Source organism: Xiphias gladius, chromosome 3, assembly GCF_016859285.1.
Source record: "Xiphias gladius isolate SHS-SW01 ecotype Sanya breed wild chromosome 3, ASM1685928v1, whole genome shotgun sequence".
Classification (NCBI taxonomy): domain Eukaryota; kingdom Metazoa; phylum Chordata; class Actinopteri; order Istiophoriformes; family Xiphiidae; genus Xiphias; species Xiphias gladius.
This window is the reverse complement of record NC_053402.1, coordinates 8,534,304-8,606,392: the sequence shown is the minus strand read 5'-3', so window position 1 is coordinate 8,606,392 and position 72,089 is coordinate 8,534,304. Positions and strand designations below refer to the sequence as shown.

Genomic DNA, 72,089 nt, shown 5'->3' with positions numbered 1-72,089 from the left:
TCGTGTAATATCTTCCTTTTGTTTTCTTTTTGAAACAGAGCAGCGAACAACAGTGCAGGGCCAGGTGTACTTCCTTCACACACAGACAGGCGTCAGCACCTGGCACGACCCTCGGATACCACGGTACACTTACACCCTACTCCCCTTACATCTAGTCCAAGCGTAACCTGAAATGAGATGAACCTTGAATAAACCATGCAGAGAAACTAGGTCATTGCAGCAGCAGAGGATAATACAGCAGATATATACAGTATCATCTTTGTAATGCTATGTAATTTAAAGGATTATTCTATTTTTATAACAGGGAAATTTCACATTAAAAATCAATGTATGAAATGAGTATGAAAATGGGTCCTCTTTTTCTCTCATGCACCAGTAAACAGAAGAAGAGCAAAAATGCTTCAGGATGTTCCCTGTTAGACATACAAACACCCTGCTTATGTTGTTGGTCTTCAGACTAAAAAGGCTGAAAATCCAGATTCTCCTTAGTTTATTCTGCACTAATTCCGCTGACAGATTAAGGGAATTTCTCAGGTTATTTCCTTGGGCCCCTCTGGGTTTTAGGTCAGTATGATGGGTTAAGAACATACAGTATGTAGGATTAGAAGTTTTAGAGGGAAGTCTAATTGAAAGCGCAGCAGTCTCATTCTGGTTACTTGTCACTGGTGCAGGGACCTGGCCAGCGTGAGCTGCGAGGAGCTTGGTCCATTGCCAGTGGGCTGGGAGGTCCGGAGCACCGTGTCTGGCCGGATCTACTTTGTGGACCACAACAACCGAACCACACAGTTCACAGACCCACGACTACACACCATTATCAGGTACTGGCATGCACATAAACTAGGAAAAACTGTCATATATACCCCACTGGCAGACTCATTCTACACCTGGGTGGCAGACATCCCTGACACAATAATTGGTTTCAAGACTAATCTGTTGTTAATCTAATCTGTCACTGCTATAATGCTGAACTCGTACTGGATCTGAACATGACCTACTAACATTCATCAGATCTGTGAATAATGCTGAATCGTGTGATTTACAGAAAAGTGGGTTTACAATAGATTTAGCTGCTGTAGCGAATGCCCAGTGCATAAGCCAGTCTGCTCTTTTTTTATTTTCTTTCTGTCAACTAATTTCTTGCCTGGCATTTATCCCTCTCGTCATGTTGTCTCTTCCCTCATCCTCTTCCTCTGCTTCTCCACACCTCTAGCCAGCAATCCCAAGCAAAGGAATCGTCCCAAGCCCCCCAGATGGATGTGGGGGGTGAGGAGGGGGGAGGAGGAGGAGTGGGCAGCGGCGGAGGAGGAGGAGATGGAGATGTGGCAGCGCGCTACGAGAGAGACTTGGTCCATAAATTGAAGCTGCTCCGGCATGAGCTGTCCTTGCAGCAGCCTCAAGCAGGTCACTGTCGCATAGAGGTGTCCCGAGAGGAGATCTTTGAGGTGGGTGCAGGTGTGCCACTGTGAAGGAACAAAATGAACAGGTCGTGAAAGACCCTGCTGAAAGAAATCACAACATCTCTCTCCCTCATTTCTTCTCTCATGCTGTCTCTCTCATACATACATACATACATGTGGACAGATCAGACAGTCATACAAATGCAGTGCAGAGAGGTGATGGATACTGTGAATGTTTCTAATCATACAGACACATCCACACTCCTCCTGACTCCTACACCAGTCACAATAAACCATTCTTTCAGTGTCTTTTCTCTGTAGAAGAGCACAAAACCAGCACTGATTGTGCCTATCAATAAACAGTTAAACAGAACATCGCTCAGCTAAAGAACTGTGTCGAATGTCACTTATTGTTTCGTTTGCCTGTGATAATGTGTATCTGTTGATTATATGTATTAATGTTATGTGTCTGTTGGTATAGGAGTCGTATCGGCAGATAATGAAGATGAGGCCGAAAGACCTGAAGAAGCGTCTGATGGTGAAGTTCAGGGGAGAGGAAGGCCTGGACTACGGTGGAGTGGCCAGGTAATTGATATTCACATCTCTGAGCAGCAATTATAAGTCTACTTTTATAGCTATACAGTTGATAAACAGTAAATAAATAGTTGTCTATTGTAACCTAGTATACAGGTGTTTAGGAAAATGAACTAATGCAAAAAAAAGTGTAATACCTGCACATTGTCCATTTTTTTTAAGAGTTTTTTTTTTTTAATTTAAATATATTTCACTATATATGAAATTCCTACTTGATTTACAGCTTCTTAAAAATAGGCTGTCTCTCTAATAAGACAGGAACAAAATTTGGGGAGGGTTGTGTAAAACCACACACTTTTTTTCCCCCCCATATTGTCTTGAACAATATGAATTGAACATTTTATTTCCTTCCTAACGTCCAGTTAGTGAACTTACCTGCCGCAGGCCGTGGTTGGTTAACAGCTGCTTGACTGGAGCTGTTGCCAATCCTCTGTAGTGGGAGAAAAAAGACCAGACATAAAACAACTTTTAATGGCAGCTCTGGCTCAATGGCTAGTACTCACAGTATTGGTCCTCCTATTTTTAAGCAAGCCTCTTCCAGTGTTTGTTGGGCTTGAAGTGCACTAACAGTGGAGAGTTATCAAAGGAGACCTGGGTATTCAAAACGTACCTACTCAGACACTGAAATCATAGGCCTATGCAGGTTTCCTTGGGTCTACTTAAATTGTCTTTCTTGTATGATGATGTCATCATTGTTTGTCATTAGTGGAAATGTTGAATGCAAGAGAAATAGGTGATAACTGTGAAACTAACAAGGGAAAAAAAAATAATTTTGCAGCCTTCCCATTACATTAATTTATCTGTGGTATAACTGATAATATTCTTGCAAACACGGGAGACAACAGATCTGACCGCTAAAATTTTTTTGTACTTAAGTCTTTTGAGTTGTCGCAAAGGCTGCATAACAATCTAGTGGTTTTTCAGTTTTTGAGTTGTTTCCTGTAAATGATTGTCTTACCAAATTCCATGTGACTTTGGAGCATTTATTAACCATGTGATGGTTGTCTGTAGGGAGTGGCTGTACCTGCTGTGTCATGAAATGTTGAACCCCTATTACGGCCTATTCCAGTACTCCACAGACAATATCTACACACTACAGATCAACCCCGACTCCTCCATCAACCCTGTAAGTTTACACAAACACACACACATGCACGTAAAGCACTTCACAGCTGAACTAAATAAGAACACCTTGTCTGACTCTCCGGGTCTGTCTGTCTCTTTGTGTTGCTTTCTTTCAGGACCACCTCTCATATTTTCACTTTGTGGGTCGTGTGATGGGCCTTGCAGTTTTCCATGGTCACTACATTAACGGGAGCTTCACGCTGCCCTTCTACAAACAGCTGCTAGGCAAACCCATCCAGCTCAACGACCTGGAGACCACCGACCCGGAGTTGCACAAGAGCCTCGTCTGGATATTGTGAGCACGTTCACCTGCACATAAGTCAAATCAATCTGACAGCAGAGAGCTTTTTATAATGAATTCTTCTCAGTTTATGTTGTGCACTGTCACCTTTTGGACATGGATAGATTTCTATGTCAGTGGTTACTTACTCTAATACTCTTTATGCAGAGAGAACGACATCACTTCAGTCCTCGACCACACATTCTGTGTGGAGCACAATGCCTTTGGAAAGTTTTTACAACATGAACTCAAACCTAATGGGCGTAATATCCCCGTCACGGAGGAGAACAAGAAAGAATATGTACGGTAAGAACAATGAGACAGTTATGTTTCATCCTTTTTTGTGGGTGTTTTCCAAACTGTGTCCCAGATAGAGTGTAAACAATAGAAGAGCTATTGTACACAATACTTTTGCCAGCTTATTACAGAATATTTATTTGGCCTGCAACATTTCTGTTTGTGTTTTTCAGGCTTTATGTGAACTGGAGGTTTATGCGAGGTATTGAAGCCCAGTTTCTGGCTCTACAGAAGGGATTCAGTGAGCTCATACCCCAGCACCTCCTCAAACCTTTTGACCATAAAGAACTTGAGGTACATGTGCTGTCTGTGATCAATAAACCAGTAATCATAATGAACTGAGAAAGATGATATAAATAAAATTCCATATATTGCATGTCTGCATATTGGTAATTTCAGTCAACTTTTTCTAGTTTTGGGCAAAAAAAAAAATCCATCTTAATATTATGTAGTTTTTGTAGTGTTATTGCATTGTGTTTATATAGGGGCACCTTTACCTCTTTTTCACACATTCCTCTCCCCCTCGTCCAGTTGATCATCGGTGGATTGGGGAAGATCGACCTTGTAGACTGGAAGACCAACACCCGCCTGAAGCACTGCACAAGTGAAAGCAACGTGGTGCGGTGGTTCTGGCAGGCAGTGGAGGCCTTCAGTGAGGAGAGGAGAGGACGCCTGCTGCAGTTTGTCACAGGCTCCACCAGGGTCCCCCTACAGGGTTTCAAGGCGCTGCAGGGTGGGTCATGCACTGGCTCAGAGACCACACACATGTACTGTACACACATCAGTTACTGTTTATTTGATTGTAACATTTGGTCTACGCTTTCAATTTATCTTTCATTCCTGTGGATAAATAAACAAGACCTTTTACACAAATTAGCAGCATAATAACTAAAGAAAATTACAGCAGAGGCCTTGATGAAATTCCCAGGAAACGCTCCCTTTTTAGTAAGTTTGAGCCTAATTATTATACAGGTACTTACAGACCTAATGTATATTACAGCCAGGCAAATATTCATTTAGGGCTGCAACTAACAATTCATTTAATTATTGATTAATCTGCCAGCTATTTCTTCGATTAATGGATAAATTGTTTTAATCCACATAATGTCAGAAAACAATGCAAAACTCCCAGTGTAATTTGCCAGTCTGATTTTGTCCAACCAACAGTCCAAAACAGAGGTGCGATGGTTCATTTATGCCCCCAAAAAAAGGGGGAATTTTCCCATTTGATAAGGTAATGATCAACTGTTGTAGCTGTAATTAAGAGATTGTTTTCTGGCAGGGATGTCCAGATAAGTGTTTTTATCCCCATTCCAAATTCAAGTCAGTTACTTCTGAGTATGTGCCGACGATGAATCCCTTATCTAATGTTTGTATTGTTCTACACACTCACAGTCTGCGGCTGCACTTTGAACACTTCATCTAAAGAAGACTTGCATAAAAGTCTGTAAAACCAATTCAATTAAAACACGTTTGATTGTGTTAGGAAAAGCTCCACATTTAGAAAATATAGCCTGCATCACACGTTTTCTTTGATGGCTTCTGATACTATTTTATATAGTCTCCCGTTGTGTTTTGTATAAAATCCTTCAAGAGGCATGTCAGTGTTGTGATAGGTGGTTTTGATCAGGATATTGGGCAGCTTCTCTTCTTGCCCAGCATGAACAGAATAATGAAATTCAGATGCGAACACACAAATGTCCACACATTTTGAGAAGGCAGAGTTTAATTTGCAGTTGCAGTTACTTAAAATGCTTTTGCAGGCCATTGAAAAGAAATTATTCTGCTATTATAAACTAATTTGTTTGGTTAACTTGAATTTTAATGAGCAATGTTTATTGTTTAAATACTAAGTAATAGTCTGTGTACCAGAGTAGAGCAGTGATAACTAGAATGTATGTGTGTAAGGCTCTACAGGTTCTGCAGGACCAAGGCTCTTTACCATCCATTTGATAGACGCCAACACAGACAACCTGCCCAAGGCTCACACGTGGTAAGGACACATTAGAGAAAAGAACGCTGTTCTTATATCTGCATTTGTTTCAGGCGTGGAGTCACTGATTATTCTTTTCTGTCTCTAGTTTTAACAGGATAGACATCCCTCCCTACGAGTCTTACGAGAAACTTTATGAGAAACTGCTAACAGCTGTGGAGGAGACCTGCGGATTCGCTGTGGAGTGATGAATCCACAACCAAAACCAACATACACACAGTCACACTTGAGCTTGCAAACAACTCTTTGACATTTTACATATAAACACACGTAAGCAGAATATCAAGTATACACAGAGTATACAGAGTGGCCAAGCATCACAAGAACACACACACACAGTCTCTTGCCACCTCTTCACCACCGAACTGTTGGGGGTTAAAGGAGGAAGCACAGCAGGAGAAGGGAAAAAAACAAAAAAAAAGTATTTTAAAATTTTTCAAATGTTTTGAAGAAGCATTTTTATCCTTCAGTTTTAACAAGCTATGATGTCATTCTTCAGAATGTCTGACCACCACAGCGAATTTGACTCGAAGTCGCACTCGAGTCTCCGGACAGAATCGGCCAATCACATATGAGCCTGCGAACAGAGACGCTTAAATCAGATGTGTAAAGAACAAGGCGGAGACTGATTGTCTTTCTGTCTGAGAAGCTGACTGATTGCCTAGAATTCATGCTTCATGTTTAACCACTGTCCTGTATCAGAGTGTGTGTGTGTGTGTGTGTGCGTGTGTGTGTGTGTGTGTGTGTGTGTGTGTGTGTGCGCGTGTGTGTGGGTGCGTGTGGGCGCGTGCGTGGGTGCATGTGGGCGCGTGCGAGTGTGTCAGGCATGGCACCCCGTTGCGCTGTTTAAAAAAAAAAAAGATCAAATGAGCCTGCTCCTCTTTTTGGTAACTTTTTGTCTCTTCCATTTGTATCTGCGACCACTTTGATCCACTCTGATATTTTATTATTTATTACTAAGTGATTACCGACCAAGCTGCTATATGCTCTACAAAGAGCTGACACTAATCTCTTCATCAACCCTCTACCAGAGTTGAAGGGTCAATTCACCTGCAATTCAAGTAATCCACAAAGTGGGTTTTATTGAATTTCATTACATATATTTGCAGTGAAATACTCTTTTCAGTGTATGGAAACTGTTTGTGTGTTGGTGTTTTAAATACCATGTTACATGTATGAAGTGAAAGGGATCGACTTTCCCAGCCCTAATTTTACAGTCTTGACATTATGGAGAGGACCGAGGGCATGACCTTGATATTTTTCAAAATGAGCCATGAGGAGTGAAAGGAGGAGTCAGCTTCAGGAATTCTTTAGTTGTATGTGAGATGTATAATAAAATCTCATAAGCCTCATACATGTGTCATCATCCATTTCACCCACTTTTTTTTTTTTTTACTTTGTGGCCCTGATGTTTCTCTGCCCGTCTCTTTTTGTCAATAGCCTGAATGTTAGAAAAAGTAGTCATCCTCCTCAAGACCACCATGAATGAACAAAGTCTCTTTACAGTCGTTAATTCTCCATAGAAGTGAATGAAATCAAAAACTGAAATGTTGAGCGAGCAATATGGAAAACGTTGGCATCTGTCGTAGATTGGAGATTGAAGACTGTTAAGCAGTATCATTTCAATCTTCATTTTTTAAGTTCTGAGTTCACTGTGTAATGGATGCAAGAGTATTGTAACTTACTATGTACTAAACATTTATGAAAAAATACAATGTAAATAAGATTATATTAAAAGAAATTAAATTGAAAATACATGCCCTGTGTTATGTGCATTATTTTCTCTGTGTCAGTGGATAGTTCAGTATGAATACGGCTATCCAAGTGAATCAGCTAAGGCTGGTACTAATGATCATTTTCATTATTGATGAATGATTTTGACTATAAAATGTTAAAGAATTTTATTTTTATCACAAAAAAATAACCATCACTGTTTCCTAAAGCCAAGGGTAAGGTCTTGAAATAGCTTGTTTTTTTCCAACCAACTGTTTAAAACACAAAGATATTTTGTTTTTTATCACGTAAGACAAGGAAAAGCAGAAAAAAATGTAAATTGAGAAGCAGAAACTTTGTGAATTTTTAGAATTTTTACTTGAAAAATGACTGTCAACCAATTATCAAAATAGTTGCCAATTAACTTTAGGGCAACTGTCTACTAAATTAATCATGTAATCATTGCAGCTTTAAGCAGAGTAACCAAATATTCGCTATATACAGGAATGTATTAATGTTTGATTTACATTAATAGAATTATTTACATGCTATATACAAGCATAGTAGATCAGTGTTTCTCCAAGATCTACCACAGGTGTGTACATTTATATTTTTTGACATAAATAAATGATTTTTGATGGAATTAATTAAAAATCTTATAAAGATCTGTGCCATTTAGAAATACAGCCTTTGTAGTTTCTGATGATGACTTAACCTTTTATAATTATGATATTTGAAATTATGGATAACCTATTTTATATTTTATATATTTATCATTATTATTATTTTACCTGTTACTTGTGACTTTCAATAAGTATTCATGATAAGTCAATAATGGTAACATTTAGCTTGGAAGAGAACTGTCCACAGCCCTCTTCTCCGTCGTTCTTGTGGCTTTAAAAAAAAAAAAAAAAAAAACAGTGTCTGCTTGCTGGACATACCCAAGTCCTGAATCTTACTACAATTCCAAAGACACCCTCTCCCGTCAGACCACAGTTCCCAGAAGACCACTGGCTTACGCAGCAAAAGGCATTGTACGTGTGACGTCGCTACTGTTCTTGTTTTGGCAGTTTGTTTCGATATTCACGGATTGTCAGGTCCACCAAGAAGGCGTTTTGGACTGGTTAATCAGAACGAAGCTGCGGTATTATACATTTCTGCTAGTGTAGTTTTCATTCATAGATCTTAAACTGTACATGTTTGGTTTGAATTGGTGTTATGGACAGAATTCCTGACAGAAGTGAGCTAACTATTTACCCTACTGGCTAGCTAGCCAGCCATGCTAATTAACATTAGCTTAGCTGGGAGCAGTGGTTTGTTCTGTGTGTGCGCGGAAATGATCGGTTGTTGCTCTGATATGTTTTATTTTAACCACAGCATCTTAAACTTCAAGCGAATAGTACAGTGTTGAGGCGATTGTCAAGACGATGAATAAAATGCAAATTCATATAGCTACAATTTCAATATTGCCAGCTTCTCGCAATGTTAGCGTCCAACGTTACTGTTTAACAAAGTATAAGATTAACATTGAATTAATGCCTGCTTTGATTTGATGTAAGGGGACTAGGGCTGGGCTAGTAAGTAAAGATAATAAAAGAGAGTGATACAAGATATCCTCGTGGGATTAGGCTAGCTAGCACATCGAAACAACTTTCAGTTAGCTAGCTAATGTTATTTCTAGTTGGTGATTTAAAGTGACACATATCCTGTCCTTTAACCCTCCTCCACAAGCTTTACATTTCTGCTTTTGCATAGGCTTCCTTTTCGTTAAGTTCTCTTCTCCTGACATGCCAGTTGAGCTGGCCATTGAGTAGTCGCATTTGTTATTTGTGTGATCAGATTTTTGTAAGTTAAGGGGGGGGGGGGTCCAGCCCTTCTTAGTTTGGTTCATGTGACGACTAGTCATGTATTCTAAAAGTGAAACCATTTGTTTAAATTCCAGGGGATTACCAGAACTTAAATATTATTTGTGTGTGTGTGTGTGTGTGTGTGTGTGTGTGTGTGGGTGTGGGGGGGGTGGGGTGGGGGTGTAGATGGTACTGACTCCTCAGTGACTCTGTGTGTGGGCAGTTATTGGGAGTGGGTAAGTGTAGTTTCACAATGGCAGATGGAGGCAGTGATGACGATGTAATTCACTTGGCAAGTTTCAACGTCCACCGCAGCCAAGGTAAGACACACCTTCATATACCATTTCCAGCTCAAACTGTAAACATTTTAATAAAACCATCACTTTCCATCTCTCAGTTTAATCATCTACAGCAATAGTGCCAGGTTGTGACTGGCACCAGTGGCTTTATTTAGTGGCATTGTATCCTACAATATGCTGCACATGCCGATGTAGTTTTTGAATGAGGCTGACTCACTTTTCTTGTCAATTTTTCCCCATTATTACAAAATTTCATACACTATCTAACCTGGTTCTTGGTGGTGTATATTTCGGTCCTGATAGTTTCAAGGTTGGGTTTCCTGATGGCAAACACCATTGCTGTTCAACACGCAACATTAGGGATGCAAATAAATATAACAGAAACCTTCGTGTGCTGCTGTTCTCTTACATCACAGACATAAAGAGAAATGTGTCACAATAATGTAATTTCATCCGAAATGACATATTTGTTCAGTTCTGCTTGCAAAAAAGTCCATAATTTCAATTCTAGTCAATGAGACGTGAAGCTCTACTGTAAAAGATTTTAAATAAACTTATCAGCGCCCTCTATAAACTGCAGGTTAATTTCAATATGTTGAAAAATCCAATCTTTATTTCAAGGCCTTGTAAACTAGCCTACTTTGCCTTGCAAAGGGTCTTATTTCAAATTGTATATGTAAAATGTCGGTGTAAGCTACAATTACCATTTAAACTTGCATTTATCCTGAGAGACTTTGGCACTGGCACTGACATGTGAAGTATCACCTCTGATCATACAAATAAGTCAAATGTCTGTGTCAGACATAGTTTTTTATATATCAGGAAATGCAGTTGTGGCATGAAATTGAATGTCACATTGCTTTGCTAATGGGACCAAAAGGACAGTCTTTCAGATACAGAAAACAGGTTTCCTTGCTGGATTTAAAGTACTATAACAAAGATAAACATAAATAATTACATCATAAAAATTTAAAACTGGCTCCTACCATGTTTATCTTAATCTCTCTTTTTCTTTCATACTCTTCGTCCCTTAAAGACATAAATATAATATCTGTCTTCATGCACTGAACTGAAAATGCTGATATTAATTCAGCTGATTGTGTCTGCATAGGCTCCCGTGCCCGTCAGAGGGAGCTCATCACCATTTCTGACGACTCAGATGAGGAGCCTGTGACTCTGGTACCTGGCAGTCCTGTTTTAGTCCCAGATGATGCCGATGATGACGACATCAGCATACTGGAGGTGACTGATAAGCAGTGTTCTTAAATCTTTATTCTGAATATTAGAGAGACTTGTTATTTAAATCTTTAGACGAGTGTAAAGGTGTTTTGTTATACTGTTGTCAGAAATTGCTGTCAATAATATGAGCTGCAGAAGTTACAAAAAAGAAGCATGTTGTTTCATTCTCCTGTGCCTCCTGTGTTTTCCTGCAGCCACTAACTCCTTCACGCAGACATGTGATTCGCCCAGCAGCGAAATGGAGTGGGGCCTCTCAAAACCTAATTCAAGTTGTAGGGCACAGTAGTGCAATTTCTGGGGTTCCCACAGGGGACCCCAGCTCTGCCCCCTCTACCTCCAGAGATGCCAACGCCAACTCCTCCGCAGTAAGGCCGGCCACACGAACACAGACACCAGTGCCGTCTAGCACGTCTGGACACACACAGCCACAACCTGGCTCTTCTTCATACACACTGTCTCAGCCAAAACTTAACACAAAATCACAGCAACAGGATGGTACGTCAGCACATACAAATGTGGAGCTCCATGCAGTTTCTTCTGTCCAAACCCCATCTACCTCCACAAATGCCAAGGCTAACGCTGTCTCATCCAGAGCACCTATACAAGTACTTAGTCAGCCTCAGCCCAGCACATCTGGACTCACACAGCCACAAGCTGGCTCTTCAGCACACGTACCGGTGGAGACCCAGGCGAGTACCTCTGCCAGTGCCACAAACTATTCTTGTGCGCATGCAGTAACTGCGTCAAGTTCTTCTACAAAGACTCAAGAACAGGCAAGTACAAGTACTCATTCACAAGACAATCCTCAGGCTAGTACTTCATATGCACAGTCACAGTCTCACACACGGACGCAGCCTCAGCCCGGTACATCAACACAGCTCCAGTCCAGTGGGACTACAACCCTACAGCCCCACCTCATCCAGGTGAACGAGGTGAAGCTAGTTGTTCTTCCACAGCAGCCGAGCATCCATGCCTCAGCTCTAATAAGCCAGCCCAAGCTGCAACTCAGGACGCAGAACCTGCGGCAGCCTGTGCCACTCAATCGAATGCAAGGCAATCTCATTCAGATTGAGCCACAACCCCTGGCTCAGGCCCCTGCCCAGCCTCCAGTCCAGGCAATACAACCCCCTCAGGTGTTACCGGTGATCCCTCCTGCAGTACTAATAGCTGCAGCCCCAGAGAGACTAGGACCTCCAGAGGCAGGTCACCGGATCATCCTGGGGAGCCAGGCGCCTGGGGAGGCTGTTCCCAATCCTCCACCACAAGCTGGTGCCTCCGGTGTGGGTCCACCAGCCCGCAGTCTCATGATAGGGTTGCCTGATGTGAACTCTAACCCTCCTGTTCCTCCAGCTCCCATAGCCTCAGTCCCTCACAACGGAGGAGAAGCTCGTCTTATAATGGCCCAAAACCCAGAAAGGGTCAATCCAGCCCCTGGTCTGGTTGCGGTCCCTCCTGCACCAGAGGACATTCCCCGAATAGAGGATGCAAGGCCTGGTCCCTCTGTGCCACGAGAGAGACCAGAGCAGCAACCCCACATCAGAACCCTCATCACTGTTGTTGTAAGTACCACATAGACGAAGCGTGTACACCCAAACACGCATTGCATCTGAACAGAAAGACTCACTAAAGTTGGTTAATATCAAGTTAAATAACTTTAATTGTGGTGTGACTATGTCTCTCACCTCCTCAATCTCAATTCCATTTCCTCCTCCTGTCTGTATCCCTTCAATTCTTTGTGTATTCTCCACAGCTGGATCTATTCCCGGATGTCCAAGAAGCCTATGTAGCAGAACTGATCCAAAAGAATAATGTGAAAGACTTGAATGTGTAAGAAGTGCCTACCCTTTTTCTACAGTGTTTCATATAGGGCTAGGAAGAGTGATCCAGTTGCTCAGGATATTAAACGAATACCTATTGAATTATCTAGCCCTTTTCTAGTTTGGGTGAATAAAATTGTTTTCAAAAAGTGTAGTACAAATGATTTCCTGCATAATGTAACAGAGTAGACATATCAAGTCATATACTGGTCAAAATGTTCTATGTAATAATAGATCTATTAATGAGATTGACTTGCATTCTTTATCTGTATTTATGTCCTGTATATCTCCTGGCTGGTTCATAATGTTTATATTTTTGATTGACATTATTATTCAATGGTTTCAGACAGTTTTCGGAGTCTCCTGTGATAGTAAACTGAATCTTTCTGAGTTTTGGTCTACTTTGGTCAAACAAAACAAGACTTTTGATTATGTCAGCTTGAGCTCTGGTAAACTGTTATGGGCATTTTTCACTATTTTATAGACCAGCATATTATTATTACAACTTTTAAAAAATTACTGACATTTTATAGACCAAACAATTAATTGAGAAAAACATTGGAAGACTAATCAGATAAATCATTAGTTGCAGCCCTTGTATTTGTATAGAGTCAGATTGAGTTATTTGCAGTTTGAGCGAAAAGCTATGCCTATATGACAAGATTTCCAGATCTGAAGCTGTATCCTTTGTTTTCTTAATTTGGTTATGGAGTTGTGTGTATTTTGATACCATGATTTCTTTATGAAATTAAGTCACTAACTTGAATTACATCTCTATTATAGTTTAAAAAGAAAGAGACCTCTTTCTTTTTTCATTGTCATTGAACTATCAAAAGTGCATGATTTAACTGAAAATGTTACCTGGTGTTTAAATCTGAATACTTAAATTTGTTTTGTTTTGTAGTTTGACAGATAATGAAAGACTGTTGGTAAATATACCAGTAACTGTGTGTGTGTCCATGCAAGCCTGTTTACCTGCATCTCCCCTCTGCTGTGTTGCCAGTATATGTAACCTGCTGTTGGAGAACACAGAGTATCCAAGGAGGGAGACTGCAGCAGCCACAGCAGCTCCCACGAGCATCCTACTGGAGTCTGGAGACAGCCAGACAGAGGTGAGTTTGTCTGTTAGTCCCACAAGAGTATAAAACCTGTAAAAGGTGTTACTGCGAAAGTGTGATGTTTAGACTCTCAACTTTGGCTAGTATTTAGCGATGTGGGTCAGTGTAAGTCAATGTTTAACATCCTCGCCTGCACAATAGACAGTTACATCATTTGAAAACTAGGAAAAACAAACGCCAGATTTCAGAGGAAAACATTCTAATTCATAGTAAATGATCCAGATCTGCCCCATAATGTGATGGGGTCTTCACTGGCCCATGCCCCATGCCTCTACCAAGTTTGATACAAATATGTTCAGTACTTTTGCGTAATCACACTGGCAAACAAACAGACAAACCAACAAACAAACACACAAACCAACAGAAGGGGGCAATTACGTGACCTCCTTGGTGGAAGTAATAATGAAGGAGAGAATGTTCCTGATTACGTAATCATGTCAACAGACAAATACTTATCTAATGAAGCTTGTTGAGGAATGGGCTTGAATTGTAAACAGATGATAAAAATATTGAGAGAATAACTATATTATGAGTGTTTCACATGGAAAAGGGACAGTAACTGTAAAGTTTACAGGGTACTATACACACACATACTGTATGACAGCATACAGTAAGAAACAACAATCCCACCTCAGGCTCTCCAGCTTGTTCACATAAAACAGAAGACAGTGCAAAAACAGACCCCTTCATTCTCTCTTGCCTAAAAGGCTGGTTATTCAGCTGTTCCCCCACCCGTCCTACAATCAGAAACAAGTATTGTAGCAAAATTGGAGTTAGATAGCGTCCTTTTTCCTCTGTCATTTTGTTGACAGCTCTGTATATGTTTTTTTTAATCCGGGTCTTTTTAGGTGACCGAGGACCTGTTTGACTACGCCAAGCTGGGCACTGTGGGACCCGAGGCTGTGATGCAGGCTGCCGACTTACTCATGGCAGACTTCAGGATGCTCAGCTGTCAGGACATCAAATGGGCCCTCAATGCTTTGAAGGGACACTATGCAATCACACGCAAGGTACCTGTGGTCTCGTAGTATGCTGTGCGTCTTAGGAGTGCATCTATAATTCTTCCCTTTCTTTACTTTCTTTCCCTCTTCTACAACTGCCTCTTTAGCACCCCTTCACTGTCTTTCTCTCTCCCTTTCTCTCCTGCTCTGCCAGGCCTTATGTGAAGCTCTGAAGAAGTGGCAAGATTCAGGCGACCCCTCAGGAAAGAGACGACGGAGCAGAGCCTCCTCTGAGCGCTGCTACATTGATTTCCATTTTGAACATGGTGAGCAAACGTTCTCGCTTTTCTCACTGTGCACACCGCTGCTGTTCACATCACTTACTCTGATCTGTGCACTCACCTGCACGTGCAGTACTTAGTATGAATATATGCTAGTGTATGTAACATTTTAAACAAGCCATTATTTGTTGATAAAGCCTTTCTGCTATTCTTTCACTCACAAAGGCTTCAGTAAATGAGTTTGACTGCAGAGCTACAGTACAGGGGCATCATGGGAAACCATTTTGATACCTTTTTGGTCTCTGGTCGAATGTTCCATCAGTGTTGTGAAAGCACTGTTTTATTGTACTGCTGATTCAGCTGATTTAAACCTACTTTTACTGTGCAGTGGGTCTTTGACTGAACTGTTGGTGCAGTTAAAATTACGAATGTAGGATTGAATGTAATGTGGCTTTCATTCACTTCGTTGCCTTTGTCCACCAGGTTCAGTGAAGTTTGACAAGAGGATGTATTTCTTGGAGAATGACCGTCGCTATTGCAGGACGTACAACAATCTGGAAGCTTCTGTGCAGAAGGAGCTGTCGTTCTATCAGCAAAAAGCCAAGGAATGGGCAGAGGTATATACACACTCTGTCACTCACAGTTACACTTCATTGTATTTTTTTTTGTTTTGTCTTTGCTCAACAGTGAGTTTATATTTTGCTCTACTAGCATTACAATTTTTTCAACCAGCATTATACTACTGTTTGTATAGTTGAGTTGTATTGGTTTCAGCAGTAGCCTGCCTACCTACCGAAACCAATAAAAATATAATCTGCAAAAAAATATATTTTTTCATGAGCCAAATTAAAAATTTTGCCTATATGCTGACTCATCTGGTATTGTTACTAACCCAAACGCTGTATCAACGGCTCATCCTGCCCCCCCCCCCCCCCCGACAGCATGAGGACTTCCTCCTGGCTTTGCAGGTCAATGAAGATGAATATAAGAAGGTAGGAAGCACTACACACATAACTCAGTCAAACAGATGTAACCTTCAGTGGTTCATACTGCAGGTGGTGGTCATGCTGAAAAAGCTGGTATCATAGTGCTTCATTTGGCCAAACCTTGTCTGGTTATTTTGTCTATAAATGGTTTCTCAATTGAATTTTAAGAAACATGTACTATATCATATTACATAAAAATGTTATGGTATAAAATTACCTGATATATTTAACTCTACATACTCAAAACCTCATGACCTTGTACTTGCTGAATGGATGGAAAATCTTTACAGTGTTTATTACCAAATGCCAGATATATTGAGGCTGCTGGTGTGTTGTTCAGGATAGTGTTTGTTAGTCAGGTACATGGTTGCTGCTGAATTTACTGTATATTTAAGATAGTTTATGAGGCTTTCACTAAGTAACTTTAATTTTTGGAGCCATATTTACTTTAAATAGGTCCTGAAGTTATCCTGAGTATTAAGTCAAATGGCTGAATGTAATTGCTGTCTTTGAAGTTTCCAAGTCCCTAAAAAATAATTTACTTGTAGACTGGTTGCTTTGCGGGTTAATTTTACTTGTTAATCCCTTTAGTACCATGAGGCACTTGACACTTCCACAAATTTATCAAAAAGCTGACGCCTGAAAACCCCAGAAAGGTTTGGAAATGACAGAGCTACATCATAATGTGACTATAAATCATTCTTTCTTCAGGACGGCCAGCTGATTGAGTGTGGCTGCTGCTATGGGGAGTTTGCATTTGAGAAGATGACGCAGTGTTCAGACGGTCATCTATTCTGTAAGGAGTGCCTGGTCAAATATGCTCAGGAGGCAGTGTTTGGCTCCGGGAAGGTACGGACACGTGCTGTTTTCCTCACATGATGAGAGTCGGGCCGACCTGCTAATGTGGCCGGGCAACTAATAATGACTATCCATATTTAAACAAATGTCTTGATGTGACAGTCAAATGCTAATGCTGTAGGTAAAAATTCAAATATTGGTTGGAATGGAGCGTTCAGTCAAAGAGGACCATACTAGTGTTTTTGTATGCTAAACCTAATTTTCTGCAATTGTATGCACTTTACACTAATATCATTTTCCAAAGTAGTTTTTTAGAGTTTTTAAAAAAATATATATATTAATGGATATGTTTTACTACCTTTAAATTTGCAGTAGACATCTGCCAAACTCTGTCAATACGGTCCAGGTTACAAGTCTCTGCAGGCTGATTTTTATACTGCAGCGAAATGGAAGGAATCACATTTATCAATGTGTAACACTGTGTCATGGAACATGGCCAACGGTAATATAGAGTATACAAAATTTGTAATAAAACATGGAAAAAACAACAATATTAGGCTTTTTAATGATTGACAGACCTTGCATGTGGCCATGTAAAATACACAGAGTTGTCATTTTTTAAACGCCTCTATAAATTAATGCAATCCAATAAAACAGTCCTGTAATAAATCCTCTCTGGTTCTGGTTCGTCTTATGAGACTGCATTTCAAGGCAGTGTTAGACTTGATTGCATCATATTAGAAGGTGTTTCTAATGTTTTGTCCATGTGTGTATTAATGTGTGTGTGTTCCTGTTGCAGTCGGAGCTGAGCTGCATGGAGGGGGGCTGCCCCTGCTCCTACCCAGTGTGTGAGCTGGAGAAGGTCCTACCAGAGAACATACTGTGTAAATATTATGAGAGGCAGGCAGAGGAGGCGGTCGCTGCCACCTGTGCTGATGAACTAGTGCGGTGAGTGTGTGCGCTGGTGCTCACACCCTGCCTTCATCTTCTGTCAGAACTGCTTACATGTGATTTATCTCAGTTAACATTTTCAGTTATTTTTAAATATTTTCCAACATTGTACAGACTAAACCATGAGTCATGAAAAATGGAAATCATCAGCAGTTGCAGCCCCGATCCGTTATGATGGGTTGCAAACATTTAGTCTCACTTGTACTTGGACTTTTTTGTCCAGCTGGATTTTTGTATGCATTTCGGATTTTGAACTTACAATCGAGTCAGCATGGATGCATGTTTGTTTATGGTGTAAACAGAATCCTCACATTCATCAGAGACCACAAATAGTGGTTGCTTGTTTTCTCATAGTGGGATATTTTGGATGGGTTTTTTTTTTTTTTTTTTTTTTTTTTGTCTCATGTACAGCTGTATCATTAATTTCCTCTCACCTTCACCTTTAACCCTCCTTCCTGTTTGCCGTTCGCAGGTGTCCATTTTGCAACTTCCCGGCCTTGTTGGACAAAGACATGTCTCTGTTTAGCTGTCCCAACCCTCGGTGCCGCAAGGTCAGTCCAGCTCTGTGTGTTTATTTATTGTATCAAACACTTTGTGGTTCTGGGGAGCTGCTGCTCTCTTTCCTCTACAGACCGTTACTTTAAGGGAATATGTTCACAGTCAAGTGTAGGTTAACACTGTGGCTCTGGCACAGTATAAGCATCCTCTGATGTAATCTCATATGGCTGTTTTTCAGAGTTAAATTATGCTCTACAAAAGAGAGATTAGGCCATGATTTGACTTCAAGAGGAGGCATCATGAGTCCACTACAGCATAAATCACCTCAGCGCAGCATAGGCAAGAGACAGAGATCAAAATAAGTGAGAGGAAAGATTGATGAACAGTTTTTGGTGATGAAATGGCTCCATCAGACTAGGTCAACACCTCTGTCTCCCTCTCTGTTTATCTCTGGGCATCCTCCTTCTGTCTGAGGAATGCAGGGGGAGGCATTGCTTTGTGTCTGCCAAGGCTGTCACATGGATTCCAGTTGAAAATCTCCATTATTTGGCAGTAACACTCACACACAAACACACATATACACACACCTACAGTCTTATTCTCACACTTACCACACAAACACATCCCTCCCTTCTTTCTCCTGATGTGTCTTTGTCTCTTTTTGTTTCCGTTCTTGTGTCCCACACTCACTGCTACCACACCACAATCGCTGTATGACTCATCGCGCGCGCACACACACACACACACACACACACACGTACACACACACACACTCCTCCAATCTCTACAGTCCCCGAATGAAGGAGAGAGATGGGGTCGTGTCAAAATCCCTACATTATAAATGTATGTTTATATACACTGTATTTCTACTCCCCTCTTCACAATATGGTATTAGGTGTAGCCCGCTTGTAACTGTGGACAGAGGTGGATAATTGGTAGGTAATTTTTTTAGGGTTATTTTTTTACTCGTTTGTTACTGTGCATTTTTCAAACTAGTGCTTAACCAGTTAGTAGATTGACCGGATAGTTAAATAACAGAAATGAATATGCAATGTATCTAATAGAGTAAACATGCAGGCCAAGTCATTTAGGTCAAGATGCCATCGTGGGCTCTGGGAAACTATTTTCTGACATTTTATAGATTAAACAACTAATCAGTTATTTAAAAAAAAAAATCAACAGATTAATTAGTAATGAAAATAATTGTTTGTTGCATAAGTTAGAGTAATCGTGTGCACATCCACAAAACCTCACTGGGATAGGTGCTGGATAGAAAAAAATCAATACAGTTGCAACACAGGGAGTACACTGCATCCTTTAATTTTATTAACATTTCAACCAACTGCAGGTCTTCCTCAGGCAAGACCTTGTGCACTGAGAAAGACCTGTAGTTGGTCAAAATGTTGCTGATAAAATAAAGGGAGCTCTATTTTTAAACTAAGCAACAGCAGTTTTCAATAATGGTACTTAGAGACCTCACTGTCTTTTAATTGCCATCACATCAGTGCAGCGCCCACATGGAGACAAAAATGCAGAGATCTGTGGTTAAAGGATCCTCAGCAGGAGCTGGGTGGTGTATTACTGCTACAGTTCTGCTGCCATAGTTGGACATTTCCACCGCTTGAACTTTACCAAGTGACCAAGAAGCTTTTGCGGAACTTCTGAACTAAACCTGTGTTTCAACCAAAGGAACCTGGGACCGTACTTAGTTTCTGTATGATAGTTCCACTTTTAGGTTATACAAGGTTATATAAATGCAAAAGCTCATAGCAGATATGGTTGTTAATCTTTTCTCTCACAGTTCTGTCTGTTCACCTGTAGGTGGAGCCAGAGGTTCATAGTAGCTGCCCTGCAGTGTAATTGCACATCTGCACCCTATTACAACCTCATACACACCCAAAGATACAAAAAAAGCTGACATGCTCCAGATATCTTTTCCTTTTCTGAATATTAGTTGTCTGCAGCACAGTAACCAAAAACTGCAGATGTAGGTCAACTATTAAAAGCCTATTTTTATTGTATTTTACTTTTGAATTTTAAAGGGAACATTGGTCAATCTCTTTTTTTTTTTTTTTTTTTGTCAACAGTAAGCTAAGTGTGACTAAAAGTCGCTTCCTCTTTTAAGATGTGTAGGAATGAGGATGTGAGTCTGTGGCTGCTTTGGTGTGTGTCTATGTTTGAGTCTATGTTTCCCATCTCTGTGGTGGAAACCCCCTTGCAAAGCCACGTATAGTCACAAGAATATAATTATTGGATAGACTACCTTTAATGTACGAATTGTTTTTCACTCTGTTTTTTGGGTCCCTGGTTTCCATCAGCATAAGCATGGTTGAAGACAGTCATTGTACAGTCGGCCCCTCTGCCCGCTCAGTCTGTGAGCAGGGAGGGGCTTCATTATGTAACTGACACACTTCCGTAAACCCGCCCATCTTCTTCCACACCACTGCCTCATTGGCCGGCCACACTTCCCACTCCCCTCTTACTGGTTGGACAAACTTCCTCCTCTGTTTCAAAGGTGGTTCAGATCAGGTTTGACCCAGATTCTCCTCCCTCTCTTTTCCTTTCTCCTGCTCTTCTCCCCTGGCTCTGTCTGACCTACACACACACATGCACACACATGCACACAAGCGAATGCTAATGTATTCCACATGTGGTTATGAGGACAGGCTTGTTCCTGGCCTGGGTATGATTACTTCATGAAATTAGAGGAATGTAATATGTAGGCCAATGGAAGGCCGCCACAGCGCAAACAAGAGCTGAATCTGTGCGACAGTGTGTCTCTGTATCTCTAAGTGTTATGTCGCTCCACTTGGCTTCTCATACATTATCACATCTGCTGCATATCTCATCAGTTCTCCCACAGAAGCATCTTCTCTCACAGTATCATGTTAGGTATACATCTCTTCCTTCCTGCCCTGTGATAGATTGCAATAAAAGCCATCTCCCAAAAAAAAAACAGAAACACATACACACTCGATGCAAGGCCCCCCACCCCCAAAATCAGAAGCTCTGCAGGCAGCCTGCACTGCCTTATATGGGCTGCTGCAGCCTACAGCACAAGGGAGGAGATAGAAAAAGAGAAAGATCTAGAAGAGGAAAGGTGAGGTATGAATGAAGATGGAGGATGGAGATACTGGGTGGGGAGGGGAGGAAGGAGGGTAGGACCCAAGAGGAATGAGTGCAGTGAATGGAGATGAAGGACAAGTTAGAACAAGGAGAACAGGATGGGAGGGGAGTGTGCATATTGATGAATGGAGAGACTAAAGTAATTAAACGTGCTTTTTCCAGAGTCAGGTTGCTCAAATTGCCGTTAATTGCACATAGAATAAAGTGGTGTGTGTGTCTCTTTGACCATTGTCACATTTCAGTCACACTCACATGTATTAAAATGAGACACCCAGGGGCGGGAAAGACACGCCCTCGTACAGGGGTTGACTCTGACATCACAAACTGTATTTTTAGCCACACTATAAGAACTCAGGTGTGATCCTGCTTTTCAACATCTTGCTTAACAGGTCCCACATGCACACATAAACTATCGTTCTCTTTCTCATGCTGTCCCTCTTCCTGTTCTCTAGGTTACCACTAGGGGGTGATCTTTCACCACTGTGCCTTCTGCCTCCTCTGTCTCTGTGCGATCTGTCTTTTTCTGACACTTGAGTCCAATTCTACACCTCTCCTCCCCTTTTTCTAAAAAAAACCCCCCATTTAACTGAAATCATACACCAGTGAGAGTTTTTCACTATAATCTCACACTACCACGTCTCCTGATTATGTTTTATGCATCTCTCTTGCTTGGACATTCTCTAAACCTGAAACGCCATAATAATGATAATATTGTTGGTCTACGTTTCATCTGTTTAATGTTTATGGCTCAGAAAAAGGGCTCTTCCCTTGCTTGAAGCGACTAAACTGGCTCCACATTTTGTCTGTAAAGGTCCTAGTGTGCCTTTAGAGAGTCTTCACAATCCAAACCGCTCCATTTGCCAGGGAAAACTCTGGCTTCTCCAACCCAGTTCCCCACCCTCTGGCTGACCTTGCGCACACAGCTGTCTCAGTGAATATTGTGAGAGCTACAAGCCTGTGTTAGCAGAAAGACATGAAAGATAAAACACACACACGCAATGATTTAAGGATGTGTAAAGAGGTCACCCGATGTAAAGGGTGGGTTTCTGTCCAAGGATGGGGGTCAGACTGGAGGTTGCCGTGGAGATATGGATCATACTGTGCTTCATCAGCTGTCATATGCCACAGTCTTTAATATTACATGAGTGGTTCAAATATTTATGGTGACACCACTTAGCTGAGAGGTTAGCAAGGGAGGCAACCCAAAGCTGATGTATGTGCATGCGATGCTGTCTGCCCCGCACGTCCTTTAGCTGAACGTCTTGGGGCTGACACGACGAAGGAGGCTGTAGGTTGAAGAAGACGGAGTTGCTGTTTCTAGGCAACCGAGCAGTCAGCGGCGAGCAAATCGCACTCTCACCTCAGATACACACTCACATTTGCAGGGAGAGCCACACCTAGATGTGTCTGCAAGTACGGGTCCCTGCAGTGGCAGCACCAGCAGCATATAGAGCAGACACTGTGGAGGAATATTGTTACTGCAGGTCTCCTCTTATTCAGCAGTAACGGGGATAATGTTGGAGGAGGAGTAGGGATAGATGGATGGGGTGTAAAAATGTGGCATAATCGCTTGATATTTGATGATATATGAAGAATTAATAAATGTTACAAGGAGCTCTTTTGCTTTCTCATTCCTTCTTTCTCTTTCTTCTACCTTATCACTCTCTCTGATCTCTCAGTACATGTGTCTCATTCTTTTCTTGTCTTTTTCTGTAGGAGAGCTGTAGAAAGTGCCATGTCCAGTGGAAGCAGCATGTGGGGAAGACATGTGAGCAGGTCCTAGAGAGGGATGAGATCCGCATGAGGGTGCTCTTGTAAGTACCACACACCAGTCTCTTATCAACGACATGACATCTCAGCCATATCCGCTATTTGCTATTATAGATCTGTTTGTTTTTTTTTTAAGCGTTTTTGTTGTTTTTGGGCCAAGTGATCTTTTAAAGTCTAAAACAGTACATATGTCCTAAATATTAAGAAGTGAGAAGTCAATTCGTGCTGCTAAGAATACGTCTTTGTCTTTCACCACAGTGGACAGTAGGCCTTTTAGATTAGAGAAGTGCTTTCCCCTCTCGATCCCCAACCAGTCCATCTTCTACCAGTGATTTTACAGTTTTTACGGTGTTGATTGTCTTATTTTTATTTCTTGTTTTTTGTGGATGCAGCTCAGTGTCGATCGTGAAGCGCATCCTCTACTGTCAGGTTATTTTCTGATTCAAAACGGTCCATTTTTCTCATCAAAAACACAGTACAAAACAGTTCCATGATCACACTTGTACAAATCCTCTATCAAGGTCCCAGCGGAACAATTTTCAAATTCACTTCTTTATTGTTACATGACGAAGAATAAATTCAAATTCAATAAACTCTACAAGTTTATTTTTATCCCAGTCCCCGTCATTTCTCTGTTTTCTCACTGTCCACCCCCAAATCCTCACTGAGAGAGGATGCTGGGTAAACAGCTCAGTTTCCCGGACAACCCTCCAGGAAGCGGGGAGGCCGGCTGCTTCCTGTGGCCCAGAAGGCCCACCGGCAGCACTTCCTGTTTTGAGCCATTCACAGATCTTATTTCCTGGTGCTGAAAGAGACGGGACGTTGCCTGGTCGACAGATCAGTGGATCAGGGTCCGAGCAGGACTGACCTGATGATTATTACAGGACAAAACTAAAAGAATCACAATGGCAGCATCAGTCCACTCCATATGTAGGGGTTAGGTCTCACATATGCATAGATAGTAGTGAACAGTTTAGTGTTTATCTGTGAACTTTTTTTCAGAGCATAGCTGTAAAAATAAGTATTAAATATCTTACCATATCGTAAATATTTTATGTCAAGACATTTATAATACATCTAATTGTATTCCTAAACAATACCCCATCGAATGAATTACAAATTTATTTTTATGGACAATATTTTGATCCCAGCTGGATTTTTTAAGGTCATAATATTAGCAAAATCTTACCACACTCATATATCTACCATCCAACCTGTCCAGGGTGTTAAATGTCTGAAAATGATTAACAGTTTGAGTAAAATACAATGAAAACTCTATCAAAGGCACATCAACCCCAAGGATTAGGAGTAAAGAGACAGTAATACATCAAATATATAAAAAAAAAAAACCCAAATATATATCAAAAATAAACTGTTGTAAGTAACATGAAAGGAAACATTATAATATTGAACATTTGAAAAACACTAAATACATAATAAATATAAATACTCTTCCTGAGCATCTGACTCCACATATAAATACATAATAAATATATATAAATAAATAAATATATATATTTACATATTTACAAAAATGTTGTATTTTATATTCTTGGTTCAGACCTATTGGGGTCAAAATTTGAAGGCTAAATATGTTTAAAAAAAAAAAAAAAAAAAAGTCTGGGTGTTCATGTCCCCTCGTACTCTTGGGCTTTTAATGTACTCAGTGCCAGTGTGTCTCAAGGTGGGTTCTGTTGTAGTGTTGTGCCTCCCTGAAATGCACTGCCACCAGGTTACATTGGTCCTGGGTGTGAGTACAACTGATATGTTGCCCTTCGTCTTCATTAACTTTCCTGTTATCAGCTGGTTGTAGGATAAGCACCCCCCTATCTTAGACCATGTACTTAAAGTTATAATCATTAAGCTTTTCATGACATGGAACCCCATTTTTGATATGATTTATGGTTGTCACTTGTCAGAAAAAGCCATTCGCTTTACTTAAATTCTCCTAGTTAGTGGCGGAGTCCGCCACTCCAATGCAATTTATTTTAGTCATGCCAGCCATATCAGGTCATAAGTGTTTGACTGTCAGCAGTTACAGTGATAAAATTATCATGATAACAGCCATGCTAGTTTGGTTATATACAGTACAGTTCTCAGGGGATCTTTGTATCTCAGTGGGCTGTTCAGGCCAATTATTTAATTTATACTTGTAGCCCAAAGTCATGTTGACTGTATGATTAATCGACAGTCAATGACATGTGAACATATTGCACTTGAAAACAGTGTGTTTGACCCTGAAACAAAACATCAGGATGACGGCCTCTCGTTCATCTGTACAGGAAAATACTAAACATGAAACTGAGCTGTAGACAAAATTTCTCATTTGACATCAAGTTTTACGATAAACAAGGAAAACTCTGTCCTTGAGCTTCCCAGGAGGAAGTTCATCTATCTTTAGCCAGAGATTTAGAAACGTGCTTTGGCAGCACTGTAATGTTTGTCTCAGGTAGTCTCCCCTTCTTTCTTCTTGTCGAATTTCTCTTCTTTTAGCTCTTCTTCCACCACTCGCCTTTCTTTACAGTCCTCTTCCTTGCTTCCTTCTTCTCCAAATTTTGAACTCCATCTGTCCATTGTCCATGTGCTGCAGTGAGGAGCGTATGACGGCAGCTCGGGTGAGGAAGTGTGTCAAGTGCGGGACGGGCCTGGTCAAGTCGGAGGGCTGCAACCGGATGTCATGCCGCTGCGGCAGCTTCATGTGCTATCTCTGCCGAGAGCCCATCACCGGCTACAACCACTTCTGCCAGCATGCCCGCTCTCCTGGCGCGCCCTGCCGCCACTGCCGCAAGTGTTCCCTCTGGACTGACCCCACGGTAATTTTTCCGACATGTTTCTTCCCTATGTGCTTTCTTTTTGAAGATAACTAAAAACTTGGCTGGCTTTGTGTAAATCGTGGCATTAAGGTTGTGAAACACTGACTCTTTAGTTTTCTACAGTCCCCAGTTTTTTCAGCAGTCCTCTACACACACTCTTCCACACTCGAAAAGATGTTCACTGACTGTTCATCTTACTCCATGTTAGCCAACAGTGACCTGGCCACAGTATCAGTGGCAATCAGAGGCAACAATTGGTCCCCAAGAATTTAATGCACTGGAGCTGCTCCAGCTGCTCTGCAGAGGCACCAGAGCCAGCCAAGAGCTAGTCCTGAAAGCATTGCCAAGAAATGGATAAATACTGGGACCAGTGGAGGGTTGGTGAAAGGGGTCAGCTGCCTTCTTAGCATTATCTAAATGAAAGGATTTCCCTGTCAAGCGTAGAGGTGAATGAGGTTAACAGTTCTGAACACAAGGTTCAGTAGCTTTAAGTTAATTTAACCCAAAAGATAAACACATGTTCCAGACTAGCACATCATCAGCTGGACCACACCAGCTTCTCTAATGACAAACTGCAGTCCCACCCATCACAGTAGTTCTGACCTGTCTCAGAACTAACCAGAGGCGTCTCTTTGAAACAGTCTCAACAGGGCCCACAATAGGAGTATGAATAATATTATTGATAATGCTAGTCCTGCTGTTGTGTTGTGTTGGATTGCATTATCTTGTAAAGGTATTCCTGTTATTCCTGTGGAGTACAATTGTTCAAAGACTTTCCTTTAAAAGCTATCACATTGCCAGTTAAACATCTGCTGTCATCACAGTTGAAAAGCTAACTCCTTCTTCTTTTTGCTTGTGTTTCTGCAGCAAGATGACGAGCGAATCATTCAGGAGATCCAGAAGGAAGGAGAGGCAGAGCTGAATAAGAAATGTGCAGGTCAGTACAGCACAGTCTCAACGGTTCAAGCTCACTTTGAAAACTGTGACCAGAATATTTCATTGGAACTGTTGAAACTATGAATTATCGTGTTTGGATCCCATTTAGGCTGATGTAGAAGTGTGGTGAATTATGTTCACTGGCAGAGAAATTGCACTGCAGAAACATTCTTCTTCCTCTCTGTTGCTTCCTCTCTGTCTTTTTAACCATTATTTATTCAGACAGGTTGGCTGTTTACAGCATAAACCGGCAGCAGTTGTGTTGGGGTGTTTCCTGTGTTTGGTTTGGCTGAATGTGTTTGTGTAAAGTATGTAAGGCAGGACAGGGTGTGCAGGGGTAAGATTCAAACCTCCAGGGAAGTGTTTTTCAACATGCTATAAAACCACATGGGACGAGATGGCTGGTTCATCGATAACTTCTCTTTTTTCTTCTTCTCTAAGATAATTCAGGGAAGAGGGTTGGTCCTCCTCCGGAGCCTATCACCGACACCAAGAGGCAGCGTGTGGGTCCGCCGCCCGAAAACCCACCCAACGCGAACCCCCCAGCCCCGCCTCACCCCCAGGCAGTACAAGCTCCCCTGTTCGTCCCACCACGCGCCCGCTACCCTGCGGCTCCGCCCCTGGGCAGGATGTACCACCAGGTGATCGTGCCCCGGCTGCCCCCGGCACCTTATGTGCCCCCCCTGCAGCACCTGCCCCCCCTGAACAATAACAACAACAACAATAACAACAACCACCACCACCACCACCACCATCACCACCACAACCCTCCTGTCAACCCTCATCACCACAACATGGATGTGATGGACCTGCCCATGCACTATGGCCCCCCGCACCGCTACTACAGACGCTTCTAACACACACACTGACAAGTGTGTGTTATTCCTGGTGCGCTGAGGTCATCTTCAAACACAGCACATACTACAGTTATACTTCTCATTTCAGTGGTGTTTTTGAGAACTGTTTTTTGTTTTTTTTTTAAATTTCATTTTCTGTGTGCATTACCTTTTTCCCTTCATTCTCTCCATCCGTTTTTCATAGCTCATGTATGCTCATGCAGATTTCAGACCTTCTGCTCGACATGTCTTATTGGGTTCAGATAGTAAAACACACTGAAATGATTTGAAAAGTGCATCTGTAGAACCACACACACACACAAACACACACACACACAAACACACACACACACACACACACACACTTTCGGACACTTTACCTTCTCCCACTGAACTTGGGACTTCAATAATGAAGTGGATCCCTACATTACATGTTCCATTTTTCATCTTTTTCTTCTTAAATATTGCAGTTGAACTGATAAATGGTCGAGAATCTTGAGACAATTTATTTCCAATTTATACAGATATTTTTGAGTACATAATAAAAAATAAAAAAATACGGTTAGCATTCCCTTCTGTATCTTTTGTGTAACGTGTGAGACCACACAGTTTTCTAATAAAGATTTCTGTTCACAATGGTTCGACATTCTGCTTCATACAAGTTTAGATTTTGCCTTATTGAAGGTTTAATGTTGTTATATTCTCTCCGACAACCGAGTCTGTCTGTCTCTCCCCTTTCCTCTGTCTCTCACCCTCCTCCCTCCCTTTTCTCATGCAGAAAAAGAGGCTGACTCATGATAACTGAGCCCCTGGGCTATGCACCAATCACATGACAGAGAGGGTGCTTTTCCACCAATCCTGGAGTAGCGACAGCCGGGCTTTGTGATGTTACCTAAAGAGGGGACTTCTTTGTTCAGCCAAGTGTGCTGTGAGTGTGAGAAATTATTTTGCTGCACACAGACACACACACTCAGGCACACACTCGCAGCCTCTTGTTTCTGCATGCAGGCCATAGAAGTAGCACAGCGAACCCCCATTTTAGCCTGGGGATCCTAATAGTATTAGTCATGGGTGGTATGAGACAGACTTTCTTTGTGTGAGAACCAGATTTAGACTTTAATCAGAGTCAGCATCTTCTAACACCCGTCAAGCTGTCATTAATGAAATATTCTATGTTGTATTTAACAAAGAGGACATGAGGACATGTAGGGGCCTCCATAAAGTCTAAAAAAATTATGATTGGCAGAGTTACAGCAGTTTATTTCTGTGTACATCTGCCATTTTGGGGCAATCAATCCAATAGTTGTTGAGACATATCCACAAATGTCAACCTCATGGTGGCACTAGAAAAGTCAGGGGCTCACGAAGTCATTGGGGTTCATCCTCTGGCGACATGAATGTCCATCTGACAGTTGTTTAGATATTTTGGTCTCGACTGAAGAAGTGGACTGACCAATGGACCAACATTGTTATCCCTAGAGCCAAGCTGCTCACGTGACTAAAAGAAAGGAATAGTAAAAGATAAAGAAACAAAAGCTGAGATATCCTGATTTTTAGTCCTCCAAAAACACTGGATTCTACACTTCCCATAATGCAGCATAGTTGTGTCCTCGATTAGACCCTCCCTGTCTGGTAAACACCAATACTTTTCAGACTCTACGCCTTCAGTTAACACAAGCCTTCTGTTAAAACAATTAGTTTCCACACAAGCCCAAGCAGAGATTACCATGATGACATAACTGGGACATCAGACTTGACAAAGCTCTTCCAAAGCCAACGCGGACTAGGGTTGACCTTACCGTCGGCTGTTTTCACAGGCTGAGTAGTCCTCAGCCATTATAGTTACAATGATCCCAATGATGTGTAAAATCATTGGACTGCACCTTTAAAGACCCATACTTTACTACATTACAGTTTGTATGAGGGTGTGACTCCCATGCCTGCCGTAAACATTGGCTGCTCAGCTGAGTGTAATCAACCTGACCGTCGTAGCTGTGCTTCTGGTGGCATGAAGAGGACGATCCTGAATCCCTGAAAACAATCACGCCTTCTTTAAAAGAAAATCCTATTCTCCTGTGTTGTATTCTTTCATTGTCCTTGAAGACACCCCTGGGCCCAACGAGGACAAGCGTGTGGGTCATGGATTATAGTTGGATAGTATTATAGAGTATTATCTGCTAATGACTCGTTTAATTCGAAGAACAAAGGGCTGGCTTAACTAATGTGATCAGGCTCAATAAAGGAGACTTCTGGCAATGTAGTGCTGTCACTCATACACACTTGAAGGTGTAACAACCAGTCAGAAAACAAAAAGAAAATGCAGATCATCTTATCTTACACGAGGAGGCTTCATGTTAGTGCACTACAAATACTTGGAATAAACACATCTTAGACAATCAGACCGTTAAAGCTCCATATAAAGGTTTTTTTTTTTTGTGTTTGTTTTTGTTTTAAGCCATGCTAGCAGCATGGCTCTATGAATAGCAATGTCCATTTTCCCATCTCTACAACTATTGGTTGGATAGTCATTAAATTTGGTACCGACATTCATGGTGCCCGTACAATGAATTTCAATAACGTTGGAGATGCCCTGACTTTTTCTCTAGAACCATCATCAGGCCAAAATGTTTATTTGTCCAATATTTGGTTAAGGTTTTTAAGGGATTTTTGCATCCACATGATAAGTATATTGATTTGCCAAGAACATAATTATCAGGATTATCCAAAAACAGACATTCCTGTCTAGTTATTTTATTCATTAAGTCATTATTTACTATTATTCTTTTTTTAATCAATGTTATATCATCCTGTCTTTTATGCAATAAGTAAAGCCACACTTTGTGTTTGAAATGTGTCATATAAATATGCTGGCCTAACATTATCTGCCTTTAGATATAAATGTTGTAAATCAGCACCTCAGTCAGCACAACAGCATGAATGTTCCCCATTCAAACCACTGAAAACAAAGTGTGAATAGCCGGTGTGGACCTGATGCTCTGAATGGGTTTTGATTAGACACGATTTTGAACTGCAGTTCTGTCTGTATCCCTGAATATATGAACTACACATGACCTGCGTATCTCCTGAGACACCTGAGATGGATCAATTACCATCTCTGCTGCAGCTTCCTGTTAGTCTGGATTCATGTTCCTGTGAGAGTGAGTGTGACTGTACAATAAGGTCTATATTCTTTGCATTATTTGGCATGACCGAGACAACCTTCACACTCCAAGAGTCAAACATTGTGTGTGCGTGTGTGGGTGTGTGTGTGTGTGTGTGGGTGTGTGGGTGTGTGTGTGTGTGTGTGTACATGCATATTAAAGCCCTCTGCTGCCACGTCCACACGGAACAGCGTTTTCTCTCCAGACAGTTTGTGCTGCTCCACCTCCACTGGCATTGTTTGTGCTTGTTATTGTTTGTATGTATCCTTAATGAGTGTGTCTATTTTTAATGACCATGTGCTTTTCCAGTTGTGCAGCTGAGTGCTGCTTCAGAACAGCTGCTTATACAGTGTTTGAAAGATGTTTCATACCTGCCTAACTGACTTTGGTGATCCCCCTGACTTTTCCTCTAGCTCCACCATGAGGTTGACATTTGTGGTTTTGAGTGAAATTTCTCAGCAACTTTTGGATGGATAGCCATTAAATTTGTTACATAGATTATTGCCCCCCTGTGCAGCCACTTGGATGATCCCTTAATGTTTCTCTAGCACCATCATCAGGTCAAAATTTCAATTTGTCCAGTATTTTGTTTTATGATTAAATACTTACAAAAACAATGACACTCCATCCCATCAGCCTTAGCTCTACTTTGTGTTGTGTTAATTAGCCAATGTTAGTATGCTAACACTTGAAACTAAGATGGTGAACATGGTAAACATTAAACCTGCTAAACGTAAGCATGTTAGCATTCTCATTACAAGCATTTTAGCATTCTGATGTTAGCATTTAGCTCAATTATAGCTTCACAGAGCTGCTAGCATGGCTGTATACGCTTAAGTCTTGTTCCATCTTTAACGGAAATTGCTTTCTACAATTTGTTATGTAAATCATTTCTTTAGACACAGACATATCAATACACTGCTTTTAACATCCATTGTAGATGTAAAAGTTTGCTAGAAGTGCCCTGTCTGTCTCTGATGGCTGATCTGTCATAGGGAGTCAACAGCTATTCATCCTGCACAGACCCATGTTGCTCCTTCACATCCCCTGAACAGATTACTGACTGACCCAGTGACCCGCTGACTGAATGCTGGGCCATGAGAGCGATGGAAAAACACGGGTGGATGTAGATTTGATTAGAGCGAGGAGCGCCAGTACAAAGGCAGTGGAATGAAAGATGGAAGAGACGGTAAACGCAGGCACGCACGCACACACACAGACATCTGCTGCAGTCGAGTAGATGGGAGGAATATAAGAGGAGGAAAGCTTCGGAGCAGAGTTTTGCCCTCTGCTGTTTCCTCAATGATGAGCTCTTTCCTGATCAAAGGCAGACATCCCCTTCCTCCTCCTCCTCCTGCTCCTGCTGCTCCCCAAAGACTCCTCATCCTTACCCCCTTAAGATGAGTTTCCCCCACCCCCTCAAACCACACACACAAGCCTGACTAGGCCTCAGTCAGCCTGCGTTTCGGATGTAATGAAGGTTTTTGACATTTCTGGCCCTTACGACGCCACAGACTCGCCTGCCTCTTTGATTCAGACCTCTCAGCTTCTAGCAGCTGGTGTTTCCATAGTAACAAGGCAATCGGTTGGGGTGCAAGGGGACTCAGATGTGGGTAGAAATGGCAGCCATTTCGCACACAGTGTCTCCTCCCTCCCTTAACCCTCCCACCAACAATCTATCCCTCCCTCCCTCGCTTAACTCATTCATTTTTTCAGAGAGAGAGAGAGAGAGAGAGAGAGAGGGGCCAACCAACCAACTCTGCCTGCAGCCTGACACTTTACCCATAAACCACTGCACCCATTTCTGGGATCTGGGTCATATTTTGAGTGACTCATCTTTTCAGCAAAATCATTCAGAGAGGGAGGAGGAAAAGGCAAGGGAGGGAGAAGAGGACTGGGAAAGGAAGAGGTGGAAAATGTGAAAAGTGTATGAGGGATTGATGGGAGGAGGTGGTTAAACCTGGGAGACAGGGGTTAGCTGGTAGGGGGAGATGAAGTAGCAGAGGGGAGGAGATTAGATGGAGGGATGGTGTGTGTTTGTTTTGCCATGTTGGGTGTTCCTCTGGGATTTACAAGCCTGACGGGGGGGAAATGGATTAGAGAACTGCTCTGGAGGCTCCGTCATTACATTACCACCCTGGATGGTCTTCGTGTGTGTGTGTGTGTGTGTGTGTGTGTGTGTGTGTGAGAATCTTCGGAGGGGGTTGCCCTTTTTCTGCACTAAAATAATTGTTTCAACACAAAGGCTCTATTCATGAGACCAGAAAAAGTGTGTGTGTTTCCATATATGTGTGTGTAAGTGGGACAGCACATGGTGCTACTGTGGTCAGAAACTGGCAGGAGACAAAGTATGAAGCACTATGATTATGTGAGAAATGAGCAGGGCAGGAAGGCTATGATTTCCACAACTATGCAGGTTTAACTAGTGTTTTAAAGGTACAAAAAAAATGTTCAAAGGTATAAAACCATCATGCAAAAACAAACAAAATTGTGGAGAAATATGCTGAGGGTTTCAGGGACCAGAGATCCAAGTATTTGACATTTTGCTTTGTCTGCCAAGCCTTGCTTAAACTGCTTTATTTGAAATTCACCTGAAGATTTCTTTTGTCTCTTGAAGTACTTACAGTAAATGTTGAATTGAAGGAAAGTTTGCACAATGATGGCCAAAATATCTGTACTTTCCCAAATGAAAGTTCGCTAAACCCCTCCCCTGAACTGTCCAGTCTTAGCTTAGCCACCTTAACTAGCATTGTGTATGCAGCTGTAGTAACAGCGATACTCTGTATATAAGAGTTTGGATAGTGATGGTTTCTTTTCTTTAGACAAAAACTAAAAGAGTATAGAAGTATAAGCAAAGAGTTAAACAGTGAGCTGCAAAAGCAGCAGTCACCCAGCGTTACATCCAAGGCCAAGGAGCATTTCATACATTATTTTCTCGTGTAACATTAAAACATACTATTTGCAAATAGAAACAATAAAAGCATAAAGCTAACATCTGTCTTGCTTGTCCAAGTATGTATGCTAAGCAGCTAAACTGGGTTAACATCATACTAGAATGAAATAAGTCTGATTATAAATATTTACATAATAATTATACAAGAACAATGCTCTTTCATAATTTCCGTGTCTTCTACATGGGTCATCAACAGATGAAGATACTAACTTATTGCCTGGGACATGTTAGCTTTAGGCTTTTAGTACAATATAATACAACTGTATGTAGCCATTAAGTGCATATTTTTGAACAACTTTACAGAGCCCTCACTTTAAAATGGGGCAGTTGGAAACTAAAGTTAAAAAGGCAGCTGGAGACAGTGTTTCATCCAACTCATGCAGGTAACGTTATCTTAATTAGCTAGAGAGCTATAAATCTAGCGACAGTTATCATTTCACCGAGCTAATTTAACAATTGCTGGTTAGAAATGAGACACCTGCTCTTTGTCCATCTATGTCTGAAGTCAAGGACAAGTAGTTCTGAAATTTACCCAGAATTCTGTTGATAAATCTGCCAACGTTATTGTAAATGGTGTATAGGACATCCTAGAAAAGAAAGCTAGACAGGCCTAGCAACAGTATACAGAATTTTTTTTTTTTTTTTTAAACTTTTGTCATTTAGTTAGAGCAGTGCCAAAAAAAAAAAAAAAAAAAAAGTTAGGGGGAATACTGAAAATATCAGGGTTCAAGTGAAACTCACTAAGAGCAAAAGGAAACAATGACAGAGACTTGTAGTGTTCCAAACCCCAGTTTTATTGGTCGTTGGATTTCAGGTGAACCAATGGCACAAGAGATTAATCCACAATATTGAAAAAATTATACAAAATAATAATAATACAAAAGGAAGTTCCAGTTATACAAAGCAAAGATGTGGACTTTAATTTTTTTTTTTAAATCTTTTTTTCCTACTGCCCAAAAACAAGAGTAAGGCACAGTCATTACCACATGTTTACCCTTCCACATCCATTTGTCTAAGTCTTGGTCTTGGTTACCTTGGAGACGTTGGTTTCTCTGAGGATAACCATTCCTTTTATTAGCTTGAGATTCTCAGCCCTTCATGCAAAAACGGTCAGAACTTCAGAAAGAAAATGGGACAGGCTTGGTTTAGAGATGGCTACAATCATGTATCATTTCATTGATTAGTTTTCCATACTGATTTCCACATCAGAGGAATCCTTTATGACGATGATGGATGTAATAATTCAGGGCCATGTGCGAAGGTAATCTTTACTGTATTGTAAAAATCAGAAAAAAAAAACTGCTGCTTAATGTGTTATGGAGAAAGCAGGCCACTGAATGGTAGGGAATCTAAAGAGGGCAGGACCCATGGGTGCAGTGTGCTACACGACTGCATAAGACATTTCAGTTAAATAGATAACAAATTCAAAGTCTGCATCATGTTTTTTTCTAACTCATCCCTTCCCCACACACACACTGATGAGTCAGGAACATAAAACATCTTTTAAAAAAAAAAAAAAAAAAAAAATTTGGTCATATCTCACTGTGAAGGCTGGTCCAGACAGTGTGTGAGATGCTCGACAGGAAACGGGTAACATTTCTCAACATTATGATTTATTTAGTAGCACCGGGTTCCAGTTCTGTTTGTGTGTGAGAAGACAGTTTGTTAATCCAGTATCAAAGGTTTGGTCTAGACAAAGGCTGAGGTTTAAGTTTGGTTGAGGGACTCAAAAAGCAGCTTTCAAACTCCAGTTACTACGGCTACCTACTATACTCCTATCCATGATAATGTCTGTGCCTTGGACATAGAAAAAGAAATAAATCCAACTGTGTGTTGGCAAGTTTTTTTTTTTTTTCCTCAAAAAGACGTGAGTGCAGTAAACACAAGTGACCGCACCATTTTTATTTTTTAATCTTCTTTATACTGTTCTCAGGACAATAGGTTTAGTTTGTGGAGGGGGGGTAAAGTGTTGTAACTTCCTACATCCTGTTTGGTCCAGGAAATTGGATCGGACTCCCCGCCAACAAGAGAGAAAAAAGCTAGAGAACAACACAGGGAACTGGTTTACATTTCAATACTTTACAGTTGAGATGAAGAGAGGGAGGTTAAGCCCATCAGTTACATTATGTTCGATATCTTTATCATCATAAGATCCACTCCAGTTATATCACAGTCTTCACACAGAGCCAACAAGGCCTGCTCATGAAAACAAAACATACACGGCCTGGTCTGATAGAAGCAGAAAATCTGGTTCCACAAGACCCAACCTGCACTAAGAACACACCCACTTTCTCAATCTTTCATATCCAGCTAACAGGAAGCAGCTGAAGCAGATTTAATGCAGGAGTGCGTCTGTTTTGGGAGATTAGATCAGGTAGAAACGGCTCTACCAGATTAGGTCAGACACCATAAATACTGCCACCATGCGCTGCTCACACAGACAATAGAGACAGGTAGAAAGACGAGGGGGTTAACTCAGAGAGGAGGGGGCTCTATAAATGTGGCTCTGCTCTGCTCTGGGAGAGGGACGGCCCAATCATAAGGCGAGGAGGGAGTGAGTGACAGGTCGAGCAGCGAACCAGATTGGAGCAGAAAAAGTGCACAGCCCCACGGTAACTATGGCAATAGATAAAGGTCGGCACTGCAGAGCAGAGCTGGGAAAGGGAGAAAGGAAGGATAAAAGGAAGGAAAGGGAGGCAAGAATGAAAGACAAGTGTCTCCTTCCTTCTTATATCCTTCCTGTTCTCTCTGTGCAGTTTATCAACAAATAAAGTTATAAGTACAGGATATAATATAAGGAATGAAAGGGAAAGGGAGAGGGGGTGGTGGATAGGTAGATGTATGGACGGGTGGTGCTGCCATGCTGCGTCGCCACACTTCATTCATTCACATCAGCATCACCGCATCCCCGTTGCCATGGTTGCCCCGCTTTCCTCAGTACTCCCACAGCGTGGCGGTCTCCAGGTCGTCGGTATTGGCCTTCAGCACACCGGCGTGGTCGCCGCGGAGGTACTTGCCATCGGCGGCGTGGCGGACGGCCAGCTTGTTGTAGTCGCAGAACTCAAAGAGGAAGTCGACGGGTGTGTCACTGCTGCTCACCACCGACTGCTCGTTCCCGACCATCCAGTATTTACCCGTTGAGTCTGCAGGAGGAAGAGAGGAAATGGAAGAGGAGGAAAAGATGGATTAGAGAGAGAGTGAAATGAATGTGATGGAGGTATCGTGTATCGAAAATTTGGGGGGGAAGGGTGTGAAAATGATGGAGGCCACAAAAGGTTTAGCTTAAATTCGCTTTGTTCGAATTACATAATACAAAGGCAGTGAGATCATCCAAATGAAATACCCCTTTTTGGCACAAATGCCTCATGAATGAGTAAATCCATAACGAGAATCCCTTAAAGAATAAATTATTTAATCCTTTGTAAGCCTGTACGAGGTCCCTCCACATGCTCTGACAAGCAATAGCTATTTGCTGGCTGTGTATTGTTGCTGGGCATATGCAAGTTTACGTCAAACTATAGCCAGTGTGTCCTTCGGCACACTGAGCCTGGACATAAGCGGACCTTGCAGGCTGTAGGCTCCGTCTCTGAACTCCAGAGTGAAGTAGTCGTAGGAGGAGCGGTTGGAGTCCAGCGTCCCTGTAACCTTCCTGCAGCCGATAAAGCCGTGCTCCCCACGCAGCACGATGATCGGGCGATTAATCAGTTTCATGATAAACTCCTCGGTCTCACCTGAAGGCAGACAAAGGATATAACATGTTTACCGGAGCTTCAGTATGTAAGTAAGTTTCAGTAACTTCTATATCTAAAATGCCAAACTGCAGAGCAACTTGTGCACTTGGTTGCAGCTCAGTGCTTGATCTTAGAGTGCTGACTTTTCATGCATCTCATTAAAAAGTGTGTGCAAAGCAACTTGTGTCAGCACTGTGGCTGCCAACAGCCCCTCATCAGAAACTGCAGCACAAAGTGAAAGTTTCAGCTTTGATTCACTAATGCCAACACCCACACACCCAATGCTTGCTTTAACTGGAGCATCTTCTGATCTGCTTGCTGACTTGATGGCTCTGTCTTGCAGAAATAAATGCATTTGCTCTAATGGCAAAATGTGTGTGCATAGTCTTCATTTCGCCTCTCTTACTATTCACAGTGTAATAATCTGAGTAAGATGGCGTTACTAAAAGGAACTGTTTGACATTTTGGGAAATATGTTTATTTACTTTCTTGCTAAGAGTCAGATGAGAAGATTGATACCACTCATGTCTGTACAGTAAATATAAGGCTACAACAAGCAGCCAGTTAGCTTAGCTTAGCATAAAGACTTTAAACAGGTGGCCTTGCTCTACCCGAAATCCACCTACCAGCACCTCTGAAGTTCACTGATTAAACAAACAAGATATAATGTGTTAATCTGTACAAAAACCAAAGTGTATAAATTACAATTTTACGATTCTTATTTGACTATTTCTTGGCCAGGAGCAGTAACTCCCTGGAGTTGGTTGCCTGGCAACTGCTCAAAAGTTGCCAGGCCCTAAATGTTAAACTGTTGTATTAGTTATGATGTGTTGGGCAAAATTTCATGGGCTGAACTTAATGCTTTAATTTTTTTGCACACTATTAGTAAAAACCAGTCAATAAAAGTCATTAACTCTGCATACTCAAGTTTTCTCATTATGATTCAAATCACCATGATTAGATTAAATAGAAACACAGCAGGAAAATGCTAAAAGAAGAAACAAAAAGACTGCAACAAAGCTAAAACCCAAGAAGTAAATTTATACGTTCGGCTGTTACGAAACAGACACTCAGAAGTGCTGATCCCTTCAAAGCCCTGAAACAACTGAAACAGTCGGTGATGATTTAATTACTCTTACTGTACTGAAACCCCCCCCCCCGTCACTGTTGAAAAGTGAATCACTTAGCTAAGTGTCACTGTCTGAACAGCTGGATCAACAAATCACACCGACCTGCAGAGTCAATCGTGGCTGCTAGCTGGCCGTTTTTCTTGGCGGCAACATATTTCCCATTGGCGGCCCGGAGAGTCAGCCTCTTCCCACGCCACTCAATGTCAAAGTAGCAATTAGCTGACCTACAGAGAGAGAAAGTAAAGGCGTGAGAGGTAAGGGGGATAATTAAATTTACATGGCAGTTAGATATCCAGTCGCACCCTTGCACATGTCAGGTATAAACATATATTCACATTTAGATCTCCTGTTGCTCAGAAGACTACACCCAGCTGTTTTATCAAGAGCACAAGTAATCGTTAGGTAACTGGATAGGCAGGCTCAGTGTTGAGGGATACACTTATAGTCTTTGGTTAAATTGAACCAAGTAGCTTTTTAATTCCTTTCACTTGGCAGAGGAGTCAGGTTTTATTTTCTAGCCTAGCTTTAACATTCCTGGTTCAAACCTCTGCCTTGCTACTTTTTATTAGCGAAGCTCTAAAACGTTCTCCAAAATGTTCTCCCAAAACCACAAGAGGACTTGGTGACAGAAAAAAAAAAAATTTGTGGTCTAATCTGCGAGGAGTGCACCGAGTCAAAGCTCAAGAATGTGATGAAGGAATTTAGTGAACTTCCTGCAGAGCACTCTGCAATGCGACCCCTCGGTGTTGACGACTGTCTTTGCTTTGTTTTAACTTAAAAAAAATGGAGGGGTTTCAGCCTCTGAGTTTACTCAGGACACATGCTTCACTGACCAATCTGATACTGGATCAGATTATTGTTGTGCTCTGTATTCCTCCTGTATATATAAATCTGCTTCATGCCTTTACATCTGAAGCTTCTTTCGAGCACCACCCTCATTTTATTAAAAACATGGAGATTTTCAAAATAAAGGTAATTTTTAAACACGAATAAATGAACCAGTTACTATTCTTATGACTCAAGGATGACAAGAGCTGTCGATGAACGCAGCTTCAGCTTCCATTCCTGCATCTGTCTGGGGCCTAACAGGGAAATCATCCAGGAGCAAAGGGTCAAAGGTTAACAGCCAGCACTCTGGCTGGACAGAAACACTTCTCAAAGGAAAATGACTCCTTACAGGTTGAGGTTTCACACAAACACACTTAATCTCCCACAACATTCAACTGCCTGAACATGAAATCAGTCACACTTCACCTCCCACACACACACACACACACACACACACCTCATCCACCCCCAACCCCCACTACCCACACACCTCATCCACCCCCAACCCCCACTACCCACACACACACACACACACACACACACACACACACCTCATCCACCCCCAACCCCCACTACCCACACACACACACACAAAACTCCTAAATCATGTCACAGCTCAAATTACAGGACTACAGACTAAGAACTGTGAAAGACAAGTATCAGGTTTTCTGTGAGAAGCACGCGTGACGGCGCGCGCACACACACACACACACACACACACACACACACACACACACACACACACACACACAGGCTCTGAAGGGGTGACTGAACAGACAAGATTGGAGCAGGTGTGGTTCTGAATTTTTAAGTCAAAGACGTGTATCTTACTGAGGAGAGACATAATGTGTGTAATTCTTACTTGGTGGAGGCAGTGCACTGCAGGCCGCCATTAGCAGTGAGGGTCCAGTATTTCCCAGCAGCAGTCCGAAACGCACACTTCCTGTTTTCGCGGCAAATCTCCACCTGGAACACCTCCTGGTCACCTTCCTCATCCTGATTGGCTGACAGATCCATACCTGGGCACGGTCAGGCAGTTGGAGAGGAGAGATTAGTTATAATGCAGACTGCTGGGTTAGTCATGAGTCATACACACATATGAAGCCTGCATGATGACCATGAACAACCAACAGTCCAGATGCAGGCAGACACACACACACACACACAGAGTGAATTATAAACTGCTTGTAACACACACATACACACACACACACACACACTCACATCCTCTGGTCAGGATCAGACGCACTAAATGAGCAACATTAAACAGCTTGGGTTAGGGAAGGCTTCCACACAGCAGCGCACACACACACACATCTATCGGAGTCCAGACAGACCCTTCTATAGTTCAAAGAATTAGTCATCATGGTGTATGGTCACAAAACACTGAAAAAAAGAGCACAGAGCCACAAGAATCACTGGCATTGACTATGACTATAGACAGCAGCAGCTAGAGCTGAAACAGTTCAAAAAATGTATTGATTATTAAAATTAATCAACAATTTTGATTGTCAGTTTATCAAGAAACAAGACTAATATGGGGTTAAATTTATTTGTTAATAAAAGACGCAAAGAAATGTGGCCTGTAGAATATTTGTTCATTTACCGTAATGACAAAAGTCAGAGAAATTGAGAAACGCAAAGGAAAAACTGACTCACAAAATAAAAGTGAGAAACGGCAACCAACAGAATGTATTGCCTGTAGGGCAATACAATACATGTGATTTCAGTTTGTAGCACTTTGTCATATTTTTGAATGGTAGTAATTTCGTTTTAATGGTTTGTGTTCCCACATTTCTTTGCCTTTTTATTAACCATAAAATTATGGACCAAGTCTAAAGCCATGCTAGCAGCTCTTTGGAGGCTGTACATAGGCAAAGTGGTCCTTTGCTAAATTAGCTAAATGCTAATTTCAGCATGCTAACATTCTCACAGTGACAATCCTTATGTTTAGCAAGTATAATATTTACCATGGACACCTTCTTAGTTAGCCTGTTAGCATGCCAACATTTGCTAATTAGTACTAAACACAATGTATCGCTGATGGGAATGTCATTAGTTTTGCAGGTATTTGGTCATAAACCAAGGTATCTGACAAATTAATAATTTGAAATTTTGACAATGGTGCAAAATGAAAAGTTAAGACATCACCAAAACTAGTAGCATTCATCCTCTGGACAGCATGAATGTGTGTGAAATTTCATGGAAATTCATCCAATAGTTGTTGAGATGTTGCAGTCTGGACATAAATGTGAAAATGTCAAACATTGTCTGGTTCCAGCATTTCATGAGGATTTGCTTCTTTTCTCTTTCATATCACTGTAAATTGGACTGTTGGTGAACAAAATAAGCAACCTTTCTTTTAATAATTTTCTGATTTTAACGTTTAGTTAATTGAAAAAAATAACAGATTTATTAATAATGGAAATGATTTCTGGTTTTTCAATACACCCCACTGTGTGTGTATAGAACACCAGACCTCATTAAAAATCACATCAACCCCACTTAGAGCAACAGAGAGGTAAACGAACATGAGTCAACTATAGGATGAACACATACACAACCCTCCAACGTACCCCCCCACACACACACACACACACACAACAATGCAAGCTATTGTATGTCCTGAAGTCATGGACCTTCAGCCGGAGGGCTGGACAGAGAGACAGAAACCGTCTGTTGGAGCACTGTATAAATGTGTGCAGAGCGAGAAAGAGAACCAGACAGAGAGAGAAAGAAAGATGCGTCTGAGAAAACAAACCAACACACTCATGTGCTCCCTATCCCGTCCCCCTTTCCATGTGTGACACCATCCCTCCTCCTCCATCTCACTTTTTCCATCTTTCTTGTTCTCTTACAGCCTCTCAACTGGCTCCACTGGTCACGCTGAACACATTAAAGGGAAATGTGCCCTATATAAAAGTTGTTAATAATAAAAAAAACAATATCATCGTGTTTTTTCAGAATTGGAAGTGGGTCTTCTGGTCATGCTATTTATCAGCTGAATTCAAATATTGATCAACAATGACATTTAGTGAGGAACAGAACAAAAATTATTAGGGTGGAAGAGGGTTGTGTATTTTTTTTATTTTTGCTGAAGGGGGGGGTACGTTTTTGGGGATAGTAGGGTAAGGTCTTTTGTTTTTTCACCCCAGGTTTATTCAGTTATTTCAGCCTTTCTTGCGAGATTTATTGTAAAAAAAAATAAAATAAAGGGCTTAATAGTTCTAAAAGATGACTTTACTGTGGGCAATGGGTCATGAAACTAAATTTTGCCATATGCAGAGGACAGCAATCCTCCCCCTGATATTTAGTCATAATAAAATGGTATCTTGTAGGACCAATGTGTCAGTTTTGAGTCCTCATGGATATATCCGGTGAACATATTCCCACCTTCACAAAAAGGAAAAAAAACATAACTTTAGCCTGTAAATTCAATTGCAGCATTACAAATTGGTCCCAATTCGCTTATTATTCTGTGGCAACAACAACAGTTTTCTTTCCAGCTCTTTATTTAAAAAAAACAGATTGAAGACTAGCACAAAAAAAGTTCTCTTATATTTACTATAAATGGGACAGTTGCTAATTCAATTTTTAAAGTACATTTAGTGGCTATGTAAAAATTAAGATAGTGGTTTAAATTGAGGTACACCATCTTAAATTTTTTTTTGCCTTGCCTCTTTTAGTTAAAGGAGTACTCGGATAATTTTGACATGTTGGATGATACAGTTTTTTCTAAGTCAAAGGGAGGGTCTAAAGGAAGTTCTTATGTTTAAACATGTTTAAAAAGTCAAACATAAGGTTCAGCCCCGTTCCCTAATCGAATAATTTTCATTCAGTCCTTAACAGTACACTTGGTGACTGCTCTTCCCTTCACACAAAGTGTCTCTTACAAGCTGCACACCGCTTGTCCCCAACTGAAGCCAAAGATGTGTTTTATATTAAATGCAACAAAGATCCTAGACAAGCCTGTGTTACCAAAGCAAGCATTACATAAGGTGTTAGCCGCTCAAGAATTACTGCTCACATTTTGTGTCTGGGGGAAATGAGAAATTACACATTACTCTTCTCCTGTCAAGTGCCCTTCAAAGTCAATGTAGGAACTCTGGCCTTTGCGGACAGATTGAGTGTCTGCAGAAATATGTGGGGAAACACATGATAGCACACACACAGATGACTGAGAAGGAAAATATAACAGACCATAATGGGAACCACATGGGGGTAGTGGTGGTGGGGGGGTAAAGAATCTGAAATGTAGGTTTAGTTGCAACTGACAAAGAGGGTTTGAAGGAACATTAGAGGAGGACAAGAGGAGAAAAATTAGGAAAAAAAGAGGGTTAGACCCTGCTTGCCTGCACCATCACTCACATCACTGAACTGTCCTCTAATCCTCACTGCTTCCTGCTCAGCCAACACAGACGCTCAGTACAGTAGCACAGGAAAGCCCATTTATTACTGTCGCAGTGCAGAGGGAGAGTAAACCATTTGCTGGATGCCTCTTCCCATGAGGAACTTAGAGGGATTACTGACTCACATAAAACATGAATGAGCTCATTCAAAAATGATACATAAAAAGTCTGAGGGAAGATAATCTGTGATGTTGAATTCCTTATTCAATACCTGAAAGATATGAAGGACCCAGTGCTACCAGTTTATTAATCAAGGACTTGGACATATAATCATCAATAATATGAATCAAAGCACGAACTTAGTATTACTCTAATTTTAAAAAGTTACACATAAAAAAATAAAAAAAAAACACTGATTTTGTTTTTATATTCAAAGTTCAAGTGCAGTAGTCCATTCAAAAAATGGCCAATTGTTCAAAAATGACCTACCACGGGTAACAAGAAATCCTAAATCTGCAATAGCCAACTTAACAGAGGTTAATGGCATATTTAATGAATGACATGATTTGGTTCTCCTTGTTTTATTAAAGGATTATTTTGACAGTTTGGGAAAAGGGCTGATTCACGTTCTTGCCAAGAGTTAAATGAGAAGACTGATACCACTCTCATGTCTGTATGGTAAATATGAAGCTACAGCCAGTCGCCAGTTAGCTTATCTTAGCACAAAAGACTGAAAACAGGGAGAAACTGCTAGCTGGCTCTGTCCAAAAGGTAAAATTCGCCTATCAAAACCTCTAAAGCTCACTAGATAAAACATCTCTTGTTTAATCCGTACAAAAAAAAAAAAAAAAAAAACTGTTTTATGGGGGTCATATGCCAAACTATTTCTTGTCCAGGACCAGTTGCCTGGCAATCCCCCATAAAACAGAAATTGTTATTTTCACAATTGCAAGATTTTGTCACCTTTTGACACAGCCAAGTCAGCATTGTTCCCCTTTTATTATGCTAAGCTAAGCTAATGGGCTGCCAGCTGTAGCTTCATACTGAACAGACAGTTATAAGAGCAGTATCAATCTTCACATTAAGTCTTGGCAAGATAGGGAATAAGCATATTTCCAAAAATATTCCTTTTTAAAAAAATCTGTTCGTCTTTTTAGGAAATAGTCGATTTAAAAATGTGTGTATGTGTGTCTGAGACACTCTGCCCTGACAGAGCTACTAGCTCATTATTTTAACAAATCGATGCTGAGCGCCAACAGTTGTAGTTCTCAATAATAAATTTGAATTAAACACTCAATATTTCTGGAAAGAATCTGTCAAATTTAAAAGATACCAAATATGAAAAGAGAGCATTACCCACTGTGAAGTTCAGTCTAAAAAATAAAGTAATTTTTTTTTACTTTTTTCTACGTTTAGACTTATTGTAAAATCTAAAATCTCAAAAAAAAAAAAAAAAAAAAAAATGTCCAAAGCCTGGCTCTGGTTAAAGACTGTCGTCATGCTGGTACTGCTGGAGACGAGGAGTAAAACCAACGTGAATTTCACTAAATAAAAATACATCAGGAAACTCACAAAATGCACACTTTACATGCTGTACTGCGAACTGCACAGCATTATTCTCTCCACCACTGAGCTGGTTTGATTAAATTCCCCAGAAATCATTTGATTAAAATTTATGTAGGTGTTGTCAAAGGGGTTTTCATTCTTGTGAATAACATTTACAAACCTGAATATTTTGAAGGAAACAGGACAATGTTTGGTTAGTGGGTCTACTGTGTTAGGAGGAAGTTTTCTGCTCTTTTCACTATAGTCACAGGTTTAGTGTCTCATCTTTCCACACATACACACACCTTGAAACTGGTCACAAGTTATCACAAGGAAAGAACAACATTGGTGGGTACACAGACAAAATGAAAATACAAGACTGACAGAGACAAAACACTTGCCCTGAGGCCTGTGGCTCAGAGAGGCCAAGGCTGCCCGTCAGGGCTGTTCTGAATTTGTGTGTGTGAATTTATTATATACCCAGATCCATCTATTCTGATCAGTTTGTGAAGCTCACAAGGTTAATGGAGGAGGAGGAAAGAGGGTCTGTGCACTCCGTGTCCCCCCTCAGCTCACCATACCAAAAGAAGTGACCACACATGCAGAATCCTCCCAAACCACACCAAATGCAAAGCCCAACAAACACACACTCATGCTCTTGAAAACAACCCCTTTATCTTTCTGTCCACCCCGCCCACAACATTCAGCCTGATGACGGCAGGCATAGATTGCTGGCCTCGGTTACTGTGAGCCAGCACTAGAGGCCTGCTGTGAACGCACGCAATTGTATCAAGTCCAATTGTGTGTGTGTTTGTGCGTCTCCTATTGTTTACAAGGCCTGACTGAGGAGGCAACCAGCTGGGGCAAAAACAGGGAGCCAGCTCATCAGCCTTTGTTCTGATCCAAACACACAGACACACACGCAGTACGACGGGCCAGCCAGCCTACTGTGCTGAATGACACAGCGCTGCTCATACAGTATGCACAAAATTGGAGAACACACACAAACCACATTAATGCTCCCTCTTCCTCTAACAAATGCAGAAAAACCTTCCAAAAATGAGGTCAGACACGGCACTGTGCCCGGGGATGTCCAAAATCCTTTGGTACATTGATTTAAAGCCAATTCTGTGTTCATTGTGTTGCAAAAATCAAGTGAAGTACAATTGAACGATGAGTTAGAGGACATTAACTTGGAGACACACCCAGAGCACAGCTGAATGACACACTGGAGACCAGCTGAAGCCTAACCTATAATAAAGTAGACGACATTAAGGAGAGGCTCTCTGGTGCTCTGCAGCCGATGTGAGGCAGCTCCCCTGGCATGCTACCAACACACACATATAAAGACACACAAACATACTGAGGGTCTATAAACACATTAAAACATCAGCATGCGCACACTGTCACAACCAGTGAACACTACCAAGGATGCATAAAGTGATAGAAATAAAAAAGAAGGGAAGCTATCGAGTGAGTGGGCTGTGCAGTTGGAAAATCATCACCCCTCACCCTGCAGGTAGTAAACATACACCAGGCAAGGCCGGAGTCATGTCTCATGTCTCATTTCCTGCCAGTGGGGGGCGAAGGATACAGAAAGGGTGTCAGGGCTGAATCATAGCCAGGCACAACATGGAGCCACATCACCCTCTGTCTCCTTTTGCATGATTTAAAGCCAGATTTTAACTCTGATTTAATGTGATGACTGATTTTCAACATTTTTTGAGAGCTCCGACCGGAGTCAGCAAAAATCAGGCTAACCAAAATCATAGAGCTTTTACAATTTGAGATGGTCACCTAATGTAATCTGAACACAGAGTGGCTTTTTAACAGCTGTGACCTACCAAAGTCAGCTGTTAAATGATTAGTTTTAAGTTGAAAATACGCTTATTTGTTTTCTTGCTGATAGGTAGATGACAAGATCAAGTCCACTTTCACATCTGTATGCTAAATGTGAAGCCGGTTAGCGTAGCTCAGCATAAGGACTCAAAACAGGGGGAAACTGCTAGCCTGGTTTTGTTCAAAAGTAACAAAAACCAGCACCTCTACAGCTCACTAACACTTTATAAATTGCTTGTCTTAATCCATACAAAAACCAAAGAGTAAAATCAATAACCTGTTTTTTACAGAAGGTTATGTGTGGGACTATTTCTTGGTCATGGGTGACTTCCTGGGCAACATAACCCCAGGAAGTCACTGTTTCTGGTCAAGAAATGGTCCAGCACATAACCCCACCTTAATCTGCAATTATTGTTGTTACACTTTAGTATTTTACAGTGGACAGAGTCAGGCTAGCTGTTTCCCTCTTTTTCCACTCTTTATGCTAAGCTAAACTTTCTGGTTACTGGCTGTAGCTTTATATTGAATGGACAGATATGAGAGTGGTACCAATCTTTTCATCCTACACTCAGTAACAAAGCAAATAAGCAAATATGTATTTCCCACATTATCAAATTGTTTCTTTAAATGTGTGATCTTGAGTCTTTTCAGAGGTGCTTGGCATTTTAAATTTCTTAATGTGGCTTTGGTTATGTTTCATAGGACTTGCAGGAGCTTCATACATTCATAGCAAGCTTTGTAAATCAGGAGGTTAGTCCCAGGATGCAGCCAGAAAACATTCAAGGGGCACTGCTTTACTGCCATATCATCAGATGCTCAAGAATTCAACTGTTAATCAGTTGAGAAACTATCTGACATAAAAACAGCCCAGTCCCAACAGGAATCACACTCCAGAAAATTAGGAACTGAAAAAAAAACAAAAAAAAACAATGAAACCCTGCAATATTCTCATTTCCACTTCAATAACCTCACCATTGGTATCCCCAGTGGCCTGGACGACCATCAGTTGCAAAGAGCAGTCAGTACTCAATGGTCACACCAGTAGCAAACAGGATGTCATGGGTTCTCATCCATTTAAATAAAGAGAAACCAGCGTTCAGTCTTCACTCAAACCTGCACCACAGTTTAGGGGCGAAACAGGGCACTTAAAGGGTCATTGAGCTCCAGGCTAACCGACTGATAATTGTGTCTCAGTCCATATCAGGGTTGTTAAACAGTCTCTCAGGGAATTTGTGACCAGGGATGAGGAGTGTAGATGATATGAGCAGGAAACAAGCAACAGCAGAGGGTTGAAATTAATGGCAGCTATGAATGCTGCGAGCACAAATTAGAGGACAGTAGAAACAGAGGGACTGCTGTAATGTGCATCTAATATTTTTCAAACGGGAAATGAGTCAGTGATTTCTTTGGAAGAACAAAGAAATAAATGATACTGAGAAATTAAAAGGTTTCTGGAAGCATCGAAGTTAAAGTTCAAAAATTAATTCATTATTTCTTTGCAGCAGCTTGGATTCACAACAACACACACATAACTCATAATAAACTGCGATGAGCTTAGAATATTAGAGTCACTGTTATGTTAAATCATTAATATTTACGCTAATTTAGGTCAGTCCATAAACAGGTTTATACATGAGGTAGGTTCATATAGTCAATTAGAGTGACTTAAAGGAAAATTCTACTGCATTTTTACAACATGGGTCTTGTTTTTTTGTAGTTTTGGCCATCATTCATAGGGTGATATTTTATTAACCAGCTCCATTGTTGAGGTGTGGGGATGCATAAAACCACAACAGCAAACACCTCATGTGATCAGAGAGGTTTTAAACCTCAAAGAGTGTTAGTATAATTAAACTGACCTGCAAAACCTCATTTTGCAGTATTGAACTGCATGGTAAAGCTGTTTTGTGTCTCCAAAAAAAAAAGAAAAATGTTTAGAGGAATGACACTAAAACTACAGAAACTATAAGGGCACTAAGTGGAGCGTAGAACTCTGCCAAGGCTGATGTCAAACCAGACTTCAGACAAAAAAATTCAAATTCTTAGAAAAAGATACAGATCTGCCCCAAATGTAATTCTTCTTACATTTGGGGCATGTAGTTCTTCCCTGGCCCATGCCCCATCCCTCTAGCAAGTTCAGTGGTTTTTGAATAATCCTGCTGACAAATAAATAGACAAGGGAGAAAACATAACCTCCTTAGCAGATGTAATTAAGAATGAGGCAACATAAACCGTTACATTTTTGAAGCAAGCGTTATGTGTAAACATAATTGGGGATATGTATCTCTAAACAGAATAAACTCCTCCTGAAGTGGGTCTTGGCAGTCCCAACAAACTCAACATATCATGGCTCCATTTAATGAAGGATGTCTAAACTGGATTTACTGCATCTAAGAACACAAACTTCATCAACAACAATTAAATGAGTCACAAAATCAACGGTTTTGATTGGACATAGCAGCTGTTGGACTGACCCACTTGAGCTTGCTCACGTCAAAAACCTTTAGGCTGCTAATGGAAGCCAGCCGACTTCAACCACCATCTTGGCTCATGTCTGCCAGAGAGGGGCTATGTGCAGCTGACGGTTTAAAAAAAAAAAAAAAAAAAAAACATCTGGAGCCAGTTTAATTCCACTCAACATTTAATCCACATCACAATGATCCGGTTGTTGGCGGGTTGAACGTGGTCATCCTCTAAAGATACAGACCTCCTGCTCATTATGGACAGATTGGAGCCGCAGGATGGCAGACAGAGCAGGGAGGACATGGGTTCAATCACCAATGAGAGTACCCAACCTGCACAAGTGTCCTTGATCAAGGCAATGGACTAGTAACTAACTTTTGAATAGGGATGCACCGATACAACTTTCTTACGCAAAACCAAGTAATGATATCCTCTGATATCAAGCACCAATCTGATTCCAATATTCTCTTTTTTTCCCAAATTTAAAGTCTACAGTATAACTCAATGCCTGGAAATTGAGGTCATTTTTGCTTAAGGTAACAAGATGCCAGGGATTGCTGTGGCACTAAAAACTGAGTCAGCAACCCATTGTCATTAAATGAATGCAAGCAATAGTGGAAACTGAATTTCATAATTACATTGACAAGGCAACACTATTTTTACCACTAGTAGTACTATAGAGCAATGATTTTACAAGAGGGTCCCCGTTTTGTTTGTATCATGCATGCACAAGAGCACTGGGGCAATACAACGCATGGTCCTGCTGCCTGCTTCACGCCGTTTCACAGATCTAAAGTTGGTTGCAGTAACGTGCCAAGAAGACAGTGATGTGCCAACAAAGGCTAGAACAAAAAGACCAGGAGCTAGCAAACATGAATGTAAACAATGCAAAATTTAAATGTATTTTTAAAAACCAAGTGGCTTTGCAAATTGTTCATAAGGAAACAAATGTGTTCCACATGTTTATGAGATGTCAAGGACAGACTGTATGTTTGGTGAGAAACACTGACGGTAAACATAACTTTTGTTTGCTTACAAGAAAACCCTGCAGTGCACCTTTAAGCTCAGACCAATGCATTTCTACCTCTGATCCCCATGTAGACGCTGCACACTAAATTATTCTTTCACTTGCATTGATAATGTATCAGGAGCTAAAACTGATGAATTGTAGCATTAGTTAATCAATTATTTTGACAAACAGACAAAAGTTAGCCAAACCAGCCAAAATTTCTTAACTCTTTTCAGCAATAAAATGCCATGATGTAAAATGAAGAACTTTCAGCTGTAGCCAGATATTGATCAGCATTGTTACTTATGTAAAAAGTTATTATATGCCAGTTAGTATTAAAGTTTTCCATTTAAGATGCTAAAACATAACCTATAAGACTTTTCTTATATATACACAGAAGTATACCCAAAATGTATTAATTTACACTATGTAAAGCATTGCATGGTGTAAGAATTTCATACTTGAGCTTGTGTGATCAGGATGTTGCTTTGACATTTCACTGAACTACACCCTCTGTAATTGAAAGGCGTAATCTGATTTAGCAAAATGCTTGACAGGCAGCAATACATTGTTCCTTGGGGATAATTAAAGTGCAATTCATTCTGTCATTACAGAAGATGTCATCATCTAATTTCAATGGATTTGTTTAAACTTGCCAGGTTTTTAAATACGGTTTCCATCTCGTGAACCTTTTTATTCAACATCCACCTTTAAAACTAGCCTCCATTTTGTATCCAAGACTGAGCACCACTTTGGAAGAAAAAGGAATTACTCCCAACAGTGAAAAAGTGGATATGACAAGGAAGCCACTATGACAAGTAAACAAAACACGAAGAGAGAACAAGCAGGCTCAGTGTGTTAGAGAGACAGGAGAGGAAAATAAAAGAATACACAGATCATACTCTCTGAAAAGAGGAAGCAAAACCACTAAACCGCACAGTATTCTCAACAGTTTGTTCCTCATGACCAGAAACTACAGATTTAACGAGCATCGATTAGTATATTCCTTTCATTCATTACAGACAGTGCTACAGTCTCTCAGCATTCTCAGGCGTTTCCGTCGTCTCTACCCAAATCACATTGATGATTTTTTTGTGCTGAGTCAAAGGGGCTCTTAAGAGCATGATTCACATGCTCACTCAGACCTCAAATTTCAATTAAATTCATAATCTTTCTTGATGAAACTCAGGTACCGATCAACTGTTCAGCATGAGGGATGTCACTGATAATCACCCCAGACACACAACAGCCAGGCCTGAAGGCTGGAGTAGCAGGGAGGAGTGGGGGAGGGGTGAGAAGACAGAGGAGGACAAGTGAAGGGAGGATGGGAGAGAGGATGGCCTAAGGAAATGGTCAGAGATGTTGAAAAAGAAGGGAAAACAATTAGGGAAGAGGTGATAGTGAGGAAGAAGTGGAAAAAATTAATAAAGGGTGAGGATAAAAAGAAGGAAGGAAGGAAGAAGGCGGAGGTACCAAGCTTGTATCTCTGCCCACTCGTACAGCTGAAAATCAGACACACATGGACAGGATTAGCTCTCTCTCTCTCACTCACACACACACACACACACACACACACACACACACACACACACACACACACACACCTGATAAAAAGAATAAAAAAGTGATATTCAAGTCAGGAGTGTGCTCGCCTGGAGATGGTTAGGACTATTTATTGATACCAGCCAGGTGCATCAAGAAAAATCCTGTGTCCGTCAAATTCTGAAGAATCATGAATCTGTCTGAAGACTTCAGCTGCTTTCAGACCTACAAAAGGCTCTAATTTCAGCTTTGCTATCCAGGTCGATTACACAGCTGCAGGAAGAAAATATACACAGGAGGAGTTTGGTTTCAGGTTGCAATGCCATCAGGGCTGTGTGACTAAACTAAAGATGATTCAAGTTCTCTTCAATACACCATTAGTGTTAATGGTGATTGCTTATGTTCTGCATTTTAAATGATGTTCTGACCAACAGGAACACAGGTGGATGTTCTAAGTGAGCAGAAATGCTTTGATATAGATTGTAGGATATTAAAGTTGAAAATAAACTCGCCAGACTTGATGTAGCACAGCTGATTGTTAGCGATGGGACAAATAATGAATGCAGTGTTAAATCAGGATACATTTACATAGTATCTGTATTAGAATTTGACTATTTTGGAGACTTCGTATGTGTATCCTTCCTCTTTTTTAACCGTGGAGCTGTTCTGCTTTGTGCCAGTTCAGCCTCTTGCCAGTTTGTGGCTGTTTTACATTTGAATGATGGCACATGTGCACATGGAGCTGTGTGTGTTACCACGGCTGAGGACTCTGTATGCTTCTTTGTTGCCCTCTTTTCATGTCAGTTGTCTGTAAAATTCCCTGTAAAGCCATCAACTAACATGGCCAGTACTCAGTTATCAGCTCTTTGCTATTCTTTTTACATTTGTGTGTGTGTTTGGGGGGGGTTGGAAACCATAGATATTTACACATTTGATGGATTAAGCTTCAGTCTGTGATGATGTGCCTGTTTCCCCACATTTCAGCATATTAAAAGGTCTTCAGTGTTGAGTCTCAAGTCATTTTTTTAAAGATGTGGACTCAAGTCATTGTTTAGCATGTGCTAATACATGCAGGCCTGTTTTGTGTGTGAATATATAGGCCATCACTGTCCTATGTCCGTGTGCATGTGTGTGTGGGCTGCAGGGGGGGATGAAGTCTGACATTCCATCACTTTAACCCTTCCTCTGCCAAAGGGATGAGCTACCCAACACACACACACACACACACACACACACACACACACACACACACACACACACACACAAGCAGTCGCCCAGAGGTCCACCGGGCCAGCAGCGCACACACACACCGGGCCACCACACCCACCTTGCCGGGTAGAGACGTTCCTCTCGTTGGCAGCTGTGAGCACGACCTGCGGGTGGCTCTGCTCCAGCACGAACAGCTCGTCCTTGCCCACGCGCGCGCCCTTGCCGGACTTCATGGTGCCGGAGGGCCCGGAGGGCGCGAGGTACCTGCCGCTACAGTCTCTGAAGGCCACCTTACCGGAGCGGAACTCCAGCGTGTAGCCCGTGCTCTTGTCTGTGGTGGCGACCAGCGCGCCGTCGTTCCTCAGGAAGCGGTTGTCGGAGGTCTGCAGGTGGTAGCGCTGGTCGCGGAACACCAGAGTGATCATGGAGTCCACCCCCCACGGCACGTCCCGGTCGATGGCAATCTCGTCCACCTTGGCGCTCAGGTGCGCGTACCGCTTGCGCGTCATGCTGAAGATGTTCACCTGCGGGTGCATGGCGATGTGCACGCTCCATTTCTCCGCCACAGAGGCGGTCTGGGCGAAGCAGATGATTCGGTCCTCGGTGCCGCCCAGGTAGCGGCCGTGCGGCTCGGACTGCAGGGACCAGCGGCCGTCATCATGGGCGGTGATGATGAACCGGCACTCCGGCCCCGGGGTCTCGGTTTCTCCGGTAACGTTCCCGTCCTTATCGGCGGCGATGTACCGGCCCAGATGTGACTTGAGGAGGAACACATTCCCGCTGGAGTCGTCGCCGCTCTGCTCCAGAGTCCAGATCTGCTTCTTCTTCATACTCGTGGCGGATGCGTTGATTTTGAAGCCGAAGGTCTCCGCCGTTAGGTATTTGTTCCCGCAGTTGATCAGACCGAACTGGATCTGCAGCATGTCGCTGGTTCCGTTAGTCGCGCCGTTAGTTGTCATTGTCGGTTCTGTGAGCTTGAGCCTCGGACCGGACCGGTTCTGTCTGAGAGGGACGTTGGGGGGGGGCGGTTCTGCAAGTGATTGAGCTCGCGGCTGAAAGGGTGGGATGCTGTCCTGCCTCGCGTGCTTCTCTTTGTTTGGGGAGAGTGTGTGTGTGTGCGTGTGTGTGTGTGTGTGTATGGGGGGCTGAGTGAGAGTCTGTGAGCGCGCGCCGCCGGTCCTCAGTGCTCTGCCTGTCTCAGCAGCGCGAGCCCGCCGCCACAGCTGCAGCCTATATAAGCATCAGTGACGTTGGGCTACAGGCCACGCCCCCCTCGGATGGACAGGAATCTGGGAGCTGAAGTGAAATTTTATGTCTCTCCTCTGCTGATGTTCTTTCGCTTTTAACTCATCTCCGTCTACACACACTCGCCAGAGACTCTTCTTCTGTCCGTAAAAGTCTTGTCAAACCAAAAACTGTGTATGCAGATATATGAAAAAACGCTGCTGCAAAGTCTAAGTTCAGAGGAAGTGGGCTAAAAAAAAAGTAAGGAGATAAGAGAGGAGGCTCCATTAACCTCGATTGTCCTTTTACCCACATTCACATGTGGTGAATCTGTTTTCCAGCAAATGCTCACATCATATCACTCTCATCTCTCTTTCTCAGAGACCTATTGATCAGATGGACCCAGCATTCAAATCATGAGGACGGGTTATGTGCATCCACACACAAAGCTCTATTCATGGCCTGAGCAAGCACATCAGAGGGCAGCAAAGGCTCCATAAACAAAGAGGCCAAACAGATCACGCTGGAATCTCCTCAGTCGGTGCGTGAGCATGCACCAAACACACACATACACACACAGACACACACGTACACGACCAAGTATGCAAAGTTTGGGTTTGTTTTTTTTTTTTTAGCAAAAAACACACACAAAAGTCGAAGCAAAAGTAGTTCATAACTCATTTCTCTCCCTGTTTTACAAGGCAATATAATACAATACTATAAAGAAGACCAAAAATATAAAATCAAGTTGAACAACTTCTACAATAAAATTGAAATTGTGAATGTATTGACTACAAGATGATTAATCAGTCGCTGGAAAAAAATCCTTTATCATATAATACTGGGGAAATAAGAGCAAATACTAGTGAGATAGTTCACCTTGCCCTCTTTTCCAGACTTTTGAGAAGTTTGCAATCTTAAACACATCAAAATAAATGATGTGCACACAAGAATATTTCAGGGTTGTGTCGAGCCATTTCATGTGTTCCTCCTGAATATTTTACCAGCATCAATGGCCAGAAGAAAAGAACAATTTCACATTTTTCATAAATAAATAATGTTCTTAATTCTGACTGTCTCTACCAGTGAGCATTACAATGCTTCACCATCTCATTCACATCTCTGCATGCTGGTGGGTTTGCAAATGGAAAGTAATCTGAACCTAAAATGTAATCTCCTCAGTGCTAATCCCCCCCTGTCTCTCTCTCTCCTGCAGTCTGGATAAATCCAATCTTCAGACAGAACATCTTCAATCAAATCAAATCTCAGTATAATTTCAGCTCCAGAGCCAGAATCTAATAAAATCACTGGACTTGTTCTGATATAGTTTTGCCTGCCCATGTTGTGCACTATTTGCTTTTAATAGCCCGAGTTAAAAAATTGAATTGTGAAAGGAGTATACGCAAAGATCTCTGAGCTGTTCCCTGCAGTGGAGCTGCATCAAGAAGGACATTACTGAGCCTCGTCTATGTGGTCAAACAGAGTTCATTGTGATCAGAAAGTTCCTCTGTTCTTCTGCCAACTCTTTAGTGCTTCAGTCACCTTATTTTATTCAGAGATATATGTCTGACAAAAAAAAAAAAAAATCTAACTTTCAATCCCTGGAGTCCAAACAAACAGCATTTGTATCAGTGATTTTAGTGAGTGGATTTTTAGAAGCAAACCTTAACACTGTGTCACATTGCCTTTAGGTCCCTTAGGAATATCCAGGTTGGATATTTCCTTACCTGGCGTGATGTTTTGTGCACCTTGAACATTGAATGTTGAAAGCGGTGTTAACAGCTGCTGAGATCAGTGAAATATGCATGCCTGCTGCAAATTTGTGTGTTGTTTCTAATATACAGTAAATACACAAAAAAAAGAATACATTCAAATACAGTAAGTACCAAATAGGACCCAGTTTGTTGTTATTTCCCAGAACTGTTCAACTTTCACACTGTGGTTTAAGACGAATTTTAAGCTCTGTATGCTACCTAGAGACTTGAGGTAGCATACAGAGGAATCAGAAACCCTTTTTAGAGATATATTTAACTTCCACCAATATTTCATTTTATTTTTATGCTGTTTCATTTTGAAAAAAATGGACTGACTGAAATATTAATGTTCCTGTTGGGGAAATGCTGCAGCTATTTTAATATGCCACATCAACAAGAGTATAGAGCAAACTCATCTGGATATTTAAAAATAAATGACAGTTTTAGAAAAGAAATACTTCCAGTTTATAATTCATTGTAAAACCACAGCTTGTCTTTTTTTCACTTCAGTTTTTGTACAGATTAAAACAAACTTAATATTTGGCCGGAGCCAGGCCAACACTGTCCCACTTTCTTTATGCTAAGCTAAGCGACTGCTGCCTCCAACTTCATATTGAACAGACAGACAGGAGACTGGTATTGATCTTCAAATCTAAGTCATGACAAAAAAGCAAATAACCATATTTCCCAAAATGTCCTTTGAAGATAATATTTCAGGTGTCCACCTTAAAGCCAGTTATAAAAGCCTCTGCAGCAGACCTGTGCAGGATGACTGCATACTGTTCCTAAAACGGAAAGAGTCAACTCATTGGGATTGATCGTCAGAGCTGGCACAGCAGCATGAATACGCCTTCTCTCCAAAGTGCAAATCCCTCGCATCTCCCTGTGCCAAGTGCAGCACAAATTAACTAAGAGGATTCAGATGAATAATTGATTCAGCGTTGTTGTTGGATTAACAGACAGTGGTCAACACTCACAGATGTTCTCCTGTGACGTTCTTTGTTGCTTGGGAAATTACATTCTCATTATCAAAATCCTCATCAAAATGAACTAGAACAGTTTGTTTCACATGTGGTCACAGCCATTTTGGAAAATATCGTATATAATGTGATATATATATATATATATATATATATATATATATATATATATATATATATATAAAGTGTTACATTTTTTTCAAGCAAGAAGACTGTAGTTTTGTCTTCATGTGGAAAATAAAAACATATATGATGTTATTTTTCTCCTCCTTTTGGGCTAGAGGAGGCTTTCCAACAGTTATTTGAAATACTTTATGTATCCACCTTAGCTACAGTGGATCTCCTAATACTGACTTTTGTTATATTTCAATGAATTGGCCATACAGTATGAGCGTCAGGAGAAATCATAAACATCATAAAGGCAGCTGATCTAGAGCTGTTCAGTACATGCACAAACAAAACCTTTGACAATGAATCTTAACCTGAACTGACTGAACTGAATCAGTGGCTTTTAGCAGTGGAGCTCCATTCACTGGCGACTGAGTGTGGAGTTGTTATCTTACCCCGGATGTACCGTAGAGTTGGAAATTAAGAATCACTTTGCTGATTCAAAAGGTTTCGTTCAGATCAGTTCAAAGGTTCATAGTCACTGATTATGTAGCTCATTCACTTTTTTCTAACCACATCACTGTTCAGCTGCACTTCATTATACTGCATATGTCAGTAAGCGAATGCATCGCCAGGCATGATTCATTCACATCATATGGGATAGAGGGGAAATATTCCCATGTTAACAACTTGTGAGCATTGACGTCGTCAAGACTGTTTTATCATCACAGAGTTGGTCATGTTAGGATTAAAATAATGTGCACTGCCAATATGACACCATGTCCATTAAATCTGGGTCTTTGGCAGATGTGAGGCATCCATTTTTTTTTTAGGCACTTGCTTATTATTGATGCCGTGTTTATGTCGTACTGGAGTTATTGTAATTGCAAGTTTCCAACTTGTACCGAGCATTCATGTCAACTCCATGTTGTAATTCTCATATTATTCTGAAAACTCCAACATATCCAACTACTGTTCCTAATATGGAAGTGCCTGGAAACAAAACAAATATGGACAAATACATGCCACATGCTAGCCACAGACTGCCTTTCAATGTTATTGAACTCACATTTAATGGATTAATGTGAAGAATAATCTTTATCCTCGCTCCTCAGAACAGAAATAAAGGACCCGAGATGACCTTCACGTTGGCAGTTCAGTAGTAGTACTGGATCTGTTACCTTCAGTTCGGTACAAAACTAGCCTATACGAGCAGTGCACAAAATGTTAAAAGCTCAGGAGCCAAATACAGTATTTGTGAGAGAGTTATTACAGCATATGATGTCTGTGGCTTTGTGGTTTTTTAATAAACTTTTAAAAAGGAAGAAATATACTGTGTCATGGCTGATCTTACCGCTATTCTCTCAGTAACCTATGAGAAACTCTGCTGCTAAAAACACTGAGTTCAATTTGAAGATTTGGCTTTGAAGACTCGTACACACATGTACTAAACTCATCTAATATATAGTATATTACTGCCTGATTAAAATCTCACTGTAACACCGTGAAAGATAAATGTTCATGATCTGATAACTCTGCAACAAATGTGCTGGTGTAGGCCTAGCTTTGTACTTTGTGTGTGTGTGTGTGTGTGTGTGTGTGTGTGTGTGTGTGTGTGTGTGTGTGTGTGTGTGTGTGTGTGTGTGTGTGTGTGTGTGAGTGTGTGTCTCATTCTTCGCCTATCTTTTGCTCCAGATGGGTGCCTCCATTGTTGCAAATGTAACTTCATTTGTGTTTGAGAGGGAGACGCTCTGTCTTACCAAACACACATGGACAAGCACACAAACACACACACACTCACTCACTCTCTCTCTCTTTCTAATATTGCATTGCATATTGCAGATTTTGACCCAGATATGTGATGAGATTGATGAGACTAGCAGTGATTGGTGAATACACTACACCTCACCCAAACACAAAACAACACCCACATGTATTTTATGAACACACACAAACACCAGCCACTGGAGAAATCTCACCGCAGGAGTCTCAAACGCCCTGTCAAAAGGAAGCGGGGAGGGACACAGAGGGAAGCTATCTTTGTTCTCAAGCCGAGCTTTGAGGATGGTTACTATGGAGACCAGCCTTGAATCTGTTGGCTGATGAAGGGCAGGCAGTCTGCTGTGGCGAGCCCGCGCACACACAAGCGCACACTGACACACTGACACACTTGCTGCACTCACAACACTTGCAGATTGTGCAGCACTGCAGCACTGCGTCAGCAGACACAAAGCTGCCCAGTGAGCATTCTTTTCTAACACACACCTCTGAGCTGGAGCGAATCAGAACTTCTTTTTCACCGCTGCATTTTAATATCCACTAATCAGGAAACACCTTTCCAGATGTGTCTGGAAGATAGGGCCAACCAAAGGCCTGTTTGGGAGAAGTTTTTATTGAAACTGAGTCTGTGCATGAATAACTTAATGAAAAAGTAAATTAACCATTCTTTGTTTTGCACCTGTGGAGATGTTGCAGCTTTTAGTGATGACTCACAAAGTTGATTGAAATATAACAAAGATGCATTTAAAAAAGAGAAAGACAATGAAATGGAAACATTAGCTGAGAAAGGAAGGATATGAACAGAATAAGAGCGGAAGACCAAATGGTGTGAATATGGGATGGAGAGAATAAGGGAGTACTGAGGGGAATCTGTGTCTCTCCTCTGACCTGTATTTACTCAGTCATTTCTACTCTGAGCCCAGTTTGCAGAAACCATTGGACGATGGTGCGTGCAGATGTGCGTATGATTGCATCGGGAGTGTTCTTAGTCAGTTGGGATTTGTGATTCAAGTGGGCCCTTAGGAGCTTTGGCTGGTTCAGGATGTCGAGACATGGCAGACTGATTACGAAAAACATGTGGGATCTGTGAGATCTTTGTCAGCCCTCCTGCATTAACCTACATTTTACTGGGAACATTGACCAACTAAATGGATGTGGCCCCATCTGCAGTGGCTGAGGTCAACGCGTGTTTCAGTTGAGGTGGTTCAGTACTGTATGTGAGTGAAGACATCAGCCATAATGTCACGATCTGTCTCATTTTGGTGCTCGGGTCACGCAGTAAATCATGTGACGCTGTGTCAGGTAGATGCAACAAATACCCCAGTGTTTCCACAAAAGCATGAAATTCAAATAACTTCTTAGTGTCCCAACACTACTCAGTCCCTAATGTGATGATTCTGGTGAGGGCAGCAGATGACCTGACATTGTTTTGTACTTACCCCTGATTTGCGCTGGTCTTTCTATTGATCATATTGATCATTGTCATGATGGAACATGTACTAAGAGACCCACTTTCCGTCTGCCTGTTTCTGTCTCTCTCCTTCTTGTGTAGTCGTTAGTATCATGTTTCCTCAGATCAAAGTTGAAAACCTCAGTTTCACCTGGGACTCTGATGGAAGCTTAAAACAACACATTGACAGAGGGAGCAGAACACCTTTACTTCATCTCAAATATATTTTGTTGTAACAAATTTGTAGCTGCAGCTTTTTTCAGCTTTCTTCCAACCTGTGCAATGTGATTCCCAAAGAATATTATGAGCATTTTTGAAACAACAGTGAAGAATGTTCTTTGTGCCATTGTTTTACCTTTGCATTTTTGCCATGCTACTGTACCAGCGTAGCTCTGAGAATGGCTAAAATATCTCAACAACTACTGGATGGATTGTAATGAAATTTTGTACAGACATTCGTGGTCCTCTGAGGATGAACCTTACTGATTTCGGTGGATTCCAGTCATCTGGACAAAATTGAATTTTGTCCATGACTTTTGTTTATTACCAAATTCCCCTCAAAACCAATTACATTTATTAATTACTACAATGACCATATTCCCATCAGCCTCAGCTGCACTTTGTGTTCAGCACTAATTAGCAAATGTTGACATGCTAACGCACTAAACTAAGATGGTGAATATAGTAAATATTAAAAATATTATACCCGCTACACATCAGCACGTAAGCATTGTCACTGTGAGCATGTTAGCATGCTGATGTTATAATTTAGCCAAAAGCACCACTGTGCCTAAGTAGAACCTCGTAAAGCTGCTAGCATGGCTGAAGACTCTTAGTGTTGTTACCTCCTTCTTACAGTGAAGCACTTTTAGCTATATTCACTGAATAAGGGGTATTGTATTGATTAAGTTTATTAACATAATCATTGTTACTTTATTTTTATTGTTATTGGGCATTAGCCAACTGTTATAGCAACTGTTATAGAAAATTGACTCAAAGTCTTTTTAAACCTGCAGTGAGACAATACTGACAGTGTGAACTAGCTATATGAGAGAGTGAGTCTGTGAGTTGTGTGTGCTGGGTTCTCTTGCAATCACTAAGGAATGTGCGTGTTTGCTTGTGAGCGTGCATGTGTGCGCACAGCTGCGGCCCTACCAAGGGCCTCCTCTCATCCAACAAAGGACTGGAAGCTGAAGCCACGCGGGAACACCACACACTCCCCTCCACGCCTTCGCCACCATTCTCAACACAGCAGTTGTGTCAAAGGTCAGCATTGTGTTGTTTGTGTGTGTGTGTGTGTGTGTGTGTGTGTGTGTGTGTGTGTGTGTGTGAGCGTGTGTGTGTGTGTGTGTGTGTGTGTGTGTGTGTGTGTGTGTGTGTGTGTGTGTGTGTGTGTGTGTGTGTGTGTGTGTTTTTGTGTGTGCTTTGGGGATGCCATAAGTTCCTCCGCCCTCTTATTGTCATGGCGACTGCAAAGCAGTCAAGCCAAGATCAGCACAGCAACTTCAAAGCTTCTCCCTCTGGTTAACACATTATGAAGTGTGTGTGATTCTCTGTGTGTAGCTCCTTGTGATTCAGTGTGGCCATGACGTCTGTAGCCGACAGAAAGATATAGGTCAGTCAAGAGAGACCGAGCAGTGAGGCATGAGTGGGGCACTGCAGGGTGGGTGTTTGTGTGTGTGTGTGTGTGTGTGTGTGTGTGTGTGTGTGTGTGTGTGTGTGTGTGTGTGTGTGTGTGTGTGTGAGTGTGTGTGTGTGTGTGAGTGAGTGATAGCACGACAGTGGGCTTTGTGTGCAACTGTCACATCATCTCATTTTCACCTCAATGAAACAAGATGCTGATTTTCCTCTCAAGGTCATGAGAATGCATCACACTGTGTTTTGTGTGTATGTGTATGTGTGTATGTGTGTGTGTGCGCGCATGTGTGTGCTTGAATTGATTGTGGGGGCTGATTGGCGCCTCCAGCACTGACTACAGGGAAGCTTGATCAGGACGCCACTAAAAATACCTCTTCCTGCCTCAGCATGGGCCTGTGACAGCACATCCTGTCCTCATGAATTAACACTGTTTCTGTGGTCAGTAACCTGAATGTCACTCCTTCCTGACTAATTTCCCTCCTTTTCTTAACACCTTTTATCTCTCAGGCAGTAAACACTTGCAGAGTATTAATTAAACTTCTCTTCATCTAAAAAATATGAAGCTTCTTTCCTTTTGACTGTATGCTCAGGAAATTGGTCCACCTTTAGATTTACTCAGCTTATTTACAGATAAACATATCTTAAAAATGCATTCACTGATTTTTTTTTGGCTACTTGGAGGTAGCAGCTAGCTATAAACTCATTGATATATTATCTCCTGATAAAGTTGTTATTACGAACATGTTAGCAAACGGTCGCTCATTTACACATTACAGAGGAACATTTTCATTTATTTGGCTCAATTGTGTTTCTGGAAACCTTGTGAATGTAACTTCAAAATTTACATTTCATTTAGCTCTTTTGTGGTATCCAGTAACTTCTGGGGGAACTATCTTTAGCTGCTAAATGCTCCACTATGCTATGCTACTATTCACCAGCTAACTATGCCTGTCTTCTGTTTGGTTGTGGGCAAGTAGTGTACCGCGTGTTTTTTAAAGCTGCTTGCTGCCATTGGAAATGAAACTGATGAGAGTAGTGAGAGTGAACCAGAACCATAAAACTTTGGGCTAGAAAACCAAAACATTGAGCTGAAAGACGCCAAAACACTGCGTAGAGCTGAGGGGAACTGCAGATTCAGGTACCAGTTATTTGTGGGTTAATAAGAGCAAACACTTTCCAGGTGTCATTTGATCCATTGTTCAGTGTTACTGGCAAACCACATAGGGGATCCTTTTTTAATTATAATATCAAAATTTTGATATTCTTGGACTTTAAACTTAAAAGTCTTAAAACAACTTACAAAACCTTTTAAATGAACTCTGTGCATACAGTTAAAACAGATAGATCCATGACTATTGCATGTGGACAACAATACCTGTAGACCACCCAGTAGATGCCTTTATTTGTAGCACAGTGTAATAAGCACTTTGCAACAAAACACCTGCACCTTGTCTGGATTATATATTACTAGTATTATCATTACAAGTAATATATATAGCAGTATAATTATTTGTAAAATGTATAACTCTATTTTATTTTAAATTGAATTGTATTACTTATTCCACTATATAATAATACCATTACCACAATATTGTCATTATTATATATTTTTTACATTATATTACAGAAAATATCATGATATTCTCTTCCATTTCTACTAGTACTGAACTTTTATAGTGTTTGTGTATCACGTATAAGGCACATTTGTTAATACTATATACTTTAACATAATATTATGTATTTTGTATTCATCATTCATTATTATTCATACTTATAGTTTACATGTATACATACACTTCCATTATATAAATCTAAAACATCATGGCTGCCAGAGTTGCATTACTGGATTTCTTTCACATAAATATCTGCACATTCATTTATGTAGTGTAGTTAGGTATTGTAACATATATATTTAATATATCTTTTTTAATGTAATTTCTCAAAGTTCTCTAATTATTTTATTTTTATTTATTTTTATTCTTTATGAGTTCTATATCTCTTTTTTCATCTGTTTTCTTACCTCTTTGCCTATGAGGAGCTACCCTGTGAATTTCTCTCATTAACAATAAAGTCTTACCTTTTTCAATGTGTTGAATGACTTACTTGAATGACTGTCTCATCACACACTGAGTCTAAAGGAGCTCTGCTGCTCCATCCACTGGCGGCAGCAGCACACTACAGCTCAACACTGGGAGCCACACGTGTATCAACATGGAATGAACAAACACATACACACACACATAGAGGGTAGATTTGTGTGAACTGGCAGGTGCTGCTGGTCATTGCCACCACTTTCCTGTTGTATCCCATGGGTCCCTTTCTTCCTCTCCCTCACTCTACATCTCCCTCCTTCCCTCTTTCTCTCTCTCTCTCTCTCTCTCCCTCTCCTTCTCTGTGTCTCGCTCACTCGCTTCTTCTATCCTCATCTTTTCATCTCTCTATCTTTCTCTTCATGGGCAATAAGGAGTTTTAGATGCTAATGATATGTCCTTTTGCAACAAAGGACCCCTTACAAAGCCTCTTCGGACACACCAATGACACACACACACGCGCGCGCGCGCGTCGTCAAGCACAAACACCAGCTGTTCTCTGCTGGCCTCTTATTACACAGATCATCTGAAAGATTCAGCTGCTCTGGAACTTTTTCATTTTGCACAGAAACACAGACACATGCATATAGTGCACACAATTTTTTCAAGCAAGAACCAACACGGACTCAAAGTGGCCAAGTTTGATCAGCTCAGTCTCCTAGTGTGAATAATTGATGATGGGGAACTGATAATGGAAGAGAGCATGTGTGTGACAGACACACACCATCTGCTGACACACACATGCGCACACCAAGCTATCACACACATATGGGGAACATTAACATCTGGCACAGATGACCATCTTAAACACAAACACTAGCCAGCCACCCTTGTGGGCCAAACCAGGGCACACACTGGTTTCAGCACAGTATACAGACATATAATGGACTTAAACTGCATCAAAAAAGGGGTTTTTTTTTTTAAGAGTTTGCCTCCAGCTTTAATCTACTCATTGTTCCTTTAAAAAGGGATGTTGGTACAATAACAAGATCATTTACTGGATCGAAAAGCTTTGTGACTATGCAGAACTTTCCTTCTTCCTACTAAATGTTCAGTGTATAATGTAACAAACTACTGATTTACTGTGATGCCATTTTTAAAAAAAAAAGCTTGAGTATTTAGTTTATATGATAACATAGCAACTTTCATTTCCCACTACAGCTCAAAAGAAACAAACCTAGCAAAGCTGACAAAACTCGATACAAAGGTTGAATAGGTTTCCAACACTTTAAAGCAGACTGCTCTCAGTTCTGCCCCTTCCTGCCGAATGGCAGAACTGCATGTGTTGGAAAGGACTTGGAGTGAATTAACCTCAGCTCTCCTTGTTCTTAACCAGAACCGAGAGATGTGATATATTTCAAACAACAGAAGTACAGACTTGGAGTAAAACTAGCTTCTTATACGTTTTTCTAACCGCAGTAACAGTTTCAACTTAATCTACGTTAGTAATCCATACTTCTGCCAACTATACCCAAGGAATCCACTACACTATAGGTTTGAATGAAAAGTTAAACCACAGGCCACTGAGGAAGTGATCTATTTTCACTGCGGATGTGGGGATTTTTTAAAAGGCTCATCTAGTCCTAACATTGCAGAAGGACCTTATTGAACAAAAATTTTCTGAACAACAACAACAACGGCAATTACTTAAAGGAATAGTCTTACATTTTGGGACACACACTTCCTTGCTGAGAGTTAGATGAGAAGACTGATACCACTCTTTGTAGAAAAACTGTGTAGACACGAGAGAGGGTGTTTTCTGTTGGACTTTTTCTTGGCCGGGAGCAGTAACTGAGTTTCTGCTGGTTGCGAAGCAGCCAAGATATGGTCGGTAAAAGACCAACTTTGGTTTTTGTGCATATTAAACAAAGACGATATAAAGTGTTAGTTAGTGAGCTTCAGAGATGCTTTCAGGTGGATTTTGTTACATTTGGACAGAGCCAGGCTAGCTGTTCCCCCCCCGTTCCAGTCTTTGTGCTAAGCTAAGCTAACCAATTGCTGGCGGTAGCTTCATATTTACCGTACAGATTTGAGAGTGGTATCGATCATCTCATCTAATGCTTTACAAGAAAGTTTGTATTTCCCAGAATGTCAAATTTCTTCAAATACATTTTTTAAAATAAACTAATGTAGCCCATGACTGTCATTATTGTTTTGATTTGTTTTTTATATACATATCTGGATCGACAAGCAGATTAAAATTTTATTGGCTATTTTGTTCTGTTAGAATAGTAATTTTTTTTGTTGTGCAGCCATGGTGGACATATGAGGGCATTCTCAGTTGAATCATTTGAATCTCTGGTGAAAGCGGACATGCCAGGTTTCCCATCACAGTAGCAAAGAAATAGAAACTAACCCCTGTTTTCTGAGTCATCAGACTTAGTGTATTGCAGACTATAATATTTTCATATTTCTTATAATGTCAGGCCCAGGAGTTCAACAGAACAGCTCACATTACGAAGTTTCGCTGTGCTGTTCGTGTCCCTGTTTTCACAGACACTTACCATCAATAATAACAATAACGGTTTTTGTCCTTAATTGTTTGGGAGTTACTCAAGTAGAAACTGCAGCGAAATGAAAGTATATATAGGATTCCTTTATACAGAGAGATGCACTGATGGGGAGGATAGGGAATTTTCCAAATTCGAGGAGTACTTTCAATAATTTACGCAAACCGCATTCCCCTGCAAATACATAATACTAAAATGATACAAATGGGTTTTTCAAGAATTCCCACTGCATGCCTTAGCAGAACATTCAGTCCCCCTGAATGTCAAATTCAGCTAGATGAAACAATTGACCAGTTCATACATGGTGATCAGTATGACAGTCTAAGGAGGATGAATTAGTCAGGACCCACACACACTCAACATGTTCCTCTTCCTCTCAAGAACAGTGGGGTCTCTTCTCTTAACGCACGCGTGCACACACATACAAACACACACACACACACACACACACACACACACACACACACACACACACACACACACACAGAAATGAACCCCAGATATAAGCGAAATTCTTCTGAAAAAAAAATGGCAGTGTGACTAACCCAGTTATCCAGACATTACCAGAAGAAACTTGGGAAAAACAGACAGAAATGGCACTGCTGCTTAATTTATCACACACCCTGTGCTCACACACACACACACACACACACACACACACACACACACACACACACACACACACACACACACACACACACAAACACACACACACAACCACACACACACAGATATCTATATATATATATATAAAGTCTCTGAAGGTGTCTCCTATCCCTTATGTAACAGCTTGGTAGTACGTTCCAGGTTATCAGCTTACAATCAGATGAGCCAAGAAAGGCGTAACTCCCCCACTTCATCCTCTTTCTATTGTCCTGTCAGCCTTTTGTAGCACAGAGGAGTGTGCAAAACAACAGGATGGATAGAGAGGGTGAGAGAGTGAATCAGAAAGACTTAGCAGAGGTAAAGAGAGAAAACCAGAGAAGGAAAAGGTGAATTGAAGGAGGACAGGGGCGAAAAAATAATGGTGATTTGACAGGGAGAAGGCGTATCTAGAGCGAGTGAATGAGGGATTTACAGCAGGTCTGTGACCAGTCTCCTTAAAAGGCAGTCCAGTCCAGGTAATTACCTGCTGCCCTCAGCCAATGACTGTGAAGCCAGTTATATACCTACAAAAGTCTAATCTCTTTTTCCTTCTCTCCACTGCAGCCATATCTGGACACAGGGAACACTCCTACCCAAGCACACACACACAGCTACAACACACACTACACTACATTTTCATGTCAGAGGTCTATGTGTAGAGATAGAGGGAAACTGAAGTTAACAGAAAGAACTTTTACAGTTGCATACACTGGATGTCTATGTGTAGAGATAGAGGGAAACTGAAGTTAACAGAAAGAACTTTTACAGTTGCATACACTGGATGTCTTCCCTGCACATCAGCGTAGTCACACCTAACATTGTGTATCTTGGTTGTGCGAAATCTAGCTACACAATTGGGCAAGTGTGTTTACGTGTGTATGTGTGTGTGTGCATGTGCATGGTTATGCAACAGTGCAAGGAAAATGCTCTGCCTCTTGACCTACATTTCAGAGTTTTACTGTATCCCACCGCTTAAGGAATCCCACATGATTGGCTTTAACACACATATGTACACACTCATGCATGCGCACACAAAGACACAAACATCTTCTCCTTATTGCTTATGCTTTCTTCTCTCCAAATTTCTCCCCTCCTCGTCTCCTCTTCAAATGAAAGATACCTTGAGCCTGTTCTTTAAAACAGCTGTTTCCACTTTAACCCCTTGGCAGGAAGTTAATATAGGCACACAGTGAAGAGGGAAATTGGACTGCAACTAGGCCAGAGCTTTGTGCAAATGGTCAATGTAATACTGCAGAGGGAGAGGGGATGGTCTGGAGAGAGGGAGGGATGGAGGGGAAGGAGGGAGGGGAGTTTTATTTGGACACACTGCCAAACAGGCTTGTTAACCTACATGCACACAGATGGTGTAGTTCACTGACATGCCAGAGAAACATACCAAAGTCAAGGAAATGACGAGGAATGAAAGTGAATGAATGGAGGGGATGCATCAGGTAGAAAATTAGTAAAGAGGTAGAAAAGAGGAGGAATCTAGCCTGGTCTTTATTCTCGACATTACATCATCTCCTCCTGTTCTCTCTGGGATGTGTGTGTCGCACTGGTGGAGGCAGGAGGGGTGAGGCGATATCTCAGCTGTGAGGACGGGGAGTAAAGGCTCATGCTTGGGAGGAGGAGAAGGAGGAGGAATATATCAGGTGATGGGAAGGAGCAAAAGCCCGAGTCAGAGAAGGATCAAGGATGAATCCCCCTAATATTCCTGTCTGCCCTCTCCTGTCTCTGTCAGGCTTTTCTCTTCCTCATTCTCAGCTGCACTTTGTTTTTCTGTGTTTATTCTTCCATACTCTCATCTCTCCTCCCTTCTCTGTGTGTCTCTTTTCCTCTTGGATACACTTTCTCCGAATATAAAAGCTTGGGGGTGTTGGTGAGGTGGTGAGAATGCACTGTGGAGCTCAGTCTGAATCTGTGGCGGTAGAGCTCAGAGGTCATGCACACAGAAGCAAACTGTCAGGAGATGACAGAAGCCTAAATTAGAATCTGTTTATTCATTTCTTTTGGTGCAATGGTGTACAGCAAATTCCTCCAATGATACAGGGACAAGGTTCAGAGAAGAATTTCACTGGTACCATTCAGAATTCTGTCTACTTTATGTCTCTCCACTGCAAATACAAATCTGTGTTTGTCAAGCTTGAATTAAATGCAGCTAACAATAATGCACAAGTTAAAAGATATGGGTGTAACAATAAAGTGTGTGAGGAAATCTGTTTTTCTTTTCTTATGGTTAATTTTGAGGCAACAAGAGTTTACAGCTACTTACAAAATCATGCTAGCAGCTCTGTGAGGATGTACTTAGAAACAACAGCGCTTGAATCCATGGTTGTCGAGACATTTCACTCAAAACCACATATGTAAGTCTCATGGTGGAATTAAATCAAAGGTCAGTTGATCACTGAAGTCTAAAGGTTTCATCCTCTTGGCACCATGAAATTCCACAGTAATCCATCCAATAGTTGTTGAGACATTTCAGTCTTAATCAAAGTTATAGACAGACCTGCGTTGCCATCCCTAGAGCCACACTGCTAGAATGGCTAGACAAAAAAACATTTATTCAGCTATGATCTGAAAATTTTAAACTCAGGAAAATTGAAATGAAAGTAAAAAAAGGAACTCTTATGCTGGTCCAGTTTGAAAAAAACAGAAATGGTATGCTGATGACAGCTAAACAGCCTCACCAAGGCTGTTGCCCAAAATTTCCTGTCTTCATGATGACTAACACACACACTGACAGTGCAACAGATAAAATGAAAGATGGTTTATACAGTTTTACCAGATATGGTATCCACTACTCCTCCAATGCCAGTGTTTTAAATTGTGTTGTGATGGTGTCTGAGACTGTACCTGTGAAATGTTAACCTTATATGGTCCCCTATAGTGAATAAAGAGGAAGTTATTTTCTGTGTGCAGCAAAAAAACAAAAGTGACAGCCTTGTGGTTTCAGTAGACGGTTGGCAGCTGTAGGAGGCAGCACAGAGCAGCATCAGCTGCAGCCCACACAGCAGCTACAGCTTTAGGAAGTGGTGTGAGTGCTGATTTTCATTTCTACATAAACACATTTACACGAAAACATTTAGTACTGTTTCGTGCAACATCCTACACAGGGCTATGAAATAGTACAGTGGAAATTAGAAGCTTTTATTTTGATGTTTCTAATAACTCAAAGACACATTTCCGATTTAATTTTCAAGTTGGAACTCATCCACCTATTGTGACTGACTAACATTCAATGGCTTATGGGCCACACACTGAAGTACACAATCCATCATCTCACACGTACACACACAAACACAGAAGGAAATTGGAATGTTCTCCTCTGTAGTTTCCAGTTACTGAAACACGACTGAAAGAGAAGTGAAATCTCTTGAGCAGTGAATTCCCCTATAATCACAAAAACACACACATTCATAGAAAGGCACATGCACACTACAAAAAGACACAAAGATACTCTGTTCATCACTGAAACATTGATACATAAATGGAAGTACTGTAGGTGCTGCAAATAGGAACACACACCTAATGAGACAAACACACATCTACACACACACAAATAACTTCACAGTCCTTAGGGGGTGAAGCTGATTTCCTTGAGACGGCATCCCATGTGACCAATCTTGCATTCCTCAGATTGTTGTCATGTGACAAATTTAAAGATTTCCTTTTATGGACGTCAGCCCTAAAAGGAAGGTGTGGCCTCACTAATACACACCCAGGTCAACAAATACACTCACAAACACACACACACACACACACACACACACACACACACACACACACACACACACACACACACACACACACAAATGAAGAATGCACTTAACTGCACACCATAACACCTCACACATTCCTGCCAATTCAAACACAAACAAACCCACAGAGATAGCCAAAAAAGTGGGGAAGGAGACTGGCAGCACTGTCATCCTCTTCTAAGTCACTTCACAGGTAGAACCAGACTCCACGGCCCTTAAGTGTCAGTTCAACTGCTGCATTAAATGATGGTTGGGTAGCAACTCTGTGTCCACTATAACTGAAAAAGAGTTGAACTTTTAGATTAATGCCAGTGTTACAATGCAAACGGGGGTAGGAATGATGTCCCTTCGGTTATGAAGATATTAATATGTTTAAACGATGAAAATCACAGATGAAAAGACTGTGCTACACTTGTGACACTGCAAATGTTACTTAACAGTGTCAGACTTTTCCATTTTGTCTCTTTTGTCAACACCAAAAGTCCCAAGTGTGTTTGTCAATTTCTCTCAGGTCACGGCCTTTGCTACGTTTGTTAGCACAGTTTATTAGTGTATGATTATAACCAGTTTCCATTCTCCCTATCCTAAAGGTATGTATTTGCCATAGACAGGATTTTTAAAAATATGGACACCTAACCCTCCCTTAAAAAACATACATGAGGGCCTGAGTGCCATTTCATAGCCTTCTCCATACTCCATCCATCCATCTTCCTCTGCTTATCCTGGTTTGGCTTTAGGT

General features: G+C 41.2%; 3 protein-coding genes and 1 long non-coding RNA gene across 6 annotated transcripts in view; 3 read left to right on the top strand and 1 right to left on the bottom strand.

Annotated features, from left to right (window-relative positions):
• smurf1 (SMAD specific E3 ubiquitin protein ligase 1) overlaps positions 1-6,439 on the top strand; it is a 15,269-nt gene extending 8,830 nt beyond the window's left edge. The window contains exons 8-18 of one of the 2 annotated variants that reach the window (XM_040123368.1): positions 39-123; positions 672-818; positions 1,211-1,442; positions 1,879-1,982; positions 3,003-3,117; positions 3,233-3,411; positions 3,565-3,702; positions 3,867-3,987; positions 4,225-4,426; positions 5,611-5,686; positions 5,775-6,439. In XM_040123368.1, coding sequence (XP_039979302.1) covers positions 39-123; positions 672-818; positions 1,211-1,442; positions 1,879-1,982; positions 3,003-3,117; positions 3,233-3,411; positions 3,565-3,702; positions 3,867-3,987; positions 4,225-4,426; positions 5,611-5,686; positions 5,775-5,874 — 1,499 coding nt within the window. In that variant the 3' untranslated portion in view covers positions 5,875-6,439. Of the gene's footprint in view, positions 1-38; positions 124-671; positions 819-1,210; positions 1,443-1,878; positions 1,983-3,002; positions 3,118-3,232; positions 3,412-3,564; positions 3,703-3,866; positions 3,988-4,224; positions 4,427-5,601; positions 5,687-5,774 lie in introns of both variants that reach the window. The other variant, XM_040123364.1, reaches the window with a different exon arrangement.
• A 1,934-nt stretch (positions 6,440-8,373) lies between these two features.
• rnf216 (ring finger protein 216) lies at positions 8,374-28,268 on the top strand. 2 transcript variants are annotated; one of them, XM_040123401.1, is made up of 17 exons: positions 8,374-8,433; positions 9,433-9,566; positions 10,657-10,787; positions 10,979-12,343; positions 12,535-12,611; positions 13,605-13,713; positions 14,568-14,729; positions 14,875-14,986; positions 15,425-15,558; positions 15,883-15,933; positions 16,639-16,776; positions 17,525-17,673; positions 18,149-18,227; positions 23,017-23,114; positions 25,661-25,883; positions 26,751-26,820; positions 27,261-28,268. In XM_040123401.1, the coding sequence occupies exons 2-17, from the start codon at positions 9,500-9,502 to the stop codon at positions 27,674-27,676; spliced, it is 3,381 nt and encodes a 1,126-aa protein (XP_039979335.1). In that variant the 5' UTR covers positions 8,374-8,433; positions 9,433-9,499; the 3' UTR covers positions 27,677-28,268. The 2 variants fall into 2 exon arrangements, with proteins under 2 accessions (XP_039979335.1, XP_039979329.1); XM_040123395.1 differs by lacking the exon at positions 8,374-8,433 and adding an exon at positions 8,438-8,543.
• A 7,334-nt stretch (positions 28,269-35,602) lies between these two features.
• fscn1a (fascin actin-bundling protein 1a) lies at positions 35,603-54,394 on the bottom strand. The gene is made up of 5 exons (XM_040122591.1): positions 53,533-54,394; positions 40,321-40,477; positions 38,733-38,854; positions 37,333-37,500; positions 35,603-36,912 (listed from the first exon to the last, which is right to left on the bottom strand). The coding sequence occupies exons 1-5, from the start codon at positions 54,371-54,373 to the stop codon at positions 36,704-36,706; spliced, it is 1,497 nt and encodes a 498-aa protein (XP_039978525.1). The 5' UTR covers positions 54,374-54,394; the 3' UTR covers positions 35,603-36,703.
• A 253-nt stretch (positions 54,395-54,647) lies between these two features.
• On the top strand, positions 54,648-56,773 carry LOC120786864. Its single transcript, XR_005706771.1, has 3 exons — positions 54,648-54,899; positions 55,020-55,179; positions 55,855-56,773. It is a non-coding gene; the product is annotated as an uncharacterized LOC120786864 (long non-coding RNA).
• Positions 56,774-72,089: the final 15,316 nt, after the last annotated feature.

Excerpts from the sequence above, each read along its gene's own strand:
- rnf216 (XM_040123401.1), top strand. The coding sequence starts at position 9,500 with ATGGCAGATGGAGGCAGTGATGACGATGTAATTCACTTGGCAAGTTTC. Across the intron at positions 9,567-10,656 it reads CAACGTCCACCGCAGCCAAG|GCTCCCGTGCCCGTCAGAGG; the intron begins GTAAGACACACC and ends GTGTCTGCATAG. Across the intron at positions 17,674-18,148 it reads TGTGCTGATGAACTAGTGCG|GTGTCCATTTTGCAACTTCC; the intron begins GTGAGTGTGTGC and ends TGCCGTTCGCAG.
- fscn1a (XM_040122591.1), bottom strand. The coding sequence starts at position 54,373 with ATGACAACTAACGGCGCGACTAACGGAACCAGCGACATGCTGCAGATC. Across the intron at positions 40,478-53,532 it reads GAACGTCTCTACCCGGCAAG|GTATGGATCTGTCAGCCAAT; the intron begins GTGGGTGTGGTG and ends GACCGTGCCCAG. Across the intron at positions 36,913-37,332 it reads CGGAGCCTACAGCCTGCAAG|ACTCAACGGGTAAATACTGG; the intron begins GTCCGCTTATGT and ends TTCCTCCTGCAG.